Source organism: Dermacentor albipictus, chromosome 3 (assembly GCF_038994185.2).
Source record: "Dermacentor albipictus isolate Rhodes 1998 colony chromosome 3, USDA_Dalb.pri_finalv2, whole genome shotgun sequence".
Lineage (NCBI taxonomy): Eukaryota > Metazoa > Arthropoda > Arachnida > Ixodida > Ixodidae > Dermacentor > Dermacentor albipictus.
This window is the reverse complement of record NC_091823.1, coordinates 93,815,893-93,887,981: the sequence shown is the minus strand read 5'-3', so window position 1 is coordinate 93,887,981 and position 72,089 is coordinate 93,815,893. Positions and strand designations below refer to the sequence as shown.

Genomic DNA, 72,089 nt, shown 5'->3' with positions numbered 1-72,089 from the left:
CAGCGATTCCTATGCTGGACGCGCGCACGTATTCTTATGTTTTTTTTTTCTTTAAAGTGTACAAACCTATGAAAGCTTGTGTTCGGTGTTGACGCGCAGTTTGTGTATGCAGGGGCAACATGTTGGCACGACGGATCACCTAAGGCCAAGCCTGCTGGGCAGAAAAATTGTCAGGGGCTTAGCTCGGCTATACCAGGATATACGCAGTGAAAGCTAAGGAATAGAATGGCTAGCCTTGGTTAATCTTGATTGCAAGTCCAGGTTATTCTGGTTGTCTAGCTACGTTGCGCCGTTAAGCCAGTCGTTTGGCGCGCTGTTCGCCTGTTTCCTGGGCAATTCGTTTGCTCTTCATCTCGTTCCGATGTCGATTCCAGTCCTCCTCCTGCTTATCAGAATTGTCGCCATCCATACTGTCGCCTCAACTGTGGTTGCAGCGCACGCGAGCTCTCCTTTTCAATCCTCCGACATTTTATCCGGCATGCGGTGCAGCTGGCGAAGCAAGCGGAGGCGTGCGCAATGACGAGGAACGTCTTGTGACGTCATAGAGCTTTCGCTTTAAAAACTGACCCTCTCCTCCTCTCTGTGCAGAAGGCGCAGTGCCTTGGCAATTGCCGAGCGTTTCACAACGCTGGATTGGTGAGGGCATTGCAAGCGTCTCACCTTCATGCATGAGGCACGAAATGAGAGCGGCGGGAATACTTTGACAGCAACCAGTGAAAAATTCGGAGGACGCTGAAGCATCGCCTTTAAGAGTAGAACGCCGATAGCATTCAAAGTTCTCTGTTTGCTTCTCACCGCACCTTATGTAACCGTAATACGTACCGGGAAATGCTGACGGCAACGCTATGCACGCAGGCGAACTTTCTGGTAGGAACGCGGCCTCTTGCGTGGGCCCATCCCGGCGACTGCACAGCCGCGCCAAGAAATTCCATAATTTCTTGTGGTTTCTCTTGTTGTTCTGCGCTTTTAATATTTCAATCCGAGATTGAACATAAAAGGCATGTGCTGTTTGTGTTTTGTTTCATGACATTCGTTTTCTTTTACTGTCATTCTCAAAATCCTGAGGAATAACTTAGACAAGAACGTGAGACAAGGCATAAGCAATTTTAGCGATAGAATCGTGTGGCAATACAAGCCGCATATGCCGCAGGTGACATAGCAGGGCGTGACATATACATATACCTAAATATATACGGCAATTTTCACTCACACGACACCAATGCCAAGGGGCGTCCAGACCGCGTAGACAGGTAGGCTGCGTTTGAGATTCAATATAATTGCTATCGCAATATATGTTTTCCTTCTTGAAGCTGATCTAGAAAAGGAATTATACCGTGATTAGTTTGGCATAAATGATTTATTTTGAAACAATCTATCTTTTAGGGAGACGAATGTGTCCCGGAGAAAACATGGCAATGGTGGAAATTTTCCTGTACCTGACCACCCTGCTGCATCAGTTCCGCATCCTTCACGAAAATGAAAAGCCAGTCACCATTACGCCCTTCGGTCCGTCTCCAGAATTGAGGGAAACGAAGCTACGCTTTCTTCAACGCAACCAGTAGTGATAACTACATGACAGTAAATGTACAACTACAGTTTTGTATATGAATATGTTTGTGCAGCAATGTTGAGAGCGTTTCATATGTTACGTAAGTGATTTCGCCGATTTCTATGGACGACATCATGTTTCCTTCTAAAGAGAGCCAATAATGACAAAGTCATGAGTCTTCCTTGTTGATAATAAATGAGCTGTTTAATATACGCCGGTGAATCAGACACTATCTGCCCCTATTTTCCATATACTCCCCACACCGGCACAGATGTTCGTTCCATCGCAGCACAATATTTGAGATGCCTATGTGGTTCGTCCGGCTTACTATGGAACCACCGTCGGACTGATGTCTTGCCTTAAACGTTGCACGTGAATCGCAGTCCTGCCAGAAACTTCTTCAGCCTGCCGAAAACGTGGAAATCACTAGGGCCGAGGCCCATGTGGATTTCTATGCGTGATTGTCCCTTGCTCCATAGAAAACGAATCGCACTTCGCTACACGTACGCTCTGTACGTGTGAAGCACAACCGCCATCTTCAACAACTGACAACAGCGCTGTGCCACGGAGCTACCGAAAGATAAGGCCGGGCTGGTCCAAGAAAGGTCCAGCGCTGCGAATGGATATAGTGACTTCGCATTTACAGCTGGAATTTGGCTAAAAAATATTGGCAAGAACATTCTGATTCGCCCTCGTAATACGCGATAACAATACGCAACATTGCGGACTGCTGGGCCTCGTAAGAGGTGGCAGCGGGTCGAGGGCACACTTCTGCATTGAATTGTCAATTAATAGACACATCATGTTCTAACGTTTGCCGGAAGCCAAATCATTGACATGGAAAAGGGTGTGGTTACATGGCGCCATGCAACGAAAAGAGTAGAAGAAAACGGGAAATTTGTAATATGTTTATAATGGCAATCTTCACTACGAAAGCAGCGACGCAAGCGTTCCCGTTGATATAGTCAAGACAACTTGGTCGCACTTTTAATAATACCCGATGGTAGATGGTGTAATTATGCTTGTTAAAATGCAATCAAGATTACTCTTAAGGCAAGTCGCAATGAACACTCAGCAGATGAAGAAAGTTGCTGAATATAGCTTCCAGCCACATGTCGCAATTACGCATGTGAAACTAACCCTTAAAAATGTGACATCCCCCTGTCCCCTTGAGTCCTACCTTGTTTGCGCTAAGCGATCAAAAATATTTATGGTCAACTATGCTTAGCTGAAGTCCTGTTACAAAGCCGTGCTTGAAGACATAGGTAATAAGGCTGTGCTACAGGTTTATCGGAATCCCAAACAGTTTAGGCCCACTGGGAGTGAAGTAATATCTTCCACAAGATTGCTTCGGGGCACACTATCTGCCACGTCACTAGACATGTTGCAAATGTGCATTGAAGCTACCTACTAACAATGTGAAATCCGCTTAGGCAAAGCCCTGTTGCAAATCCTTGCTTCGAGATATAACTGATAAAACTATGATACAAATATATACTGGAATCCCACTCAATTTTAGGTCCCCATGCGTGAACTACAATACTGGCTAGACAAGAGAATGACTAGAGTCGCCGTACAGTAAACACAGCGCCTTTTGTAAATCACTATAGCATAACTGTTACTGTGCAGTGCATGTCTGAAATAGGATAGTTAGTTAGTTAAATGGGGTTTAATGGCGCAAAAGCAGCTAAGACTATGCTGCACCAAACAAAGTAAAATCCAGTGTCGTGTAGAAATTTACGGACGTCACATAATGGGACTAGCGGATCATCACCTAAAATTAGAGCAGGGTGTAAAGCTATGTGTAGTTCATATAATTTGTGCAAAAGTGTTCGTCTGTGTGTTTCAGTCTGCGTACATGTGAGTAATATGTGCATAACTGTTAGTGGCTGTTGACATTTCTCGCATGTTGGTGTGTCTTCTTTCGTAAGTAAGTAATTGTGTGTGAGGTGTCTGTGCCCAATGCGTAGTCGGCATAAAACTACTTCGATGAACCACTCCTGATGATAGCATGGCTTCCACTCGCCAACTATGGGTTTCAGTGAGATGTAGCTTGTTGTCGGCACAACGGTCCCATTCGCGTTGCCATTTTACCGTGAAGGCTTTTCTAATTGCACGGATGCCATCATTATATGGGACTGTCGTGTTTGTTATATCTTTGTGTGCTGCCATCAATGCACATCTATCAGCTGCTTCGTTAACTGGTATCCCAACATGGCTTGGGACCCAGCAGAAACGAATTGACCTCCCGTATTCGTTAAGCACCAACATGTTTAAAATGTCTCCTATCAGGGGTTCACACTCAGATTTCAGATGTAGAGCCTTCAGTGTGCTTAAAGAATCTGTGTATGTGACTGCGACTGCATTTTTGTGTTCATCAGCGACAATGTTTTTAACAACAACCCATATAGCGAAAACTTCGGCCGTGAAAATACGGGCGTGTTGTGGCAATCGAATACTTTTTTCCCAATTTTCCGTTACGACCTCCACACCCACGTGTTGTTTCGTTTTAGAGCCATCAGTGTAATATTGCATGTTATTTTGATATTTGTCCTGAAGTGCACGAAATTATTGTGTAATGTGTTCGCGTGGAGTGTCTTTCTTCTTTAAATGAGTCAATGTCCAGTCACATAGCGGTTCAAAATCGTACCACGCTGTGGCTTTCTGGCAACCTGGAGGACTTCGCAAGGAATCTGATTATCCCGAACATATTCCTCATATCGCAGGACAAGCGGTTTAATCATGCTCGGTTTGTTTGTATAGTGTAGGCATGAGTTGCATTGTGTGAGGATGTTGTAGCATATGTGTTGCGGTGATGACTGAATTCTTAGTACGTAAGAAAAAGTGAGTAATGCTCTGCGCTGCTTTAAGGAGGGTTCATTACATTCGACGTATAAACTTTCAATGGGTGAAGTTCTGTAGGCACCACTTGCCAGTCGCAGTCCAAGGTTATATACTGGATCAAGTCTTTGGATGTAGGACTGTCTGGCTGAGCCGTAAACAATGGAGCCGTAGTCTAAAAGGCTACGAACAAGAGACCGGTAAATACGTAAAAGACACGTTCGGTCGGAACCCCAGTGCTTATGAGATAACATTTTGAGGATATTCAATGCTTTATTTGACTTAATTTTTAGTGCTTTAATGTGGGCAAGGAAGTTGAGTTCTTTGTCAAAGGTTACTCCCAAGAATTTATATTCTTGTTTTACCGGCAGCACGACATCATTCAATTTTAAATCCGCGTCTAAGTATAACCCTTCTTTTTGCGAAAACAGCACTGTAACAGTTTTCTGAGTAGAGAAGCGGAAGCCATTTTTCTCAGCCCACTCCATTAGTTTATTTATTGTTATCTGGAGTTGCCTTTCACATGTTCGTAAGTTTGAGGCGCGACACGCTATTTGCAGATCATCGACGTATATGGAGTGCATAACAGAGGTGGCAATTAGTTTGTTGACAGAGTTCATTTTTACTATAAAGAGTGTTGTGCTAAGTACGCAACCTTGCGGCACGCCGTTTTCTCGGATAAATGTGCGCGAGAGCGCAGTGCCTAGACGGATTTGGAATGTTCTGTTGGACATAAAATCAGCGAGACAGTTTAGCATTTTGCCACGGACTCTTAACGCGGTGAGGTCACGTAAGATTCCAAATCTCCACGTGGTATCGTACGCTTTCTCGGGGTCGAAGAACACCGCCAGGCAGTGCTGTTTGTGTAAAAATGCTTCACGTATTTCGTGTTCAAGTCGGACGAGGTGGTCTGTCGTTGAACACCATTTCTCATAGCCGCAATGGTGAAAATAAATGGAGTTTCGTTTATCAAGCGTGATGGTTAACCTCGCATTTAGGACACTCTCGTACAATTTCGCCAAACAGCTTGGCAGGGCAATGGTTTGAAAGCTGCTTGGGGATGTGGGGAATCTTCCTGTTTTTAAAGAAGGCACAATTATTGCATTTTTCCAACATTTTGGCATGCTTTCAGATTCAAATACTTTGTTAAAAAATTTAAGGAGAGTATCTACGGATGCTTGGGACAGGTGTGCGGGCATAGAATAATGGATCCGGTCAGGACCTACTGCAGTTTTTTTGCCAGCACAGAGAACCCTGTTGAGCTCTTGTAACGTAAATGGAGCGTTGTATTCGTCCCTTCACGTACAAGTAGTTGGTAGTTTCTCTTTTCAGCAGATAGTTTGTAATTTAAGAACCTGTTTGTATAATTAGCCGAGCAAGCGACGTTATAGAAATTTTTTCCAAGTATATTCGCTTGTTCTTGTAGTGTTGTCTGAGTGCCTGAAGGTGTGAGTACGGGTATCGTGTATGGTGTGTAGTCCCCCTTAAACTTTCTGACCTGTTCCCGCATCCTTTTGGATGTGACGGTGCTATTAATTGTTGATACATATTTTTGCCAGGAAGATCTTTCTGCCTGTCTCCAAATGTACCGAGCTTTTGCTTTGGCTTGTTTAAAATTTAAAAAGTTGTTATGTGTTGGGCACCTGCGTAAGATTCCCCAGGCCTTATTTTGCAGCTTTTTTGCTATGGTGCACACGTGCGTCCACCAAAGATTTAGCTTTTTCCGAACAACGCCAGAAGAGTGTGGAATGGCCTTTTCAGCTGCAGAAATAATACAGTTAGTAAATTTTTCATTAATTTTGTCAATGCTTAAGTTTGTTAAAGTAAGCTCCTCCAGCCTGGCACTTTCTGTAAAAACAGCCCAGTCTGCCATTTGTAATTCCATTGGCGTGGTTTGTAGGATATAATGGGTAGCGTTGAGGTGAGGTTGATTATGGCAGGTAGATGATCACTACCATATGAAGTCTCGAGTACATTGCATTTAAAATCTGTAAAAATATCCGGAGAGCAAAATGCTAAATCGAGGCAGCTAAAATTGCGTGAACTCGGTGAAAAATGAGTTGGCGCACCTGAATTTAACAGACAGATCTTGTTTGTCAAAATGAAATCTTCGAGAAGTTGTCCTATTGGGTCATTCTTACCGCTGCCCCAAAGGGTGCAATGAGCATTAAAATCTCCAACTAATACAAAAGGCTCCGGCAGCAGGCTAATTAAATTTTCCATGTCTCGAGTTGTGAAATGGGTACGGGGAGGAATGTACAACGAACATATGGTGACAGTCTTAAAAGTTAAAACAGTGACGGCTACTGCCTCAAACGCAGTTTGTAGTGAAACGTTCCGTGTGGGGATGCCACCTTGAAGGATAATAGCGACACCTCCTCATAGACGGCTGGAGTGCTCGCGGTCCTTTCTTATGACAGTAAAACTTTAGGAAAATGTGTATGTCTGGGTCCCAGGTTCGTTTCTTGAAGGCCGAATGCTACTGGTGATAAAAAACTTGTTATGTCTGTGATGTCACCTAGATTGTGAATTAGGCCTCTGCAGTTCCAATGAATGATAAAAGCCATCTTATTGGAATTGGGAAAAAGAAATATACTTATGTGTGTGAGCTTACAAATTGTAGGTGACATGTATTTAAAGCTGATTACTCTTATCATCATCATCATCATCATCATCAGCCTGGTTACGCACACTGCAAGGCAAAGGCCTCTCCCATACTTCAACAACCCCGGTCATGTACTAATTGTGGCCATGCCGTGCCTGCAAACTTCTTTATCTCATCCGCCCACCTAACTTTCTGCCGCCCTCTGCTACGGAACCCTTGGAATCCATTCCGTAACTCTTAATGACCATCGGTTATCTTCCCTCCTCATTACATGTCCTGCCCATGCCCATTTCTTTTTCTTGATTTCAACTAAGATGCCATTAACTTGCGTTTGTTCCCTCACCCAATCTCCTCTTTTCTTATCCCTTAACGTTACACCTATCATTCTTCTTTCCATACCTCGTTGCGTCGTCCTCAATTTGAGTAGAACTCTTTTCGTAAGCCTCCAGGTTTCTGCCCCGTAGGTGAGTACTGGTAAGACACTGCTATTATGTACTTTTCTCTTGAGGGATAATGGCAACCTGCTGTTCATGATCTGAGAATGCCTGCCAAACGCACCCCAGCCCATTCTTATTCTTCTGATTATTTCCGTCTCATGATCCGGATCCGCCGTCACTACCTGCCCTAAGTAGATGTATTCCCTTACGACTTCCAGTGCCTCTCTGCCTATTGTAAATTGCTGTTCTCTTCCGAGACTGTTAAGCATTACTTTAGTTTTCTGCAGATTAATTTTTAGACCTACTCTTCTGTTTGCCTCTCCAGGTCAGTGAGCATGCATTGCAATTGGTCCTCTGAGTTACTAAGCAAGGCAATATCATCAGCGAATCGCAAGTTACTAAGGTATTCTCCATTAACTTTTATCCCCAATTCTTCCCAATCCAGGTCTCTGAATACCTCCTGTAAACACGCTGTGAATAGCATTGGAGATATCGTATCTCCCTGCCTGACGCCTTTCTTTATTGGGATTTTGTTGCTTGCTTTATGGAGGACTACGGTGGCTGTGGAGCGGCTATAGATATCTTTCAGTATTTTTACATACGGCTCGTCTACACCCTGATTCCGTAATGCCTTCATGACTGCTGAGGTTTCGACAGAATCAAACGCTTTCTCGTAATCAATGATTACTCTTATGAAGGGCGGTAACCGTTCAGGTTACCTTTCCCTTTCTCACAGAAGTTATAATATGTTTCTCCTTCTGTGTGCGCTCCAAGGAGTGCGGGTCTTTTGGCGTCAATGACGCCGGGGTTTTTGGATCGACCTCCATCGCCTTTTCGATCGAGAGCCAGGCACTGAGACGCGCTTCTCGGGCCGTGGGGTACGCTTCAACTTCGGGCCCTGCGGCACCGTTGTCTGCGGGCCCGTATTCATTGCTGGTGAAGCAGCACTGGCTGCAGCCACCAAGGGGGCGGTTGGCGTTTCTACAGGAGTACCGGACGTGGACCCTGTAGATTCCTGAGACCGGTGTGGCGCTGCCCCCTGCCGCGTTACACTGGCATAGCTTACTTGAGGTAAGTGCGCTAGCCTTTTCCTCGCTTCATGGAATGAAATCTCTTCCTTTACAGTTATTGCAATTATTTCTTCTTCTCTTTTCCAGCAAGGGCAGCTTCGTGAGTAAGCTGGATGATCGCCCTTGCAATTGACGCATTGTGCGGGAGCATTGCAGTTGTCAGATGGATGGTCGTTGGCACTACACTTTGCACATGTCTCCTTACCTCTGCATGATTGTGATGCATGTCCGAACCTCTGGCACTTGAAGCACCGCCTCGGGTTCGGTATGCATGGTCGGACGTTGATTTTCAGGTAGCCTGCGTCGAGTGAACTTGACACAGTACTGGAGCGGAATGTAAGTATTAAGTCTTTTGTGGGGATCTGTTGGTCGTTTCGTCAAAGTGTTATTCTTGTGTACTGTCCACTGGGTACGTGACTTCCGGAGTGCCACAGCGTTCAGAGCTAGGACCGCTACTTTTTCAATTTAAATTTATGATCTCTCACAACCGTTACCTTCTAATGTCAGGCCGTACGCGGACGATTTTGTCATCTATAAATGTATACATGGCAGGAATGACATTCATGTCTTGCAACTTGATCTTGACACTGTGGTATCATGATGCAAAAAATGGAAAAGGCGTTTGAAAGTAAGAGTTCTTTCATCAGTTTTACTAGTAAATGCAAAGTCTTCTATTCTTATTATAGCCTGTACCGTACATCGCTCAACAGCATACAACAGCATTGACAAATAGACACCTTATTTTCTATTTTTCTTGTGGTTTATGATGGAAGAATCATAGAGGCTATGTAACCGGTAAAGCCAAACATGTGTTAAACTTCAATACACGTAACTTTAAATCTGCCTCAAAAAAGCCTGAAAGAAGCTCTGCATGTCACCAATGTGGGTCCAATCTCCGAATATGCTTGTACGGTGTGGTACCCTCATGGCCAAACGCTAATCCTTCAACTTGAAGGCATGCAAAACCGTGCTGCACGCTTTGTCAGTGGTAATTACATCTTTCATTCCAATACAACTCACATTAACAATTAATTAAGCTAGAAGCCACTTCAGCACCGAAGAAACATTATTAGTAAATTTTTTTTCATTCCATTTGTATACAGAAACTGGTATTAATAATGTTTATGCATGATGAGCCCCTAATACATATCGCACCGAAATGACTATGCTAGGAAGGAACGTGAAATTAGATGTCGGCAAATATGTATTTGCGCAATCTTTTTTTTTTTCGTTTTACGATTCGCAAGTGGAATCTGTTGGATGCCAGTGTTACCGATCTTCCCGCATATGTTTTCCTCTTCCTTGAAAGTTGCATTCTTTAGTTGAATGCTAACGTGACAGCTGTGCCTATCTGTTTCTTATTTTGATTATGGCTCTTGTTTCGATACTGCTATAATGATGCCCAAGTGGGTGATCTGAGTAATAAATAAAATATCGATCCTTCACTTCGCGCTGCGCTGAAACAAGATTACGGGCCTGCATCACGTGCAGTTCGCTCATAGCTCACAATATCGTGGTTGGTGTGCATCCTGTACTATTCTCTCCAAACAGTGACATCTACCGGCAGCCTGTGCTTTAGCTGTAAATGACCTCATGATAGGCCCACTGCGGGGCCTTCCCTCCTGCTTTGTTGTCCTGCCCTGCTTTATTTAATTAAGCAAATGATCCTGCGCGATCAAGTAATGTTGCTAAGAGGTGCTCCCGCAATTGACCACGTGTACAGTGCCAACGAAAGGCGGGTCGAAGTAGATGCATAGTTTTCGGCCATTCTGTATCTGATGCTGACTTGGCAGGGCTGTACGAGTCCTGATACCCTTTGCGCGGTTTGTGATATTCTTGATGCGGCGTAATTTCTTTTGAGCTTCAAGCATTGTTGTTTTCTGCCAGCGTGACACAAAAGCTAACCCGCGGGGGCGGGCAACGCGCATTCTTTGTGCAAATTTCTTTGCCGGTGTCGCAAAAGACAACCTGTTGCTTTAGGGAGAAGGGGAAAAAAGCGATATTAACATATCTGTAAATTCATTACACAAACTTTTAATGGCAATCGACAAGACTCCACGAATGAAACGATGAATGAATGCTCTGGTGTTATAATTTACGGGTATTGCGTTATAACGATGCTAATCTGCATGAAGCAGCAAAGCTGAGTAAATCAAAGAGGTGCAATGGCAAATGGCTATGATATAGGTAGGTGTTGTGAATGCGTGGATTTCTCTTGACAGCCTTCAATGCAGCGCAGTAGATATGCAGGCACCGTGTAGAATGAACGCGAGCAAATAACACGTAGACTCGTTAGTATAGTTCCGAATTAGTAAAGGCAAGGCGCGGAAGACCAGGACTCAAGAAGAACACAAACGACAGGACCGTCGTTTGTGTTCTTCTTGAGTTCTGGTCTTCTGCGCCTTGCCTTTACTAATTCAAGTATGAACCAACTAGCCCAATCAAGAGTTTTAGTTGAGCATAGTGCGAAGTGCACCAAGAAAATAAATCCAATTTATAAACAAAGACTGAGTGCATGGAGCTATCTCTTTATGTACGAAAAGGAACGACAGGTTTTGGACGCGCGGTAGGTTTCTTATTATTGGTGGCGCTAACGTGCTGTTATTATGGGACTCGTGCACCTTATTATGTGTATGTATTATGTTATTATTATGTATTATGTTATTGTTATTATGTATGTATTATGTTATTATGTATGTGTGTGTGTGCTCGAATAGAGTGACTACTTCCAAATGGCATAAGAACGTGAGTAAAGGTTATTTACTAAGACGCTACCATTTTTATCAAGCCGATCATTTCACCGTTGCAATATGTGAATGTGATGGATGCTTTTAGTCGAATTCACCCAAGGGAAAGACATTTCAAATTAACAATAGGTGTATGAAAATCTATGCGTGCTGATAAGCGACGTTTCTAGTGCTGGCCTCCTAAGGATACCGCCAGTTCTGTTATTCATTTAACTATTTTGACTGACATCTAGAGAGGTTCTATAGAAAGGCAACTCTCTTGAGAAATACTCCTTATGCGGGATGTGCGGGCTATTACGAAAAATAAAACACATCGGTAATCATCAAAGCCAGTGCAAAAACGGGTGTTTCTATAAGGTCCTTGCAGGATAATTTATGGGAACTACTATTCTTTTCTTTTCGCGTCCCCGCCCTCTCTCCCTCCTTTCACCTTAAGACTTCCACTCGCATTTATTTTGGTGCATGCGCCGATGATGCATTCCGCAAGGTAGGTTGGCCGTGAAAAATGAAGTGACCGATGTTATGAAACAAGTTATGGGAGCTTTACCCCTTAAAATATTTGCAATTCGAAGCTTACAAGATAGAGAAATACTATATTGCTCTTTCCAAAAGGATCGGTGCAGCTCAGAACGTCACACCCGAAGTTCACTTATTATCCATTACGAAGAAGAGGGGCGAAGCGCCGCGTAGCATTCAGTCACTATTTGAACATGGCTGCATGAAACAAAAACAACGTGTTCCGCTTACAAACGTGTTCTACGTGATATGCTGATGCCAACGTGATATAGTGAACAACGTCTTCAGCATATCAGTTTTCAGTGCAGGAAGTGTAATTCCTAGCCGTTGTTTGATTACTACCATAAGGTCTGTAGTAACCGTGATAAGTATAATTAGGGCATTAGGGTGCAAGCAATGTGCAAGTAACAAGAAAGAATTTAGGAGCAGTGGACATTTATCTGCTGAGTAACGAGAGGTATAGCGCGCTGCCAAAATAGGTGCTGCCATTTACCTGCCAGAGTAGTTGCTGAGCTGTTTCAGCAGTGCTCGAAGGAGCGTTTGTAAGAATGAAACCACAGAAAAAAGACGGTTGTTTATGTTTACCAGTATTCAAAAATTAGGTTGTGAACGCGTCATTATTTCAGGACTTCTCGTGGAAAGATGTAAATTGGGTATTTTCTGAAATTATTTCTATTGGGGTTGCTGGCACACGGTGCGTGCGCATGCTACTATCATCATCATTAGCCTATCTTCTGTCCACTCCAGGAAAAAGACATTTCCCTGCGGTTTCCAATTACCCCTGTCCTGCGCCAACCAAATCCAACTAGCGCCTGCGAATTTCTTAATTTCTTCACCCCACCTAGTTTTCTCCCGTCCTTCGACTGCGCTTCCCTTCTCTCTTGGCACCGACTACGTAACTCTAATGGTCCACCGGTTATCTAATCTACGCATTGCATGACCTGTCCCGCTCCATTTCTTTCTCTTAATGTCAATTAGAATATCGGCAATCCCTGTTTGCTCTCTGATTGTCACCGCTTCCTTCCCGTTTCTAAACGTTACGCCTAACATTCCTTGTTCCATGGCTCCTTGCGCGGTCCTTCACTAGTTTTCGAGCTTCTTTGTCAGATTCCAAGTTTCTGCTTCATATGTCAGCACCAGTGGAATGTACTGATTGTACACCTCTCTTTTCGATGATAATGGTAAGCTCCCAGTTAGGATCTGATAATGTTTGCAGAATGCACTTCAAAACATTTTTATTCTGCAAGTTTCCTTCTCATGGTCAGGGTCCCCTGTGAGTAATTCACCTAGGTATGAACATACTCCTTCACAGACTCGAGGCTGACTGGTGATCCTGAACTATTGCTACCTTGCACGGTTTTTTGACCAATATCTTTGTCTTCTGCATAGTAATACTCATCATCATCATCATAAGACTGGCTACGCCTACTGCAGGGCAAAGGCCTCTCCCATACTTCTCCAACTACGCCGGTCATGTACTAATTGTGGCCATATTGTCCCTGCAAACTTCTTAATCTCATCCACTCACCTAACTTTCTGCCGCCATCTGCTACGCTTCCCTTCCCTTGGAATCCATTCAGTAACTCTCATTGACCATCGGTTATCTTCCCTCCTCATTACGCGTCCTGCCCATGCCCATTTCTTTTTCTTAATTTCAACTAAAATATCATTAACTCGCGTTTGTTCCCTCACTCAATCTGCTCTTTTCTTATCCCTTAAAGTTACACCTGTTATTTCTTTTTTCCATAGCTCGTTGCGTCATCCTCAATTTAAGTAGAACCCTTTTCCTAAGCCTCCAGGTTTCTGCCGCGTACGTGAGTACTGGTAAGACACAGCTATTATAAACCTTTCTCTAGAGGGATAATGGCAACCTGCTGTGCATGATCTGAAAATGCCTGCCAAACGCACCCCAGCCCATTCTTATTCTTCTGATTATTTCAGTCTCATGATTAGGATCCGCGGTCACTACCTGTTCTAAGTAGATGCATTCCCTTACCATTTCCAGTGCTTCGCTACCTATCGTAAACTGCTGTTCTCTTCTGTGACTTTTAAACATTAGTTTGCTGCAGATTAATTTTTATACCCAGCCTTCTGGTTTGTCTCTCCAGGTCAGTGAGCATGTATTGCAGTTGGTCCCCTGAGTTACTAAGCAAGGCAATATCATCAGCGAATCGCAAGTTACTAAGGTATTCTCCATTAACTCTTATCCCCAATTCTTCCCAATCCAGGTCTCTGAATACCTCCTGTAAGCACGCTGTGAATAGCATTGCAGAGATCGTATCTCCCTGCCTGACGCCTTTCTTTACTGGGATTTTGTTGCTTTCTTTATGGAGGACTACGGTGGCTGTGGAGCCGCTATAGATATCTTTCAGTATTTTTACATACGGCTTGTCTACACCTTGATTCCGCAATGCCTCCATGACTGCTGAGGTTTCGACTGAATCAAACGCTTTCTCGTAATCAATGAAAGCTATGTATAAAGGTTGGTTATCATTTCTCTATCACCTGATTGTTAATGTGAATATGGTCTATTGTTGAGTAGCCTTTACGGCATCCTGCCTGGTCCTTTGGTTGACGGAAGTCTAAGGCGTTCCTGATTCTGTTTGCAATTACTTTAGTAAATACTTTGTAGGCAACGGACGGTAAGCTGACAGGACATTAATTTTTCAAGTCTGTGGCGTCCCCATTGTTATGGATTAGGATTATGCTAGCATTTTTCCAAGATTCCGGTACGTTCGAAGTCATGAGGCATTGCGTATACACGGTGGCCAGTTTCTCTAGAACAATCTGCCCACCATCCTTCAATAAATATGCTGTTACCTGATCCTCCTCCCCAGCTGCCTTCCCCCTTGGCAGGCTTTCTTTACTTCTTCCGCAGTTACCTGTGCGATTTCGAATTCCTCTAGAATATTCTCTCTTCCATTATCGTCGTGGGTGCCACTGGTTCTGTATAAATCTCTATAGAACTCTTCAGCCACTTGAACTATCTCATCCATATTAGTAATGGTATTGCCGGCTTTGTCGCTTAACGCATACATCTGGTTATTGCCAATTCCTAGTTTCTTCTTCACTGCTTTTAGGCTTTCTCCGTTCCTGAGAGCATGTTCAATTCTATTCATATTATACTTCCCTATGTCAGCTGTCTTACGCTTGTTGATTAACTTCGAAAGTTCAGCGAGTTCTATTCTAGCTGTAGGGTTAGAGGCTTTCATACACTGGCGTTTCTTGATCAGATCTTTCGTCTCCTGCGAAAGCTTAGTGGTATCCTGTCTAGCGGAGTTACAACCGACATCTATTGCGCACTCCTTAATGATGCCCACAAGATTGTCGTTCATTGCTTCAACACTAAGGTCCTCTTCCTGAGTTAAAGCCGAATACCTCTTCTGTAGCTTAATCTAGCATTCCTCTATTTTCCCTCTTAGCGCTAACTCATTGATCGGTTTCTTATATACTAGTTTCTTCCGTTCCCTCCTCAGGTTTAGGCTAATTCGAGTTCTTACCATCCTATGATCACTGCAGCGCACCTTGCTGAGCATGTCCACATCTTGTATGATGCCAGGGTTAGCGCAGAGTATGAGGTCTATTTAATTTGCAGTCTCGCCGTACGGGCTCCTCCACGTCCACTTTCGTCTATCCCACTTGAGGAAGAAGGTATTCATTATCCGCATATTATTCTGTTCCGCAAACTCTACTAATAACTCCCCCCTGATATTACTAGTTAGGAATAACTCCCCCCTGATATTCCTAGTTAGTGATAAGCTAGAGCTCACTAGCTTATGATCACTGCACTTTACCTTACCTAACACTTCTGCATCCTGCGCTGTGCTGGGATCGGAATTAGGGCTTTTCCGGGCGTACAGTTTCTTCCAGCGCTTCCTGAAGAAGGTATTCACTATTCGCAGCTTATTCCTTCCCACGAATTCTACCAACATCTCTGCGAGTGTTAGTCTGCATATACCTTAGGGATGCGCGAATATTCGAAGTTTTGAATACGAGTCCAATATTACACACTAACCATTCATATTCGGAACGGAACTATTTTGTAATTTCACATATCTAAACTAGCCAAATATTTCGTGAAAACCAGCTCGTCAAATCCGGTTTGTTTTATCTGTCTGGTAAACAAAATATTGCACAATATCTTTTTTGAACAACCATTTACTTAGCGTTTGTGGAAATATAGTCACACAGCAGCCATTCATTCATTCAGGAAAAGCTTGCTTACCACCAGCTACTGAAGATGTTAAAGGGCTCCTGGCCAGCTCTGGCCATATTGAGCTAACTAGTGCAGAGCATACATTGTGCGATAACTATCATGTTTGCAATGAATTACATCGCTACGCGGCGCGAAAATATCTGAAATTTCAATCCGAACGCCATTTCCCTCTCCACTCGCGGCGGACGTGCTCCAAGCCGGACTGTGACGTACTTGTGCCCCTGCGCCTGCGTATTTGTTGTCCGCAACATGACGTCGCTCGTGGTGACACTTGACTTCGAAAATGATTCAAGGCAAAGTCTGTTATCTGTGTGATCTGTTGCCTGAATTAAGGAATTGAAGCTTAGAGAAATAATAAAACATACAAATGGAATGTCTGCGTGTTTTTGTTTTACTTCGCAGCGAAGCAAGAGAGATGTACTTCAGCTTCGTCTGCTTGTTCCCACGGTTGTTGTCACATGAGCAGGTATCGAAACAATGCCATTTTCTACCGTGTTCCAGAGCATGATAATGATCTGCGATCCGCTTGCTCTGCCTCAGTACTTGTGTAGCACTGAATTATACCGCTAGTCATGTTTCCTTGTGCACAGCACGCAAAACCGTGTGCTGCGCGAACAAGACAACACCTCGCGTGCGACTTTTTCGGCGGAAATGTTAAGCGCCGAAAAAAAAGCGAGGAGAAAAAAATGACCGCGGGGCCTGTGACGTATGCGTCACGCGATCCTCGAGGTCCGGCATGGGAGAACGCATATAATTATGGAGTTTTACGTGCCAAAACCACTTTCTGATTATGAGGCACGCCGTCGTGGAGGACACTGGAAATTTTGACCACCTGGGGTTCCTCCACGTGCACCTAAACCTAAGTACACGGGTGTTTTCGCATTTCGCCCCCATCGAAATGCGGCCGCCATGGCCGGGATTCAATCCCGCGACCTCGTGCTCAGCAGCCCAACACCATAGCCACTGAGGAACTACGGCGGCTGGGAGAACGCAGGGAAGGAATTTTGCTTGCGAAGGCTAGACGGGGGGGGGGAGTAGAGAGAGCGCCTTGCTTGGCAGTGGAGCCCGCCTGCTTAACTCATAGGTTGGGGGCACTGAAATATTTCTATCTCGGCTATTAATGAGCCGATTTGAAAGATGTTTGCGGCAGAGCGCTCCCTAGAGGACACGTAAGAACTTCCTGCTTATAACCAAAATTTCCCATGGGGCCTGGTGAGGGGACCCTTAGGAGCCTGTTCATGCAGTCATTTTAGTGTCAATTACTTATAGTTCGCCTAAAACGCTTGGCATTTGGTGGAAATCGAGCATATATCGTATATATCGAGCATTTTGATCGTACCAAAGATGGCGCGCCATCTTTGGCACGATCAAAATTCAATGGCGACAAAATTGATGATGCTACGATTGATGATAGCCCTCATGGCCTTTCGTGTTAATTAGGATGCAGTTAATGAAGGTACTGCTAATTAAAATAGAGTTTATTAAGGCACTCGAACACACCACCATAGGTGGGTGTCAAACTCACGGCCATTGGTGTCAATTAAGGCAAATTAAGGCACTTGAACGCATGACCTTTGGTGGGATCGAAATTCAATGGCACGAAAATTGATGGTGCCACCAGTGATAAGTGGGGGTCAAATCCACGACATTTGATAGGAGTGACACCCACGAGCTTTGGTGTTAGGATGAAGTTAATTAGGGCGCAGTTAATAAAGACAGAATTCCTTAAGCACTAGAACCCACGACCTTTGGTGGGAGAAAACGATAAGAAGTAAAAACGCATTAGAATGAGAATGTCCAGTAGAGGAGGAGTAGATTTTAATGAGCAGAAAGGAGGAGAGGTCGGCCTGGAGAGCGTGTCTCTAGCCTGCCACTCCTCACTGGGGAAAGGGGAAGTGGGAAATACAGGGAAAGGTAGGTGGCGGGTGATTATGTTATGGTACAATGAGATACTATATACACGTTATCCAATATGCGGGTGCGCAGTGAACGCGCATACACGTAACGGTAATCTTGTCCATACAAAAAGTAATATTGTCCCAAAAAGTTATTGCGCAAACACATTTCGTATTGACTGCACGTCTCACAGCTTCTAAAGGCGATCGTCTAGACCAGTCTCACTTAAAAAGTTCAAAAGTGATTTTATGGCACGTTGGGCACAATGAACACTCCTCCAAGCGCCCAAAAGCTTTTCTTCTGAAAAGGGACGGGAGTCCAAGCTGTCAACTATTGATTTGAGTTTTCTGCGTTCGGCCGCATATTGAGGGCACACACAAAGTACGTGAGCTATTGTCTCGAGAGTGTGACAGACGCTACATTCAGGGTCCCGTGCTTGTCCAATCTTGTGAAGGTATCGGTGGGTGTATGCAACACCCAGCCGTAATCGATGAATGAGTGTTTCCTGGCTTCTCCGCAACCGAAGTAGAAGCCGGAATTGTAAGCCAGCGTCAAGTCTATGAAGGCGCTCTTGTCGATGTTCGGGGTTGTCCCAATGTCGTTCCGTAGAAGTTTTAAGGGAGGTATGGAGCAAGGCGTTAATGTCATACCGGGAAAAATGAATTTTTATAATAGTTCCGTCAGTGTGCGCCTTTTTTGCTTCCGCATCAGCCTGTTCGTTTCCAGCTATTCTACAATGGCCAGGAATCCACTGCAGCACGATGGTATGCCCGGAGTGTGACGCCTCAGCAAGTAGAGACATGATGTCATGAACCAGAGGACTATATGCCATTCTCTCACTCATATAATTGCTGATGAGTTGCAGTGCTGGTTTTGAGTCACAGAACACTGTCCACTTCTCGAGACTCTGTTGCAGTATGCAGCGAACTGCTTCTCGAACTCCGGTCAACTCAGCTGCTGTAGACGACGTCCTGTGTCCTATCTTGAATCGCTGTGCGATTCCCATTCCTGGCACCGTGTAGGCCGCCGCAGAAGAGGTCTGTGTCACAGTAATTTATTGAATGTCTCTTGGGCGTGTAAGCTATCGCCTTCATCCGCTTTAGCGTACGCTAACGTGACTGTCAACATTTCAATTCAACAACAGCAACATCTACCATTTCTCGCATCGCCCGTAACCTGCTTAGTCACACTCTTTGTTGGCTTAATTTGCATCTCGTATTGGGGGCGAGCTCCTCCACTGGAAACGCTGGCGCCACCGTCGGCGTGACATGCCACAATGGATCACATGGACACAACGGCTGCGTCGGCTTCTTCGGAAGCGCCGAAGCGAGCTGAAATGAAAGTTTACAGTCCCACCTGGCGACGCGGTTCTGATTAAGGGGTGAGGCTTTACCACCTTGGGCGTCTGCTTGACAACATTTGAAAGTACTCTAATAGGTAGTGGCTGCCTTTGGAGGCGCGCAACATGGTAAGCTACTGCTCGGTGCCGCAGCGCCGGACGTACGCTATGGAGCCTGGTGTCAGCCTTATTCACACGTAGCAGCAGGGCCAGGAGCTGCGTGAAGCTTGGCTCGCGAAACTTAGAACCAGCAAGCAGTCATCGGCTACAACTCGGGTATGCTGCAACACAAACGCGGAAAGATTTCTGCTACGGTGCGGGGACTGCGCGATGTTCGCTAAGTAGCAGAAAACGCGAACAGAGATGCTCGCCCGCGCCCACTGCCCGGATAATCTCATGACGGTTTGGTCTATGAACTTGCTCATGCTAGATACTGGCAAATTCACTGGAACGGAAAGGGAGCAATAAGACGCAGATTAAAAACAAAGCATGGCATGTGGTCATGTTTGTGCTATGTTTTGCTGCACTGGATTACAGGAAAGAAGCACAGGGAAATCGCGTGCTGAGAACACCGATAAACATACAGTGCGACGTAACTTGAGAAATAATATAAAAATGTCCAAGAATTTAGAAAACAAAAAAAGATTGAATCGTCGCGACGGCACATCCCAGTCAACGTAGGCGTCGAAGTCTCTATAAGGAAATTATTTTTCAACAGTTCTGGTAGCGTCCATGCAACAATGGTTGCTAGTGTACTGTGAAATTCTCATATGCTGCGGCCTAAAGCCTCACGGAACGGTGCGAAAACGCGCTTACAGCGATAACAAAACATTGTGCGCGGACATGCATGCAGAGGCGCAGTCGCTCGCTGTGAACCCGTGCGATCGCTGCATTAATTTGAAGCTTCATCCTGTTATGCCCCATTTGGTTATACAGACAGCCCACTATAAGAACATATTTCACATAGTGTACTCTCAGTGTTTGCCTACTGCACGCGAAAAAAAAACGGTTCGGGAGACTCATCGCGGCGATCACGCGCAGTGGCGTTCACTGTACGTATTCGGTAAAGAGATTCTGTGCTTTCAGTTTGCCCAAGTATATTATATCTACAGTCAAAAACTCCCCTCGTTTTGAGAGTACCTGCATAAATGTCCTGCAGGGCTGCCACGTGCTGTTTTTATTGAGCGCTGTAAGCGAAACCTATGAGGAGCACACCCCGTGATCCGTGATACTGCGCTAGGGAGGCGTTTCCGACAGATGGCGACTCCGTAACTCCTTGCCCCCAATACTCTGCCACATATGCCGTTACGAAGAACATCGGGAGAGTTTTTCGACCCATGCTCGGCGGAAATTAAAGCAGCTGCTAGCGAAAGCACGCGCATCGTCCGCCGCAAACGTGACAACCTTGGGCCGATTCTAGGTAGCGTGAACTGCTGCGCTAAAACATTTTTTTCCCTATCTCCATCCGCTGAGAGATACTGCTTGTGTCGCGCTGAGAATAGTTGCCGCTGTTCATCGCACACAATGGTACGTATTTATTCCGAGACGGCATGTAATAGCGGGAATGATATGGTGTTCGCAATGGTTGAATTAGTAAAGGCAAGGCGCAGAAGACCAGGACTTAAGAACACAAACGACAGGACCAGCACCTCCTGTCGTTTGTGTTCTTCTTCTTAAGTCCTGGTCTTCTGCGCCTTGCCTTTACTAATTCAAGCATGAACCAACTAGCCCAAGCATGAGTTTTACTTTCGCAATGGGAAAACCACGTTAGCACAGTTACACAGTGGTGGCATCGATGGATCCGGCCACGGGATCACCTCGAGAATACGCAGCGAAGCCACTTATTATGCCGAAATCTGGGCTGCTTCATGTCCACATGATAGCGGAGCGTAAACAGTTACTCCACCGAGGGATGCGTTCAAGGTCGTTACATTCGCGGCCTTCGTAGGTACCGTATCGGGGCTGTGGGTAAAATACGCCAAACTTCATTATGCTGCAGAAATGAGCAGTGGCAAGTTGTTGTTTTTTTCATCTGTGGACTTCGTGATGATGTCCTACGATGAGTCTTAAGTCTTGCATTGGATAAAAGTTCAGTAGTTTTTTGGTTGGGGTGTTCCTGAAATTTTCTACTGCTTGTCGAATTATTACCTAAAGTCATAATAATAATCTAGCAATCGTGATGAAGTCACTCACTTACCATACGTTCCCATTATTAAACAAATTGTGAACACATATTCGGAATTACCCTGCATTTGTTTGTAATAATTACCCTGTATTGTGCTGACCATTAACATATACATATTCAGGAATGCCGAAGTTTTTTATCTGCAACTGTAGACGATTGTGTTTCCCTTGCTTAAAGCGAGCCGAAGCTGGGGCCTGCAACCTTGCCAAGCTACTCTGCTGACTGCGTTTTCTGCAGGCCTTCTGCATCATGTAGGACTTGGTATGATTCAAATAATAATAATACTATTATATTATCGTAATGATATACGAGGGTTAATCAGGAAGTACTTGTCTGTATATGTTATTAGACAAAATAAGGCACGTACCGGTAATTACACATATACGTACTCTTCTATGCACTTTACAATATTTCTCCACATAGCCCCCACAGCCGTTAAGACATATGTCCCATCACAGCACTACACTGAGATGACCCTGTGGTAGAATGTGACGTCCACGGCCTCCCCCGAACGCTCATTGTCATGCAAGTCTTTACGGCCTTTTGCGAACTCACAACACCAACACCTCACACTTCTCAAAGAGAGAAACCTTTCCCCATACGGTGTCTCCATTTCCCTGCGGATTTTGATGGGCGTTCGTCGCGGGCTCCATAGGAAACAAATCACACTTCATTGTTCATACACCATGGACGTGTGAAGCACAGCGCCATTTTGAGTAATCGACAGCAGCGCCGCGCCTCCGAGTTACCGGCAGATAAGGTCAGGCTGGTTCATGAAAGGCCCACCGCTGGGAATGGATATGTGGACTTCATATTTAACGCCTTAATTTGGCTAAAATATCAGGGCAAGAATTATGTGATTCGCCCCCGTATTGGGACTATTATATGCGCTTCAGGATGCCTAATTTTAGCATTAGTAGAAATGAAAATATATATATATATATATATATATATATATATATATATATATATATATATATATATATATATATATATATATGTATATATATAGTGCTCCTTGCGTTGGCTCTTCTTCTCTACAAGAACTACGGTACGGCGGTGAAGGGGGACCATCCTAGCGACTGAAGGTGATGAGAGAATGAGGATTGTGAGACTGCTTTAGGCAGCTACCGTGGACTTTCTCGTGACCAAGAGAGGGCTTGTACGAGAACGGCTTCACCGACTTGAAATATGTGACCGGAGACCATCACTCGATGTCATATGAGCCCTCATACGTGGCAGAAAACTCCGCAGTGAAGACAGGGGAGTGGATCGGTAAGTATAGTGAGGCGAATGAGGCAAAGGCAAAGGCCTGCAAAGGGTGATCGTTGTCGCGGTGAACATTCTGGAGGCCTTAAGTGTCAGACGTGAATGAGTGGGCCAGCTGACGGCGCTCTTCGGCATTCTGGGAGACTTCAGCAACTAGACTCAATTCAGAAGCGTGTGCGCGGTACGGTATAGTCAGGTGAAGTGTGGAGGATGGTTCGTGGCCATATAAAAACTTAAAAAAAACAATAGTGAAAACATTGACATTGATGGTGTCGTGGTATTACATAAGTTCCTCACAAAGGAGAGAATGAAGCCGTCGTAAACCGTAATTTCCGTCTTTCGGACTACGTAATATACTCATCTTCACGAACTCAGAACCCTAGCCGAACTATGTTAGGCGTCAGACGCGATGTACCTTCGTGTCTTCTTCTCCTCAGGCTCTGATGTGCCCGCGTTCGTTGCCTGTAAAGTTCAGTTTAAAAAGCTGCTAGTGACCTTGTTTGCGTTTACATGCAACCAGCATTGCCCATTACTGAGTAAACTTTCATGCATTTCTCTCAGAGTATTCAAGGACCAGTCCTATTCTGTGTGGCCTTCAATGCTCATAACGTTACCTCGGGCTGTAGCCACACTGATGCAAGAGGCAGGTCTTTAGAAAAGGCTATAGACTCATGCGGCCTTGTTGTGCTCAATGATGAATCGATTACCTTTTTAAGAGGCTACAATTATGCTATTTGTTTTGATATTACTATAGCCTTCCCTGACCTTACGTGTGGTATTAGATGGTGCACAGACTATGAGACATGGGGTAGTGACCACTATCCAATTCTCATATCGCACCCCCTTTTGCATCCGTCAAGATCTCCCAGAGTAACTAAACTTACTAATTGGCAACTATTTCGAGAATATAATTCTGTGGTACTGAACCACGTAAATGACCTGGACACATTCATGTTATGGGTACTAAGAAATTACTAAGAATTCCGGAAGCATATCAGATCGTCCGATTTTCTACAGTGGGCCAGAGATTTTCCTACTGCTTTAAACTAAAACGTGGCGTCGATGGCTGTAATACAGGTGGCTTAGAGGCCAACTCTGCCTGGTATTCGACGTGTCTTTGCAAAAGCATCTACTTATGTTAGTGGCCTAGCGACAGGAGTCGGCTGATAAGCGTATGGCAAAGCCACCGGTGACCTGCTCCTGAATCACCTGCCGAATGGCCAGAGCCAGAGAGTGCGTAGGCACTTGCGTCGTTCTCAAAGATCACAGATGTCGAGCCACTTGCCGCGCAAGTTCCTTCGCAAGTTGATTGATTTCCGACAACAGCACATTGCGGCTGCCACCGTTGGTCAAACCGGCGTTGGAATAGTCTAGTGTAATAGACAACCGAGGTAAGATGCGTTGTTTGCGAAGCTTGTTGAAGCGCTGGCACAAGTTCAAGAGTTATGCTCCGTGCGCCGCTCCTTAGCCGGGAACACTTAAAGGTCATCGTTGTGTGTGCCTTTCATTATGTGCTTGATGTTGTACTTTTCAAATGGGGAAGGATTTAGGTGCTCCCAAAAGCCAATGGCATGTTCGACATAGCTCGTAAAATTATCACCCGGCTGTTCCGCACGGCTGCGTAGGCGCTGCTCGGCGCGAATTTTGTTCGTTGCAGCGCTGCCGAATACTTCCACGATGCTCGTCTTGAAGGCTGTTGAAGTGCCGGAGTCAGATTAGTAGTTACGAAACGAAATGTTTGCGATGTCCATAAAACAGGACATTGTTCAGTTTCGTAGAGATGTTCCCCTTGTTGTGTCCGCTCGCCCTTTACAACCACAACAACCAATCTTCGATGTCATGGTCAGCTGCGGCACTAAAGAAAGCTGGATTACGTTGGCAAAGTACGCTAGATGCGACGATCGACGGAGAGTGGGCCATACCTTGCTCGGTGCCATCCACAGACACTGTCGCAGAAGTGGCGTGCAGCGTTGGGCGTCGAAATTCATGGCTTGAAGGTTACCCAGGAACACCACAATTTCAATATATATATATATATATATATATATATATATATATATATAAACCACTAGAAGAAAAACCAAGGAGCCCAATTTTTATGAGTGGTATCATAAGAAGCCAACAAGGACGCCCAGGACAGCATATGGTACATTACTTGTACCTATTACATGAAATAAGGAACTTATAAATATTAGGAATGAAAGCGCACGAAAGGAAGAACAGGCCGCAGGTGGGATACGAACCCACCTCTTTGCATTATGCATGTGGTGCTATTACCAATTGAGCGGCCCTGGCGCCATTTTGCCATCGACTTTCAGCGGTATTTCTGTTTGCCTACTCGAACTTGCTTGTGAGTGGTGGCGCTGGCTAACACTTCCAGGGTTAGTTTAAGTAGGTAAACATAAATGCCCCAGAAAGTGGATGGAAAATGGCGCCGCGGTAGCTCAACAGGTAAGAAACATCGCACGCGTTAGGCGTAGACGTGGGTTCGTATTCTACCTGCGGAGTGTTTTTTTTCATCCATGTTCATTTCCATTGATTAGTCATTTATTTAATTCGAATAATAAGTACACGTAATATTCGCCCTATGCTGTGCTTGATGTCGTGGGATGCTTATGACACAACACGCATATATATATATATATATATATATATATATATATATATATATATATATATATATATATATATATATTAGGGTGCTATCCTCAACCTGCGCACGTGCATGCTGACGTTAGGAATTGAGGCATGTCCACTCTTTTTTCTTTCTTACCAGGACGCACTAGATTTCGGCACATCAATGTGCGTCGTTGTTATCACGTCGCTGCTAGCGGCACTTTTGGCGACATTGCTGCGCCATTCAGCCAAGGACCGCTCCCACAGGACACCGCCAGGTCCTGTCTACTGGCCTGTGCTTGGAAAATTGAACTTCTCGTCTCCCAGCATTTCCTTAAAGCAGTCCGTTCAGTGGTCGAAAAAATACGGCCCCATTGTCGGGTAAAGTATGACTTACATATTGTTAAGGGTGGCAAATTACCATTTCTTTAAGGAACGTTTTACTTTGACACATGAATATATGTTTGCCGTAGTCGAATATTATTGTCTTCAAATCATTAGCACTTAAGACAATGCAATAAATGTATATAACATATTTTGCACTCCCTCTACATGCAGTTAAGCACGCCACATGCTGAAGTTATATGTGAATGCTGCTTTTTGCGCAAAGACGAGGACGAAGGAGAGCCTGAGACACACGAGCGCAGATTTACAACATTGTTTTATTTTGAAGGAAGTGACCACATTTATAGGAGAATATTTGAGATCACGTGTGCGACGCCCGCAGAAAATACCTGCTTCTGCGCAAGAAGGATGGAAGAATAGCTCCTTGCTGGAAAGGGCGATGCGTGGTTTTGACACACAGGTGTCACCACACCTATCAATAAATTCCGCTTCGATGATTTCCCGCATTCATTAATTAGGATTTGTGCTGACGATTGAGCATGCAGTATACGCCAGTTTACACGTGACCGTATTTGTGGTGCCTGCCTGATTAAGCGTACAGTTTGTACAGTGGGCAGAAAAAAAAACCCTGATTTCTATCACATTGTAGCGATGTTCCTGTAGCCTGTCATTTAGGCATCGCCCGCTCTGACCAACACAGTTACACCCACAATTCAAAGGCACGTTATAAAATATTCGTTCTGCACATTCAACGAACTTTGACTGATGTCTCTTTTTGCAAGCAAAGTTTTTAGGGGCACACGCACTGGTGAATCTGCACATAACTTGCAGTTTATCGGGAGCGGAAAAAAACAAACACTTTCACATTGGCCTCCTGGTCAATCTTGTCAGTCGATGCGATATGCCATGGATGTACGGAATAAGCACGACATTCTTGTAAAGCGTGGATGACTGAGAAGCATTAGTTATTTGTTGTGACATATGTTTAGACAGGGTTTCAGCAACGCTAACGAGGACATCCGTGGGGTAGCCCACGTTCCTGAGGCGAAGTGCCTGTTCAGAGACGCTGTCGGCCATGAGCTCTGGGCAAGACTTAAAGAACTGGGAAGGCACAACTTAGCAATGCCCCTTTTTACCAGCTTAGCAATGCCCCTATTTACGCACACGGGAGCAGTGCCTTGCTGGCACTAGGCTCGTACTTCCAGTATATACGTTTTGTCTCGGAATGAAAACTTGATGTCAAGAAAGCGTAGGGTTTCGTATACGGTAACTCATGAGTTAAAAATACAGATGACAAGCCCCAACGGACGGATAACGGATAGCGCTCTTGTAGCTACCGTCTTGAAACGCCCAGACCTTCAGTCAAGAAAAATTTAAGAATCAGCCACGTACCTAGAGGTCTTTGCGATGCTCAGTTCACTAAGGCGGCTACTGAGGCCCCTATCCATTCCAGCTAAAAATAAGTTGTTCAGAATGGGGCGACGCACGAGCCGATACATATCCCCTCCTTCTGCATGAAATGCTTGCCGCCCCACTGGTTAAAAGTGTACTGAAGATAAAAACTGCGCAGTTCCAAAAAACCACTACATGACACCCCCGTCTCATTCATAACGATGACACTTTCAAACCCATCCATGCAGTTCTGTACACATGAGAGCAGACAAGACTGGGGTAAGGAATAAACCTGATTTTTGATGTCAATTCAAAAAGCCCCGAGATTTTCGTGTGAGGTTGGCCTAAAGTAGTTCAGAACAACATCAGAGTTCTTGACAAGAAAGGGGTCATCAATGCGGAACCGACTAAGTCATGTTTGCAAAAATAGGGTAATGGACTTCTGCCAAGTGCCTTTTTCAGAGACGATAGCTGTGAAAGGGGTGTGAACCTTATGTGTTTTAACAAAGAAAAACACATCGAACCATTCTAGATTACTCGCTTCTATACCTTTGAGAACACCATCTAATTTTAGCCTGCTACACAGTTCTTTAGCCTTTCATTTTTCTTTAGAAATGGACAGGTTCTTGCATGGTGCAAAAGCGTTTTGTTCTGCTTCTACAGCTTTCTCATAGAAAAGGCCATTAGACAGCAACTCGAAACCTGCCTCTTTGTCAGCAGGTAATACACACAGATTATCCTTCAGGAAGGACAAGGCTCACTTTACAGGTACCTTCGGTCCTGGGGCCCCGCTAGGGTTTAGAGCGTCCACACCATCCGACACACACCGCACAGACACCTTGTCTCAGCCTCTGCTTCGTACTCGTCTTGTGCTCAAAAAGTTGCATTCATGTCCTACCAACACATCCAAACACTCACCTCAGTGAGCTATATCTGAAGTTCTTGGGTGTGGTGCATTTATGAGTTCATTATCGCCTCTTTCGAGCTGCCTCGTCATAATTTTTGTATGAGCGAACGCCGCATGCTGCTGTCTGTCGCTATCGTCTAGAAGTGCATTCTTAAAGACACCTTTCAACGATACGACACAAAAGTAACAAAGTAACACCATTCTACAGTATATTGGCACATTGACGTTCTCTCTTTTCTACAAAAGCATACACGTGCAGCGTAGAAATATTTTAACAACTAGAAATGTACTACCGATATCGTTTTCTCTCATCCTGTGTTCATGTGCGGTTGGCATATGGCGAGAAGCCTGAAACAAGGTTCTGTGGATGTCGTGATCCTGAACGACAACGAACAAATCAAGGACATTTTGTCCAGACCAGAGGTTCAGGACCGCCCCACCACATGGGGCCTCAGCTCTGCCCAAAAAGGTAAAAATTATATATACATCGGCCTAAATACTACCAGCAATACCTGTAAGGCATAACCACGACGATGCATATTGTAGTGCGCATTTATATTCACTGATGCGTTTGTTTCCAAGACAATCTATGACGTATTTAATAACGGTTTATAAGCAGAGAATGTTTCAGATGGCAAAAGTGGATGAAGACAGAATATGGAATTAGCCGTTTTATTTGATCCAGTCAATCAGTGAATGTTGTAGTTATACAGCAAGACTTAGAGAAAGGGGCTGTAAAGTGTGACTAAAATTTGCTACCAAATTTTCATTTTCCTACGCGAAAGAAATACCATGTAATTGTTGTTTGTAAGTTCTTTTTTTGAATTGCTCTATGTTTTTTGTAGAACTATCTCGGCAACAAATAATTTCAACTGACTGCCTCAACCCCCCCGGCCAATGGCGTAAATACGACAGTTACTTCGACGCAGATAGTTTACACCAAAAGAAGTAATTAGGTCCCCTTAAGTCCCAACACTATCATCGCATGCCTTATGCCCATATAAAAGGCAGTGGCAGCAGAACGAGCAATGACGTGTTATTCCCGATCCTGACTACCGACCATATATTTCAACCATATTCAGACCCTCGGTTATCAAGCAGCATCATTAATTATGAAGAGGTTCAATGTCCTAACAGCACACATATGCGGATATCTTTTGACACAAACAAATTACTCGCCTTGTTCAATGCAGGAGCTCTACAACGTAGAACTATTCAAATCTGCTTTTATCCCAATCTCCTAGATGACATTTACGTAAGCGCCAACGCAAACATCGGGCGGTGACGGGTTGCGTTGTCTGAACAGCTTAACCAAACGCTCTCCTCGCTCATAGGAGGTCATATTGGCTCGCTTTCAAAACGAATAACAATGCATACACTGAGCGGTTTCTCTTATCTAAGGGGCTGACAACAAACGAGGACGACGCTTAAGTAGATAGGGTTTCTATGGGGTCCAGCGCAGGGAAAATAAATAACCGTATCAGCAAAGTGGTACCGACGTGTGCGATTTGTCCGCTTCCTTTTATTTAGCTTGCGGTGGCTGGTCGAAAATCGCGGTGGCTTGCGATGGAAAGTTAAGAATGCCGCTAAAACGCATCCTCAGCAAGGAATACTTGGCAGAGCGAGGTCTTTTACCTGCCGAAAGGGCTCTGCAACATTTTACAGCTACGCATAAAAAGGTTTACTACGCAGAAATAAATCTACCCTCACCGGCAGGCGCACGAAGCGAGTCCAGAGCGATCGGCGGGCAGCAATCTCCTATTCTTTTCGGAACTGGGCAGTCTCTGGCTATGCAGAAAAACGTTCAATTTTGTTCGGCATATTAGCACATATTTAACGTGTACACGTAACTGATGTGGCGCGTCTCACGGTTTTGTGATGTCGCGTCACAGATAGGCGAAGTGGACGCAGCCCGAAAGCATTTCACGAATTGTGGAGGACTAATACCGGAAAGGCGTCAATTCAGAAATCAATTATTTCGGTTTAATCATGCATAATCAGCGCGCACAGGTCACACGAGGGGGAGTTATGGCGGTTTTCGTAACGTCGCATGAAAGACAGGCGAAGTTGAGGGTGGCCCGAAAATGTGTTCTCCAAGCATGAAGGGCTGATTGCAGAATTGGAATAGAAAAGCTTGGAATGGCTTTACGTTATAGCGCCCCAGATACAGGTCAAGAAAAAACGTGGACATTGAATTTTGATCGGATCAGCAGTCAAAAGAAAAGTAATAACTTTGCATTCTCTAGATGACGAACAGAAAAAAACCTCCGGAAATCTCTGACATCTTTGGAGAGGCCCTCAGTGATAAATACTAAATTGGAACTTTATTCCAAACTCTTGTACTGCTGTTTTAGGAGCGTTAAAACTAACTCTTACCTGAATGTTAATGTTTCCTCAACTGGAGCTATGGAATGCTAGGAAAGCCTAAGTGAAACATACTACTCTAGAGTAAATATTAAGAAATCGTTTGAAGGTTTGCATAGATACATGGTGAAGAGAGTAGAATTGATGAGCATCACCCCTCTTTAACTTGCTTTACACATGTTGTTTCATGTTAGAAGGTAGAATATTAACAAATTTGTTTATTCCAACGTTTCTAGCATGGACATGATGCCTGGATGTACTACACACATGGATCTTTGCTGCCAACATGATGTTTTGTTATTTTCTACCTCTTGACCACCAAATCCATACTAGCCCCAATAACAGGAGTTACCCAAACTGATTTGGCAGAATGTGTTCACAGGAAAAGAGAGACTTGAAATGATCAACCATGGGAGAATAAGAAAGTTCCTAGGGAGGAGGAAATGTTTTGATAAACAGAATTGTTTTCATCACGCCATGGTACTCCCCTGACGAATACAATTCTCCTCGTGAGAATGCTTGCTACGTGAGTGGCTTCCTTAGTTTGCAAGCTGCTTTTTACCTCAGCTGATCTTAATTTTATTCAAGTAGTTATTGCGCAAGTGTTTATTGTTCCAGTTTATCAAACTGGAAGTATACATATGAATACAACGAAACAAGGACTATTATTTTCAAGGAATTACACCTTCCAATGCGGTTAATTGCGCAAGTTTTTTTCGCAATACGCGTGAAGAATAATGCGACCGAATTCCCTCCAAGGCTGTTTACACGTTATTTTACAGGTTTTTCGACCTTCAGTGGGCAGCAATGGAAAGAAAACAGGGACTTTTCTATGCGAGCATTGGCGAAGCTTGGACTCGGGAGCGAGGTCATGCGCCAGCACATACAGGTGTGGAGCAATGTTTTGAAAACAAATAGTGAGTCGCTAAGCTTCCTCAGTTACTTTGCATCCCTGCGAAAAAAGCAGAGAATTCACTATATAAAAAGAGTCAGACAAGGAGACACAATCTCTGCAAGGCTAATCCCTGCGTGCTTAGGAGAAGCATTCAAGCTAACACATTTGGAAGGGCTAGGAGTAAGGTTCAACGGCGAATATCTGAACAACCTTCGGTTTGCAGATGACATTGTCCTTTTCAGCAACACTGAGGATGAATTGACACAAATGAATGAGAACCTTAACCAAGAAAGTGTCATAGTAGGGTTGAAGGCACATATCAGCGCTACCTAGGGTGTGGTAATTTATAACCTATTTTGTATCAGTCTTCAGCGAAATATAAAACTAGCTAAATCGAAATAGTTGCGTTTCATCAATACACCTACATTGACGCAACGAGTGCTAGTATAAAATTCCAGTTTAGTGCCAAGGCAATCATAACGGCCGTCAGCGAACACGCTAAACAAGGGACAAGAAAAACCCCCAAGAACGTAAAGAGGAGACAACCATTTCTTTCAACTTCATTTCACAACCATAGGCTTATGTATGGTGAAAACTAGAAAAAGAGAAAATAAATTGACAAAGCTATTATATGATGACATACGTCGAATAAAATTTATTTCGAATAGAGAGTTGTGTCCGCTTTACACCTTTATTTGTCCCTAGTTTTGCGTAGGTCTTAGGTTTTCCGCGCCAAAACTACTATCTGACTGTGAGGCACGATGTAGTAGGAGACTACGAAGTGGAACACATCGGGTTCATAAATGTGCACCTAATGCACGGCACACGGGCGACTTCGGTATTTGCCCCCATGGAAACATCGAAATGCGGCCACCGCAGCTGGGATTTGATCCTTCGACCTAGTGCTCACTAATCAACTACGGCAGCAATTAAATTCACTAATCAACTACGGCGGGGAATACAATATTTGTTGTGTTTCTTGTGTAAATAAAATCTGACTTTGTCTAAGGCTCATCTCTGAAGAAAAAGGTCGTTGTTCAATAGTTTCGCTCGCGTTCTGCTGATGGGCTTTGTTCTTTAGCATCAGAAAAGCAAAAAAAAAAGACATCATGCATGAACCAAATCTGAACAATATGCGCGAATATGAGAATAAATCTCGCAGCAGTCTTAACATGTATTTCAGATAAAAAAAAATAGGCGGTATGCAGGTGATAGAATCAATATGTCAGGTTCCAATGTTACAGATTCATGTCGTGAAGGTGTTTGGAATGCCGTCATGAATTTAAGCTGCCAGAATGAAGAACTGAAGCTTAGTTCTGGATCTAATATCTACCCATCCAACAGCCATTGCATCTGATTTAAGAAATTATTTAAATCGAGGTAGGAAAAACTTGCGTTGCATAAGTTTTTCTGAATATTTCGAGCAACATCAGTTGAGAGTACATGCGTTCTGCCTGCCGTTTCCCAACACGTGCACTACGTTTATTAAACCCCTACTTCTTTTACATGTGAAGCACGTTACCAGTTTCGTCACTTTCCTTTATTTAATTCAATCTTTCAGTTCGAAGCCAGGCACCTAGCGGACACTTTGGCTTCGCATCATGGCCATCCCGTGTCGAGCTTCGTGTACGGGCACAGGAGCCACATTAACTCCATCTGCCGCTTTCTCCTGGGTTACCGCTACGACTTGGACGATCCGCACTTCGCTTCGCTGCAGGAGGCTCTCTCAGGTTTCCGGCTGCAGACAGCAGCTGCGCCCATCGAACACCGCGCCGCTTGGCTGCGACGTGTGCTGATCGAGCCTCTCTGGCCTGCCTCCATCAGCGCAAAGCGTCGCCACAATATATCGACAATCAACTCCGTGGTCAGGTACCTTGGGGTATTTAATCAAGTTTTGCTAGCGGCGCCCACATCTTCTCGCTTGCTATGCGATAATCTAAGGTTACCTCTTTGAAGTATCGATACCAACGAAACAATTACTTTTATTTTCATGCGTCGAGTGAATCGAATTGTCTAGTGTAAGGCTGAAAACTATATTTCACAGGTAGACCCTCAGTGCACCTCGTGATAGCTTTAGTGTGCCACGATAAAATAGGAGGATGGTTAGAGCGTCTGCCAGAAATGAAGTCAGCTACTTTGCAGTCTCTTATAATAGGGATAACGGAAGAATGGCCATAAGCCCCTGCTGCATAGAAATTACGACAACGGTTACAAAAATACACGCCGGTAAGAGTATTTATGAGAGCATGAGGCCTAGCGTAAAAAGTGGGTATACTAATCAAGGTGAACGACCTGATAGGTTTTTCCTCGCGGCATTCCCCTATGCCATCACGCATCTTATAACAAGCTAAGAGTTGCTGTGAGCTTTGGCGTCATGTATACTCGACTACGTCCATAGTTTATTGCCTCGATTTCACACTGCCTCACTTATATATTGCAGCCTTGACGTGAGTTCTGCTACAGACGTCATTCAGAATTTCCCTGCTCAAACATTTCTCTCTCCATCTACCTGGAGAGGAAACCCTGCAATGCTTGAACACAATGATACTTTGGGCAATATAAATGATATGATACCATTGCTATGAAGCTAAACGTTCTTAATACTTGGGAAAAAATTGAGTTAACTCATCCGTGGGAGTTAGAAGAAAATGAGAAAGTGTGCACAAAATTGGAGTTGTTCGTGCAGTCACAAATTCAAGGCTCTAGAGTCTGGAACCTTTTATTTTTTTATCGATATCCTATTTTTACAACGGGGTTATTAAGGGCGCTGTAGATAAACGTGCTATTTTGGCCACCTCACACTCAAACCTACTTGTGGGATATTTGGGCCACAAGTTTCAGGAATTCCAGCTGTATTTGCTCCTTTCCGGCTGCGCTAGAGCTCTAATATTTCGGTGTTCCTTCACCAACTGGAACAATATTTATTTCACTTGTGCGGAGAGCCTAAGATCGTGATCGTTATTGCTGTAGTCCAGTAGTACACTCTAATATCATATACACGTATAAATTAGGCTCTCATACGTATTAGGCTTCTCATACTACTGTTGCAGAAAATATTTTATGACGTAGTAGTTCTGCGGAAACCCGCAAGGTGGAGAGAATTAATGAATAAAGGGAAAATCGGACAACCACCCCTTCGTAGCAATTGCTACAAAGGAAACCCATACGGGTTCTTCGAAAGAAAAAGCCTCAGGGTTGAAGAAAAATTCGTCCTAGTCCGGGACTCGAACCCGGGACCACCGCCTTTCCAGGGCCGCCGCTCTACCATCTGAGCTAACCAGGCGGCTAGCAGATGGCAGGGCGAAGTCGAATTTGTCGATAACACGAAGCAAAGGCAAGTGTTTGACGTAGTAGTTCTGCGGAAACCCGCAAGGTGGAGAGAAGGGAAAATCGGACAACCACCCGTTCGTAGCAGTTGCTTCAAAGGAAACCCATACGGGTTCCTCGAAAGAAAAAGCCTCAGGGTTGAAGAAAAATTCGTCCTAGTCCGGGACTCGAACCCGGGTTCGAGTCCCGGACGGATGTCCGATGGGTGGATGTCCAATTTTCCCTTTATTCAAAATATTGCTACGGGGTCGTATTCCCACTGACGAAGAGCCGCGCAGGAAGAAGACAAAGACGACGATTGGAAGCTAGCGCGGGCTGTTGCCTCTTGGTCAACTGCGGCGTATTGCCTTGTAAATATACTTGTAAATAGCTTTTCGTCGGTGTCTTCCTACGTAACATATTTGGTGGAGGTGGACGTTCCCTGTACCTCGTCACGGAGCTTCGCAGTGGACGGTCCGTCTAGCCTACCTTCATGGCTCCCGGCGACGCCAACCCGACTCCACCGGCTCCGACACCTGCTGCCACTTCGACGACCTACATCACCCTCTCCGCTCCCCGTGATCCTGGCGTATTCTCGGCAAAAGATGGGGAAGACGTCGAGGACTGGATCAGCCTTTACGAACACGTCAGCCGCAATAACCGGTGGGACCCAACTATCATGCTCGCCAACGTCGTCTTTTACCTCGGTGGCACACCTCGAGTTTGGTATCGGACGCACGAAGATGAGCTGACCAGTTGGGATTCGCTTAAGCAAAAGCTTCGAGACTTGTTCGGCAACCCCTGCGGTCACCAACTTGCCGCGCAGAAGGCGCTTTCCGGTCGTGTGCAGACGTCAACGGAGCCCTACGTCACGTACATTCAGGACGTCTGGGCTCTATGCCGCAAAGTTGACGCGCACATGACTGAGTCCGACAAGGTCTCCCACATCCTCAAAGGCATTGCCGATGACGCCTTCAACTTGCTCGTGTTTAACAACGTCGCGACGGTGGATGCAGTTATAAAAGAGTGCCGCCGCCTGGAATTCGCTAAAAGCCGACGTATCGACCAACAGTTTGCCCGTCTGCCCAACACCCCAACGACATCTTCCTGTGCCGACGCTCCTCGTCCCAACAACACTGGCGATGTTACCAGGATTGTCCGGCGTGAGATCGAGGCCACCTATCCGGCTGCGTTCGACTCCAGCCCCTCCAATGCACCTGCAGTCACTGTTTCCCTGATCCAGGCAGTTGTCCGCCAGGAGTTCGCCAACATGGGTATTCACACCATCTGCTCGGCCCATCGCCCTGATCCCCACCCGGCATCTTCGATTCCACCCCGTCCCGCACCTTCTTACCCTCCACGTTTCCGCAACCCCTCTGAATGGCGCACTGCAGACAACAAGCCAATTTGTTTTGACTGCCATCGAATTGGGCACATTTCTCGGCACTGCCGAAGTCGCTGGAGTTCCCTGAACCAGTCTACATATACTGCCTACTCTCGCCCCCCAGGTGGCCTTTCTCGTCCCTATGCTGCCCGCTCAGATAATGCCGCCACCAATTCTCCTGCGCCGAACCGACCCTATTCTCGTTCGCCTTCGCCCCAACGACGACAATCTCGCTCTCCCCAGCCCCGTCGCTCCTACTCGCCGACTCCCTTCGGACGCCGCTCCCAGCCGGAAAACTAGACGATGCAGCGCCTCGAGGTGACGCTGCATTGCTCCCTACGCCGCCAAATCTTCTCCTGACGTTGCCCACCCATCTGAACCTTCTTGACGTGCAAGTCGACGGTGTTCCTGTATCAGCTCTCATAGACACTGGGGCGCATTTGTCGGTAATGAGCGCGGATCTTCGTAACCGGCTGAGGAAAATAATCACGCCCGCCACGACGCCTGTTGTCCGTGTCGCCGATGGCGGAACAGCCCCCGTAATTGGTATGTGTGCCGCCCGCGTCTCCTTCGCCGATCGCTCCACTACCGTGCTATTCACAGTCATCGCTCACTGTCCCCACGACATCATCCTCGGCCTCGACTTCCTCTCCGCACATTCTGCTCTCATCGATTGCTCCGCCAGTACTCTCCGCCTCGACCTGCCTGTTCTGGATCCCGCTGAAGAACACCTTCCTCGCCTCAGTTCCGTCGACTTCGTTCGCTTGCCACCTTCGGCACTGACTTACGTTGACTTCGTGTCATCCCCGCCAGTGCCCGACGGTCACTACATCGCGGCTCCTATGCAAGACGTCCTCCTTACACACGGGATCACACTACCTCATACTATTTTATCTATTACGGCGAATTGCGTCTGCCTGCCAGTGGTCAATTTTGCCTTGACGACACAAGTGCTGCCACGCGGGATATCTCTGGCCCAACTTTGCTCATTCGAGGATCACTCTGTAGCATCGATTTCAATAGACGACAATTCAACCGATCCTCCTCTACCATCGCAGTCGGCGACTTGTACCATCGCCAACTTACAGAAAATGATTGCACCCGACATGCCGTCCGAGCACGCTCGTGCTCTCTACCGCGTTCTCATTTCCTACCAAGATATTTTTGACTTCAACGGTCGTCCTTTGGCCCAAACAACAGCTGTTAAACATCGCATTAATACCGGAGATGTCCCCCCTATTCATCGCCGCCCGTATCGAGTATCGCCGGCTGAGCGTCAAGTGATTCTGTACCGAAGGAGCTTCCTCCCTGACGGCCCTGATCTTCTTGTCGTGCCACAACATCTACGACAGACTGTGCTCTTTCAGATGCATGACGCACCCACTGCAGGACATCTTGGCGTAACCCGCACGTACGACCGCGTCCGCCGCCGCTTCTATTGGCCTGGTCTTGGTCGCTCCGTCCGACGCTATGTTGCTGCCTGTGATCCCTGCCAGCGTCGGAAAACGCCTCAGGTGCTACCTTCCGGTCATCTCCAGCCGATCGGCGTCCCTGTGGAACCGTTTTTTCGTGTTGGATTAGACTTCCTCGGTCCCTTTCCCACGTCATCCTCTGAGAACAAATGGGTAGCCGTCGCAACTGATTACGCCACCCGATACGCTATCACGCGGGCTCTACCTACCAGTTGCGCCACTGACGTCGCGGACTTTCTCTTGCGTGACATTATCTTAGTGCATGGCGCCCCGCGACAGCTGCTTACTGACCGAGGTCGTAACTTCCTCTCGAAAGTTATCGCCGACATTGTGCGTTCCTGCTCTATTCAACACAAGCTGACTACCTCATACCATCCTCAAACCAATGGCCTGACAGAGCGCTTAAACCGTACCCTTACCGACATGCTGTCCAAGTAGGTTTCGAAGGACCACCACGACTGGGACGTTGCCCTTCCTTACGTCACCTTTGCTTACAATTCTTCCCGGCACGACACCGCCGGATTTTCTCCATTTTATCTACTCTACGGTAGCGAACCGACCTTGCCCCTTGACACGGTACTTCCTCCTGCTGCGACGTCAACAACCGAGTATGCGCGCGACGCCATCGCCCTCGCCGATCATGCACGCCAGCTTGCCCGTGCTCGACTGACGGACTCGCAAACCACGCAGCAGCGTCAGTACAACGCCCGCCACCGTGACGTACAGTTTTCGCCTGGTGCACTCGTGCTCCTGTGGTCGCCCTGTCGTCACGTTGGACTTTCCGAAAAGCTCCTTTCGCAATACACAGGGCCCTACCGCGTGCTTCGCCAGGTGACGCCTGTGACTTATGAAAGTGCTCCTGTGAGCTCAACCTCGTCATCTACTCTGGCGTCCAGTGATGTCGTGCACGTCAGTAGGCTCAAGAGCTACTACACTGCTTCCGAGTCCAGCCTTTAGTCGCTCCGGGACGGCGCTTTTGCCGCCGGGGGTAATGCTACGGGGTCGTATTCCCACTGACGAAGAGCCGCGCAGGAAGAAGACGAAGACGACGATTGGAAGCTAGCGCGGGCTGTTGCCTCTTGGTCAACTGCGGCGTATTGCCTTGTAAATATACTTGTAAATAGCTTTTCGTCGGTGTCTTCCTACGTAACAATATTTTATGTATGGTCTATACTACGAGATCAATATCAGCGATACCGCCTCACATAAATCCTGAAGGCGCGTTGTTAATCTCGCAAAACTTTCACACATAAAAAAAATCTCGCCGAAACTAAAACGCAAGGAGACAATGCACAGCATCACTGTGCAGGTGAGACACGTGAGGCCGAAAAAAGACAGTTGCAGAAATTATGGTAGCCCTCTTAAGTGCGGTGTGCTATAGTTCTCCCGTAATGAAAGACAGCAAACATTGGCCACGTTGCACGCTAGATGAAAGCGCTGCAGATAGCAGCCTTACTTGCAATAATGTATGTTTGTCAACAAACTATGTTTATCAAATACTGTAATGTGCAACTATACAATACCTATCTCAAATTCATGCAATATAAGTATGTTGTTAAAATACGCTATTCATTCGATCAGCAACATTCACTGTTGACATGTTAGTAATGCGAAAGTGCCTGTATGAAGCACACAACGTAAGCAACACTGTTCCGGCACTACTATGAAGTCGCCAGTGAAGTCTACTCGTATTGAGCAAAGTGATGTAGCATCATTTTGTACACTTACGTACTTGGACATCATTCGAGGCGGACATTGCATAGACAATGTTTTGTCTGGTTTGTCCGTAGCTCTTATAGCAAGACGATGATTTGGAATGTAACCAGTAAATAGCCAGGGAAAACACGGGAATTGTGGGAGATGGAAATTGAAGGCTATGAGCAAAGCAAGAACAAGGTTAAAGAGGGAGCCAACGTTTCAACAAGTTTACTTGTCTTTTTCAAGGCCTTGAAAAAGCAAAGTCCACTTGTCGATACGTTGACTCCCACTTTTACTTTGTTCTCGTTTTGCCCATAGTCCAGAAAGTAGCCAGCCCGAAAGTTTTCCCGCCAAGGTCCTTCAGAAGTGTCCAATTTGACGAAAAGTAGCCAAACCTGGTAAACCTGCAACGCGCACCAGACCTGAATGCAGTGTTTCGCTGAAATCCCTCCGCTTCGGCGAAATCCTTCTTTTTCCTTCTCTCGTATCACGTTCTAACGCGCTTACATGAGCCTCTCATGTTTGCTCCTTGCTGTGCACCACCGGAAAAAAGAGAGAGACGGAACGATAGCGGTGCTGGCGACAACGTGATGGCGGCCAGGACAGTGGCTATGAACGTGGCAGGGAGGGAGGGGGAGGATAAGTGATAGCTGCCGCGACAGCAGTGGATGTGAAGGAAAAAAAATTATGGGGTTTTACGTGCCAAAACCACTTTCTGATTATGAGGCACGCCATAGTGGAGGACTCCGGAAATTTTGACAACATGGGGTTCTTTAACGTGCACCTAAATCTAAGTACACGGGTGTTTTCGCATTTCGCCCCCATCGAAATGCGGCCGCCGTGGCCGGGATTCGATCCCGCGACCTCGTGCAGTCTAACACCATAGCCACTAAGTAACCACGGCGGGTCTGGATGTGAAGGAGGCGGGAGGGAAGAAGTGGGAATTTCGCACACTCTGGAGAGCGTACTTGAGGCCATTCCTGGCAGCTCTCCATATATGTGGTTTTTCAGACATGAGCGTTTTGTCTACGACCCAGCGGGTCGCTTGAGGGTCAGTCGCAGTTAACCCCGTTTTGATAGTCGGCCTTATACAGGGCTTTTGCTACTAAAACTAACAAGTTCTAGTTATGCGCAGGTCCTTATTCATGACTTCACTGAGACGATACTGTAAATTTATGGGACACAGCGATGACAGACGTATTTCATGGTTGCCGTCAAGGCCGTAAAATTCGTAACCGAATGGCTTACAGAATTTAGACGGACAATTTAGAGCCCACTGCTCTAGTATTTGGGTCGCACCAGTAGCAAAGAATTTTACATATCTCTCGAACATACTACAAATTACGGAATTTAGGTGAGTGATACGCAATAACTGTGTAAATAAAGATATAAAATTCGCATTTGGATTCAAAGGTGGGTACAACGACTGCGAGGAAATGTCGTTTTTTTTTTCACAAATGGGGGATCCGGCATTTTACTGATCGTGCTATGAGTTATAAAGTGTGAGGTCTGACATAGTGCTCAACAACTGAAACGACAGGACAACCTTGTTAAAGTGGTTAACTTCCAGCTAAAACGGTAGACATAATATACCAAATATTTTTACTGGCAGTGTGATATTCGGTTGCTATTAGCAAATGATAAGACAAAATACGCACACTTGTTCAGGCTCAATAACTAACTTTACTCATAGGTCGGCCCGTGTGCATTTAAGCTCACTGTGATAAGCACTGAACTCCAAATTATAAGAAAAGTTGGGGCTAGTTCGTCGGACACTTCGCAGATATCTTAAATTTCTCATGAAGGAAAATACTGCCGCTGTTAATTTTCTCGCTGTCCTGTGACCTAGTGCCGCAGAGTGATCAAACGCGACGTTCTTTTTGTCTGTCTAGTGAATTAGTGCAGACGAATGAGGACACAAAGAATAGCGGGCGTACGAAGAGCTACATCGACCTGTACCTGGAGAAGATCCGCGAAGCAGAGACACACAAGAACCAGTACTTCACAGGTACGTCATCCTGCAGAAGTTGTCATGTGTCTCTCGCAGGTTCACTACAATCAACTATCTGTCTGTATTACTGGGCGCTTGACAACACGCATGTCTTGTTGGTATTCTCTTTCAATGCTGTAAGAGCTAGAATTGAAACAAACAAGGGAATACGATGTGTATGGAGCAACAAGAAAACGCAGCATGTAGTGACACCGTGCCCAGCAGCATCCTGTTCCTGCTAGAAACGCCTATGGATAATCATAACTAAGCCACTTCGTACTCGCTCACTTAGTTTCTTTGTATTAGTGTATATGTGCCTCAAATCTTGATATTACGGGCTACAAATATCATTTACGCTTCGGAAGTGCTTTTCCTAACAACAGTTGCGCGTTTCTTTCTTTACTGTCGCTATGTCTCACAGCCTCCCCGCCGAGAGTCGGCATGAGTGGCATAAATAATTAGAAGGATGCTAGAGCGTACGCACAATAAAAGATAATATGTTATTCGCATCGGAAATTCCCAGTCTATTCTCACACACTTATTTCTAACATTTTTAGCGGCCTAGTGGCCCAATACGTTCTCCATCAAACATTGGCAACTTCTATCCTATGCCTTGCTTTGTTTTAGCCTGAAATTATGTGTGTTGGCAGCAATAACACGTGAGGCTAATATGGGCTAATGTGAACGAGAATCGCTGTCTGCACTGCGAGATTAAGACGCATAGTGCACATGATGCGCATATAAGTGGGACAATGCAGAGAACTGTAGCCCGTTATGAATGCTTCTCGCAGTAGACAACCTTGTGGGAAACATGGTTGACATCCTCATGGGAGCGGCCACCAGCGGCAACTTTTATCTTCATTGGCACCTGCTCAACTTAGCCAGCCATGCGGATACACTACAGGCTGAGCTGCAACGAGAGATTGACAGTGTGGTTGGTAGCGATCGCTTACCAAGTTGGGAAGACCATACATCGATGCCCCTAACGATCGCCACTATCTGGGAGATGTTCCGCTGGAAACTTGCCACACCGTTCAACATACCACGCGCGTATGTAAAATTCCTGCACAAGTATTTTTTCCAGATTTTGTTACTGTTATTTAAACAAGCACTACATATTTGACCAAGTAGCCGTAACCTTCGTTCCACCTTTGCACTCGTGCTGACTCTGATGTTTTTGTTTACGATAACGCCTGCTTCTCACGTATTGAAATTCAGTGATTTCAGTAGAGGAATATGCTTGCCAACATTAAATTAGTTGTTGTTTACCATCGCGATGAGAGCATTCTAAATTTAGTATTGTGCACAAGCTGAGTGATATATTTTATTATATAATTTTGCATCAGCATAAGCTACACCATTATCATCACATTCGATGCGGCTATCACTTGAGTCGTGATCAATCCCCCAGTAACCTATCCAACACGATTATTCCTAAGCATACCGGTTTACCAAATATGTCATTATACATGGTCCCTAATATAATACCTAGTACGAATAGCCATATTATCGCTCACACACTGCTATACCTACATCAGACCCCTAGAGCCGAATGTTTAGGCAAAAATTTTATCATTCCCGTGGTTGAATGCCTTGAAAAAATTTTAACTTCTAGCCTACTCCAAACTGTTGCTCAATACGATATATTTTGCACTAGCTCCGCGTGTGTAGATACTGCACCATGGCGTTTCTCAAAAAGAGAAAAAAAAAGAAAAAATATATCGGTAGTTTAACCCGACTGAAGCATTCACGGGGATAAAGTTTCGTGCTGCCCTTCAGCATTTTCGGACGGTATTCCAGCTTTAAACGGGTGCGACCTGATGGTGCGACGCTTAACTGAAGGCAGTTCCTGCTGAGTAGAATGAAGAGCACCTTGGCCGTGCTAGAAGTCTCAAACCACTGTGTTGCTGAGGAGCTCCACCAACAGCGTTGCAGGCGTCATACTTGGATGGTGCCCCAAATGAAACCAAGGAGGAGGAGGAAATTTTAATAAAGAGAGAGAAGGAGAGGTAGGCATGGAGAGCGTGCCTCTGGCCTGCTACTCCTCACTGGGGTAAGGGGAAGTGGCAAATAAACGGAAAAGTAGGGGACAGGTAATTGTGTTTAGGTATACGTTGTCCAATACGCGCATAAGCGCTGTAGACACAATGCACACAAAAGTAACGCTGTCCATACTGAAAGTTATCGCGCAAGCACATTTCGCATTTTCTGTACGTATCATAGGTACCAGAGGCGATCGTATAAATCAGTCTGGCGTAGAAAGTTCAAGAGCGACTTTATGGCACGTTGGGCAAAGTCAACTATTCTCCATGCGCCTAAAATCTTTTCTTCCCAAAAAAAGGGAGGGAGTCCAAGCAGTCAACACTACGTTTAAGTGTCGTCTGCTCGGCCGCATATTGAGGGCAAAGTACGTGATCTATTGTCTCGGAAGTGTGAGAGACACTACAGTCAGGGTCCCGTCCTTCTCCAATCTTGTGAAGATATCGGTGATTGTACGCCACACCAAGACATAATGGATGGATGAGTGTTTCTTGGCCTCTCCAAAAACCGAAGTGGAAGCTGGAGTTGCAGAAAAGCCTGAAGTCTGTGGAGGCGCTCTTGATGATGTTGGGGATTGTCATATTGTCGCACCATAGAGATTTTGATGGAGTTATGGGGGAAGGCGTTGATGTCATACCCGGAAAAATTAAGTTTTACAATCTTCCCATCAGTGTGTGCCTTTCTTGCTTCGGCGTCAGCCTTTTCATTTACTGCTATTCCACAATGGCTAGGAATCTACTGCAGCACGGGGATATGCCCAGATTGAGATGGCTCAGCAAGCAGAGGCATGATATCATAAACCAGAGGACTATATGCAGCTCTGTGATTCATATAATTGCTGATGAGTTTCAGTGCTGGTTTTGAGTAACAGAACACTGTCCATTTCTCAAGGCTTTGTTGCAGTATGCAGCGCATTGCTTCCCGAATTATGGCCAACTCAGCTGCTGTAGACGGCATTCTGTGTCCTACCTTGAATGGTTAAGCCATCCCCATTCCAGGTACAGTGTAAGACAATAGTTATTAGATAGGATTAAGACAAATATTAGATAGGGTTAACTTCCCGTTTCTGGCACAAACCAAAGCAGACACACATCAGCTCAGCCAGAATTGTAGTGGTTATACAGTGCGCGTGCCCTAAATGTTCGCGTCTGCAGCGGACGGCAAGCCCCGGCCCTTGCTGACCATCGAGGCGATTGCGCGTACCATTGCCGGTAAGTCCAGTTCACATCGCTGTTTCCGCCGCCACACACCCCGAGGTTTCGGACCCCTTTTAACCCTCCAAGCGCAAACCGCAGATGCACCTCGAGTGTAGACATAACTTACATTCTGATGAAACCAACGAAAAGAAAAAAATCCAGCAGAAACCATCCTCGACCATTGCCTGAGTCAATGTGAAGCATTTTTTCCTTGCATGTGGCGCGCAGCCCGAACTCACTCGCGCTCTTTTGGGGAAACGCTCATTCCAGGACCGCCACATCTGCGAGCTCTGGCAACACCCCGACGTCATTACGTATGAACCAGAGGCAGTCGCATACGTTGCATGCCACACCACGTTTTCCTTCAATAAAGTGCTTTTGAAAGCACGCATCTGTTTCCCATAAGTGGCAGTCCAGCAATCGACGCCGCTGCTATCTCGGCGCCCCTGTTCGGTGGCCGTTCGCTTGGCGTGCCGCGATTCTTCGGCCGAGCTCACCTCGTCGGCCTGTAGCTTCACCTCCTGTCTCTGTGCTTCGGTAAGCTTCGCGTAGCTCTGTAGTCTCTGAAGAGCCTTTGCAAACTCCCACTCCTCTTTCGTTTTATACTTCCGAGGGCCGATCATTACGTAGTAGAGGCCTACGTGCAGCATAGCGCAGCTAGCACAATCGAACAACCTCTATTTGAGGCGCAAACGTCCGTACCGGTGGGCGTAGCAAGGGCAGGAGGCGCCAAGCCAGTAGCGGCGTGCGAGCGAGCACATGGGAGAGCGCGCGTATATGCGCTTAGGCGCATTACGGTGTGCGCGCATTGGCGACAAACTCCATAACCCCGTACGGTCTTGCGTTTGACCTTGGCAACAACTAGACAAAGAAATGCTTCGCAATAAAAGAAATAACTCCAAGCAGTGAATAAGCAGAGGCAGCAACAGAAGGGAGTGCAATTAAGAGCGAACAATAACCACTTTTCATGTTTTTCAGAGTGGGAGCAGACACGAAGATGGGAGACTACGACGTTAGAAAAGGCACTGTGGTATCTCCAAACTTGATGACAGCGCACAGAGACCACAAATTATGGAAGAATCCAGATGAGTTTGACCCTACCCGATTCTTGAATCCAGACGGCACAGCTACGACAAAGAGACCTGACGGTTTGCTTTCTTTTGCCGTAGGTAAGGACATCTGCAGCTTTTTCAGAAACATCTTTTTGCTAAATAAGCAGGCGCGCTTCGATAGGATAATCCGCTCTTTAGTGGAATGATCATGCTAGAAAGAAAGATCGCTATATTTATCTACCTTCCCCGCAGCTCAGAGCCAAATTATAAAATATTTACCTTCTTCGTCTATGTTTGGTTCAAAGCTATCTGCAGCTACAGAAGGGGAACATTCCTATCAAATGCTATTCGGTGAAATATAGAAATCAGAAATGCTCATGCCCAACTATTTCTTGCATTCCTCTGCACTTGAGAAACACAGTCGTGTACCTTCATGGCATACATAGACAGGCCAACAGCATCATGCTAAGTAGAGAATTATTGCAGAGTGACAAGCACCATGTTCAACTAATTGCTTATATTTGCTATTTATATGTTTCCATCATTGTCATTAAAGGGACCCTTAAAAACTCTTCTAACTAATAAAAGAATGACATCATTATTATTTTCGTTTCATCGAGGATCTGCTGCCGCGAAATTCTTTCGAGCCCTTCAAGCCCAAACGAAGTTAGGCGTAGTTGTCGAACCTACTATTGGCTTTGTTTTCTTTCACTTTCACTAGCGTGGTCCAAGCTGCACAGGTGTGGCGGCAAGACGGCGTAAGGGAACAGTGTCCCACTCGCTCCACAATAAGGTTGAACGCGAGACGGTCTCGTGGCGGTACCCCGAAATGGCCCCGGTATCTACGCCACGCGTTTAATCTCGAAAGAGAAACGCACCCGCCGTGGTCGCTTAGTGGCTGTGGTGTTCGGCTGCTAAGCACGAGGTCGCGGGATCCAATCTCGGCCACGGCGGCCGCATTTCGATAGAGGCGAAATCCGAAAAAAAAACCCATGTACTTAGATTCAAGTGCACTTTAAAGAACCCCAGGTGGTTCAAACTTCCAGAGTCCCCTGGGCGCCTCGCTGAGAGATGGCAAGCCGCCCTCCTGAGCGAGGCACCCGAAGACCAGGAGTTGGACGTCCAGCGGGCCAGGCCAGCGGGCCAGGGCAGTTGCAGATGATCTCGGAAGCGTCGGGCGATGGACCCCTCGCAGCCTAGCTCTGGGCACCAACAGCAATAACCGTTAGACAAATAAAGTTTATTCCTATCCTATTCCCACTACGGCGTGCATAATAATCAGATCGTGATTGTGGCTCGTCAAATCCCATAATTAAAAAAAATACAAGCGCAGCAGACACAGCAAGGCGCAACTGTCGTGTTTAGAACAGCAGCGCCAAAATTAAAGGGCTTTTCTGTCTTTCGGAGATCGCACGCATATATACTTTCCATTTGTTTAACTGAAATGAGAAATAATTTTATAACTCATAATGTTCTAGGCCATCACGAAATCAGTCAGAAGCTGTTGTGGGTCCCGCTGCTTCTGATAAAGCTCCGTGATGCCACTGCGAAAGCGAGAGCAAGCGAGTTTTCCTTGCTTTTGACATCGGATAGCAAATTCCCTACTGCTGTGCAATAATATTTGCGTGACATGCTCACATTAGCGTGGCTAACAAATCGGCAGCAATTTCGTACTATGTTCTAAAAGTGCTTCAGGGCCAATTTAAGCTGTAACTAGAGAACCATTTCGTCACACTGTAGTTTTTGTATGCAATAGTACAATATATAGTGACATGATGCTTCATATTACTTGGTAGAAATTTGACAGCTACGACTATTTTTATAATCTGAAAATCAGACCACAGCGCCAAAGCATTTCAATAAAACAGGTGGATACGTTTGTGCGAAAAAAAAAGCTTTGCAGTTACCCAGGAAGCGCGAAGAATTTACAGCAATAGGAAGGTTTAACTTTACATCGGTACTCCTCTAACTGTAACTGTGTTGATAGCGGGGTTGGTTGATACGGATACATTCTTACAATCTGTGCGGCAAGACGCAACACAAGGAAAGAAGGAGGCTCATGAGCGCAGACTTATAACTGAGTTTATTTGGATAAAGAAGGAAACCGTACGTTTATGTACAGCGAGTGCGTCCTGTCATCTTAGATGTTAACGTTAACAACACAATGCGCTTGCGCATTGTCAACTTATTTCTTCAGTCGTCGTCCGCTGGTGCTAAAAACGTTATTGAAGTTAGAGTACCAATATTCCCAAGATACACCAGTGCTACAGTCCTGTCATCTTCATCATCAAAATCATTATCAGCCTGGTTACACCCACTGAAGCGCAAAGGCCTCTCCCATACTTCTCCAACTACCCCGGTCATGTACTAATTGTGGATGTTGTCCCTGCAAACTTCTCAATCTGATTCGCCTGCCTAACTTTCTGCCACCCCCTGCTACGCTTCCCTTCCCTTGGAATCCAGTCCGCAACCCTTAATGACCATCGCTTATCTTCCCTCCTCATTACATGTCCTGCCCATTTTTTTTTCTTGATTTCAACTAAGATGTCATTAACTCGCGTTTGTACCCATACCTAATACCTTACCTTACCTTACCCTTACCTAATATGCTCTTTTCTTATCCCTCAACGTTACACCTATCATTCTCCTTTCCATAGCTCACTGCGTCGTCCTCAATTTAAGTAGACGCCTCCAAGTTTCTGCCCCGTACGTGAGTAGTGGTAAGACACAGCTTTTATACACTTTTCTCTTGAGGGCTCATGATGTGAGAATGTCTACAAAACGCACCCCAGCCCATTCTTATTTTTCTGATTATTTCAGTCTCATGATCCGCATCCGCAGTCACTACCTGCCTAAGCAGATGTATTCCCTTACCACTTCCAGTGCTTCGCTACGTATAGTAAACTGCTGTTCTCTTCCCAAGATGGTTAAACATTACTTTAGCTTTCTGCAGATTAATTTTTAGACCCACCCTTCTGCTCTGCCTCTCCAGGTCAGTGAGCATGCATTGCAATTGGTCCCCAGAGTTACTAAGCAAGGCAATCGCAAGTTAGTAAGGTATTCTCCATTAAATCTTATCCCCATTTCTTCCCACTCCAGGTCTCTGAATACCTCCTGTAAACACGCTGTGAATAGCATTGGAGAGATCGTATCTGCCTGCCGGACGCCTTTCTTTATTGGAATTTTGTTGCTTTCTTTATGGAGGACTATGGTGGCTGTAGAGCCACTATAGATATCTTTCAGTATTTTTGCATGCGGCTCGTCTACACGCTGATTCCGTAGTGCCTCCTTGACTGCTGAGGTTTCGACTGAATCAAATGCTTTCTCGTAATCAATGAAAGCTACATATAAGGGTTGGTTATATTCCGCACATTTCTCTATTACCTGATTGATAGTGTGAATATGGTCTATCGTTGAGTAGCCTTTACGGAATCCTGCCTGGTCCTTCGGTTGACGGAAGCCTAAGGTGTACCTGATTCTATTTGCAATTACTTTAGTAATACTTTGTAGGCAACAGACAGTAAGCTGATCGTTCTATAATTTTTCAAGTGTTTGGCGTCCCCTTTCTTATGCATTAGGATTATGTTAGCGTTCTTCCAAGATTTTAGTACGCTCGAATTCATGAGGCATTACGTGTACAGGGTGGCCAGTTTTTCTAGAACAATGTGCCCACCATCCTTCAACAAATCTGCTGTTACCTGATCCTCCCCAGCTGCCTTCCCACTTTGCATAGCTCTCAAGGCTTTCTTTACTTCTTCCGGCGTTACTTGTGGGATTTCCAATTGCTCTTGCCTATTATCTCTTCCATTATCATCGTGGGTGCCACTGGTACTGTATAAATCTCTATAGAGCTCCTCAGCCACTTGAACAATCTCATCCATATTAGTAATGATATAATAATAATAATAATAATAATAATAATAATAATAATAATAATAATAATAATAATAATAATAATAATAATAATAATAATAATAATAATAATAATAATAATAATAATAATAATAATCTTTATTATTAATAATATCGCCGGCTTTGTCTCTTAACGCATACATCTGATTCTTGCCTATTCCTAGTTTCTTCTCCACTGCTTTTAGGCTTAATTCATTCCTAAGAGCATGTTAAATTCTATCCATATTATACTTCCTTATGTCAGCTGTCTTACGCTTGTTGTTTAACTTGGAAAGTTCTGCCAGTTCTATTCTAGCTGTAGGGTTACATTGGCGGTGGTAACAGTGGTAACTCCGTTAGACGGGACGCCTGTAAGCTATCGCAGGAGATGAAAGATCTGATCAAGAAACGCCAATGTCTTGTCATCATCACGGTACAAAGAGGAAAACATATAGAGCAAAAATTAGTAGTCAACAGCACGACTCAAGTCTAACACGTAGAGGGTAAATACGCGCATTCATTGCCCGACAGAATAATTGAAGTTTGACGAACGCCGCCCTCTCCCCCTTTATGGTGGTTATTGCCTCAAAGATTCTACGCCCCACGAATCCACTATCGTTCTGTACAACTTCCTGGCAATCTGGCTCGCACCGACAGTCTCAACAATGCGCTGGCAAATGTAATCGTAAAGGTAACTAATATACCGCTCGCACTTCGCATGGTAGACCGTGATACCTAATTTGGGCGCTGCACTCACGTCACTGGGACACGTGCACGCCTTTTATATTTTTTTCTTTCGAGTTTACAAACCTTTGAAAGCTTGTGTTTCGTGTTGTCGCACAGTTAGTGTAGGCGGGGACAACTTTTTGGTATGACGCAGCACGTAAGGAAACTCATGTTGGGCAGCAAAACTCCTGACCTGGAGCCAAATGAATGCTCACCTCTCTCTCTCCCTTTCTGGGCAGAAGGCACAGTGCCCTGGTCATTACCAAGCGTCTCACAACGCTGAGCTGATGAAGGCATTGCAAGCGTCGCTCCGCCATTGGGCACGAAATGAGAGCGACGGGAATACTTTGGCTTGAGTCAGTAACCAGTGAAAATTTTGATAACGCTTCCGCTTCGCCTTCAAGAGTAGAACATGCTAGCATCCAAAGTTCTCTGGCTACTTGTCACGCGTCCCGGTAACTGCAGCTTATGTAACCGGGAAATGTGTTTACCGGGAAATGCTGACGGCAAACGCTATGCACTTAGGCGAACTTTCTGGTAAGAACGCGGCCATTGAGTGAGCCCATCCCGAAGAAAGTGCACAGTCGCACCAAAAAATTTCATATTTTTGTGGTTTCTGTTGCTGTTTTGCGTTTTTAATATTTCAATCCGAGATTTAACATAAAGGGCACGTGCTGTCGGTGTTTTTGTTTCACGACATTTGTGTTTTTTTGGACTGTCATTCTCAAAATTCCGATGAATAACTTAGTCAAGAACGTGAGACAAGGTAAGCGATAGAAGGGTGTGGCAATATAACCTCCACATACCGCAGGTCACATAGCAGGGCGTGGTATACACATATACCTAAATATTTGCGGCAATTTTCACTCGCACGACGCCAACGCCGGTCGGGCGCCGACACCGGATTTTCTGCCACACATGGCCCTTAACGCTGTCGCGTTAAAAATTACTAAACGCCGTTAACTGACCGTTTACTGCCCTTTCCGCTCAGACCGTTGACGTAGCAGCTCAGCAGGAACGATAGTGTCCTTATGGTGTACATGCGCACAACGCTTTTGTCAATTGTAGAAGGCTGCCCTGGCTACGCCACCCAGGCAATGAAGAGTAGCGTTGATGGTGTGTACCGCTTGCATTCGTCCTTTCAGCAGCCAAACGTCACTCCGATTTTTCGGTAAGCCTCGCGCGAGCGCTCCGTCCGTTCCATCTAGGCCTGGTGCCACTCATGCAATGTCGATCGAGAGCGCACGATAAGGACCATTCAGGCCGCGTCGACAGGAAGGCTGCGCTTGAGATTCCATGTAATTGCTATCGCCATGTATGTTTTCCTTCTTTAATCTGATCTAGAAGCGGAATTATATGTTCTGTATCAGGAGGCCATCGAGCGACTACGTGATTGATTTGGGGTGAAAGATTTCTTTTGAAACAATTTGTCTTTTAGGGAGAAGAGTATGTCCCGGAGAAAACATGGCAATGGTTGAGATTTTCCTGTACCTGACCACCCTGCTGCATCAGTTCCGCATCCTTCACGAAAACGAAAAGCCAGTCATCATTACGCCCTTCGGTCCGTCTCCAGAACTGAGGGAGACGAAGCTACGCTTTCTTCAACGTAACCACTAGTGATAACTACAGGATAGTAAAGGCACAACTACAGTTTTGTATACGACATGTATGTGCAGGAATGTTGAGAGCATTTCATTCGTTACGTAAGTGATTTCGGCAATTTTTATGGATGACATGATGTTTCCTTCAACAGAGAACTAATAAAGATAAAGCCATGAGTCTTTCTTGTTACCAATAAATGTGCTGTTTCATATACGAGGGCGAACGAGAAAATCTTTGCCCCTATTTTTCACCTAGTCCACCCACTGTTTCAGACATTTGTTCCATCACAGCACAAAATACTGAGATGCCCTGTGGTGGAATTCGTCCAGCGGACCGTGGAGCCACCGTCGGAGTGTTGACTTGCCTTCAAAATTCCACGTGAATCGCATTCCTGCCAGAAACTTCTTCAGCCAAGCGAAAACGTGGAAATCACTAGGGCCGAGGCCCCTGTGGATTTCTATGCGTGGTTGTCCCTTGCTCCATAGAAAATGAATCAGACTTCGTCACTCGTACGCTGTGGACGCGTGAAGCACAATCGCCATCTTCAACAACTGACTACAGTGCCGTTCTGTAGAGCTACCAGAATATAAGCCCGGGCCGGTCCAAGAAAGGTCCGCCGCTGAGAATGGATATGCTGACTTCGCATTTACAGCTGCAGTTTGGCTAAAAAACTATCGGCAAGGACATTCTGATTCGCCCTCGTAATACGCAAGAGCAATACGCAATATTACGGACTGCTGCGCCTCGTAAAAGGTGGCAATGGAATGGGAGGCCGCACTTGTACGTTCAATTGTCGATTAAAAGACACATCATACTCTAACGTTCACCGGAAGCCAAATCACTGACAAGAAAAAAAATATGGTTACATGACGCCACGCAACGGAAAAACTAGAACAAAGCGCGAAATCTGACATATGTTTATAATGGTAATCTTCACTATACAAGCAAAGCCGCAAGTGTTTCCGTCGATATAAGTACAACTTGGTCGCCGTTTTCAGAATAACTGATGGTCGACCACGTGCTTCATTAAATTCAGTCAAGATTGCTTTTAAGGCAACTCGCAATGTACACTTAGCAGATGAAGAAAGTTGCCGAAAATAGCTTCCGGGCACATGTCGCAATTACGCATTGAAACTAACCCCTAAAAATGTGGCATCCCCCTGTCCCCTTGAGTCCTACCTTGTTTGCACTAAGCGATTATAAATATTTATGGTCTACTGCGCTTAACCGAAGCCCTCTTGGAAATCAGTGCTTGTAGACATAGGTAATCATACTGCGCCAAAAATATATCGGAATCCCAAACAATTTAGGCCACCGTGAGTGATGTACTATCTTCCACAAAATAGCCTCTGGGCGCACTGCCTGCCACGTCACTAGACATGTCGCAAATGCCCATTGAAGCTACCTACGAACGATGTGACCTCCGCTTAGGCAAAGTTCTGTTGCAAACTCTTGCTTCGAGATATAAGTGATAAAACTCTCATCATCATCAGCAGCCTGGTTACGCCCAATGCAGGGCAAGGGCCTCTCCCATACTTCTCCAACACCCCGGTCATTTACTAATTGTGGCCATGCCGTCCCTGCAAACTTCTTAATCTCATCCGCCCACCTAACTTTATGCCGCCCCCTGCTACGCTTCCCTCTTCTTGGGATCCAGTCCGTAACCCTTAATGACCATCGGTTATCTTCCCTCCTCATTACATGTCCTGCCCATGCCCATTTCTTTTTCTTGATTTCAACTAAGATGTCATTAACTCGCGCTTGTTCCCTCACCCAATCTGCTCTTTTCTTATCCCTTAACGTTACACCTATCATTCTTCTTTCCATAGCTCGTTGCGTCGTCGTCAATTTGAGTAGAACCCGTTTCGTAAGCCTCCAGGTTTCTGCCCCCTAGGTGAGTACTGCTAAGACACAGCTATTATATAGTTTTCTCTTGAGGGATAATGGCAACCTGCTATTCATGATCTGAGAATGCCTGCCAAACGCGCCCCAGCCCATTATTATTCTTCTGATTATTTCTGTCTCATGATCCGGATCCGCCATCACTACCTGCCCTAAGTAGATGTATTCCCTTACGACTTGCAGTGCCTCGCTGCCTATCGTAAATTGCTGTTCTCTTCCGAGACTGTTAAACATTACTTTAGTTTTCTGCAGATTAATTTTTACACCCACTCTTCTGATTTGCCTCTCCAGGTCAGTGAGCATGCATTGCAATTGCTCCCCTGAGTTACTAAGCAAGGCAATATCATCAGCGAATCGCAAGTTACTAAGGTATTCTCCATTAACTTTTATCCCCATTTGTTCCCAATCCAAGTCTCTGAATACCTCCTGTAAACACGCTGTGAATAGCATAGGAGAGATTGTATCTCCCTGCCTGACGCCTTTCTTTCTTTGATACAAATACTCTGATACAGATATATTGCAATGCCACTCACTTGTGGGGCCCCAAGCGTGAAGTACAATACTGGCTAGACAAGAGAATGACTAGAGTCGCCGTGCAGTAAACACAGCGCCTTTTGTAAATCATTATAGCATAACTGTTACTGTGCAGTGCATGTCTGCTAATAGGACGTGAATCGGCCCTTCACTATACCCAGCTTCGTTTCGGCAATTGAGAGGAGGACACTAAAGTGCCTAATTTAACATTCATGTTTAGAATTTAGGACCTATGTACTGAGAATTTCAATGTGTCGTAGAGTTGTGCTGCTAAGTGCCACATCGCGGGATGGAATCCCGGCCAAGGTGGCCGAATTGTGACGAGGTCGAAATGCAAAAAAAAAAGGGAACGCCTATGTACCGTGCACTGACTGCACGTTAGAGAAACCCAGGTATAGTCAAAACTTGTGCGGAGTTTCCCACTACAGAGTGCCTCGTAATCAGATCGTTGTTTGGCAACGTAAATCTGAGAATTCATTTGAGTTTGTAGTGAAGTTTCTGAATAGCGGTTTTTCTGAAAATGAGAATATATAAAAGAAACAAATAGAACTAGTGTACACACCATCAAGCACATCGGCTAACGAGGAGTAAGTGAGTTTTCTACCACATAAAGGTATGAATAAAACGAATTAAAAATATATGTTTAAAAAGTGGACACGCTTTTTTCTGTCGACCTTTGTTATTTCTGCAGCGTCTTCATTCCTGTTTATCTTTAGACAGTTTGATTCAGTTATTTAAGTCTTAGGTCGGCAGATGCAAAAGCGTATATAAAATATACGGAAGGTTTCTACTATTACATTTATATTACGAAAGCGTCGAGGGAAATTTGCGAGAGGGCTGAGGGTGAATAAGTGAATAGGCATTGTCTTGCTGACTCGGTACTATGGCGAACATTGGAACTAATTAACTGTAGCTGCCATCAGCAACGGCCGAGCTGGTGCTGCCTCCCGCGTTGCAGCCCCCGCACCTGTCGTATGTCTCGAAGGGAGACAAATGGTTTTTACCATGGACAGAATTTTCGCATTTCATTATGCTGTCGTAACTACTCTCATCAAAATCGCAGTGCTCCATGTTCCTTTGAATCACGGATAGGCAAGCAAAGACTACTGATGTTCGGGAAGAAATTGGTGAATTAAGCAGAGTGAAAGAAAAAACAGTTAAGCGAAGCAAACGATAACTTTCTCGTTTCCTCGGAGAGTCAAACTCATTACAAATTCCAAGGGGGTATCAAAATACGTGAAATCGAATAAGATAGACTCGGTTGGCATCTCAGACCTTAACGACGACCAAGCAAACATATCGGTAGACCCACACATGACGGTCGGCTTTAACAGATATTTTGAGTCTGTGTTTTCTGAAATATTTCAAGGTCAAATGCCATCTGTTACGTACCGCAGTATGGAACCTATGGCTGACATTGCTGTTTCAACAAATGGTGTATGCGCTCTTCTCGAATACCTTAATTCAAACAGGGCTCAAGGCCCCGATGCCATTTCCAATCATGTACTCAAGAAATATGCAAGAGCCCTGGCGCCCTTTCTAGCTATATTGTTTTCGAAATCACCAAATCAGGAAATGCCGTTTCAGTGGAAGGTCCCGAATCTTGTGGCAGTACTAAAGTCCGGCGACAGAAATCATGTCTATAATCACAGACTGATTTGCTTGAGAAGCGTCTGCTGTAAAACGCTCGAGCATGTAATCTATAGCAGTATTATAAAACATTTGGTGTCGAATGATTAATTTTTTTTCAGCACTGCATGGCTTTAGGTCCAGTTTATCGCATGTTGCAACACTTCTCTGATCTTTCTCGTGACACTTTAAGTTTATACGATAGGGGGCTAGAAGTTGATTTGGTATTACTTGATGTTCAGAATGCGTTCGACACTGTTCTGAGTGCTCTTTTACTACATAAATTGTCATTTTTCGGATCGCTTGCTTCAATTCTCTCTTAGTTGAGGGATTGTCTTGTAGACAGCTGGCCGAGGTCATAAACAGTTCTTCTTCATATGCTGACGTGACTTCCGGATTGCCACAACGTTCATTGCTAAGACATCCGCTACTTTTTTTAGCTCAGCACCATTGCTTTATAATGTCCAGCTGTACGCGGACGATTGTGTCATTTATAAATTCATACATGGCACGAATGACATTCATGTCTTGCAGCGTGATCTTGACACTGTGCTAGCACGGTGCAAAAAAATGAAAAAGGCGTTTGAAAGTAAGTGTTGGTTTATTAGTTATACTAGGAAAAAAAACTTCCATTCTTGTTATAGCCTATATTGTACATCACTTGGCCGCATTGAACATTTTAAATACCTTATTGTCTCTTTTCCTGTGATTTATCGTGGAATAAACAGTGGCTATATAACTGGTAAAGCCAACCATGCGTTAAATTTTAATAAACGTAACTTCGAATCTGCTTCAAAAAAGCCTTAAAGGAGCTCTGCCTTTCACCAATGCGCGTCCAATGCTCGAATATGCTTGTACAGTATGGGATCCTCATTGCCACACGCTAATCTATCAACTTGAAGGCATACAAAACCGTGCTGCAGGCTTTGTCAGTGGTAATTACAACTTTAATTCCAGTACAACTCACATTAGCAATGAATTAGGTTAGAAGCCACTTCAGCACCGAAAAAATTTTTAAAATAACTTTTTTTCATTTCTACACTCAAACTGGTATTATTAAATGTTTATGCATGATAAGCCCATACTACATATCGCGCAGAAATGATCATGTTAGAAAGGTGCGTGAAACACGATGTGGCAAAGATGTATTGGCGCAATCTTTTTGTTTTCCTTTTACGATTCACGAGTAGGATCAGTTGGCCGCCAGTGTTATCGATGTTCCCTCAAATATTTTCGTCTTCCTTGAAAGTTGTAGGCTTTAGTTCAATGTTAAAGTGTCAGCTGTGCCTGTCTGTTACTTATTTTGATTATGACTCTTGTTTCGATGCTCCTACAATAATGCCCTTCTGGGCGATGTCAATTTCTAAATTAATAAAAAAAATACTTATCCTTCTAGTCGCGCTGCAATACAATTATGGGTCTGAGTAGTGCGCACCTTGGTCACAGCTCACAATATTGTGGTTGGTGTGCGTTCAATCAGTGACAGCTACCGGCAGCCCGTGCTTTAGCTATAAGTTACCTCGTGTTAGGCCCACTGCGAGATCTTCCCTCCTGCTTTGTGTCCTGCTTTATTTAATTAAGCAAATGGCCCTGCGCTATCAAATAATATTGCTAACAGGTACTTCCGTAATTCACCACGTGTACAGTGTCAATGAAAGGCGGGTCACAGTAGATGCATAGTTTTTGACCTTTTCTGTATCTCTTGCTGACTTGGCAGGGCTGTACGAGTGCTGATACCCTTTGCGCGATTTGTGATATTCTTGATGCGGCGTAATATGTTTTGAGCTTCAAGCATTGTTGTTTTCTGCCAGCCTGACACAAAAGCTAACCCGCGGGGGCGGGCAACGCGCACTCCTTGTGTAAATTTCATTGCCGCTGTCGCGAAAGGCAACCTGTTGCTTTATGGAGAAAAAAAAGGGATAGTAACATATCTGTGAATTCACTACAGACAATGCCAGTGGCGATCGAGAAGATGCCATTAATAAAACAATGAATGAATGCCTTGGTGTTTTAATTTAGGGGTATTGAGTCGTAACGATGCCAATCTGAATGAAGCAGCAAAGCTGGGTAAATCAGAGAGGTCGAATGAAAGTGATTACGCAAAAGACTATATATAGGTAGCTCTTCTTGATGCGTCGATTGCTCTTTACACCCTCGGAGTGCAGCGCTGTAGATACACAGGCAATGTGTATAGTACGAACGTGAGCAAATAACGCGTAGAATCCATAGCGTTGTTCAGAAGTGCGCCAAAAAAACCAAAATCCAATTTACAAGCAAGGACTGATTGCATGAAGCTATTTAAGTAGGAAAAAAAACGAGCGGTTCTACACGCGAGGAAGGTTTCAATTACTGGTGGTGCTAGCGTACTGTTATTATGGGGCTCGTGTGCTTTAGTAAACATGTAAGTATGTGTGCGCTCTAGTGGAGTGACTACTTGAAGATGGCATAAGAACGTCAATAAACGTTATTTACTATGGTGCTACCTTTTTAACAAGCCGATAGTTTCAGGGCCGTAATACGTAAACGTTATTGTCGCTTTTAGTTGAAACCACCCAAGGAAAAGCATTTTAATGTAACAGTACGCGTATAACAATCTCCGCGTCCTGATGAAGTGGGCTATGCGTGACGATAAGCGAAGTTTCTAGTGCAGGCCTCCTAAGGCTACCACGAGTTCTATTATTCGCTTAACCTGGCTATTTTAACTGACATCTAGAAACGATCTACAGAAAGCCAACTCTCTTGAGAAATACCCCTTATGAGAGATGTGCCGGCTATTAAGAAAAATAATACAGTTCGGTAATCATCAAGGCCAAGCAAGAACGTGCGTTTGTATAAGGTCCTTGCAGGTTAATCTATGTGAACTAATATTCCTTTCTTTTCGCATCCCCCCCCTCCCCTCTATTCGGCTTCCAACTTCCACTCGCATTTATTTTGGTGCGTGCACATATGTCGCATTCCGCAAGGTAGGCTGCCCGGGAACTTGATGTGACCAATATTACGAAACAAGTTATGGAAGCTTTACGTATTAAATATATGCAATTCGAAGCTTACGAGATAGTGAATTACTATATTTTGTTCTTATCAAATGAATCGGTGTAGCTCAGAACATCGCATCCGAAGTTCATTTATTATCTTTCCCAATAAAGAGGAGCGACGCGCCACGCTGCATTCAGTCGCTATTTGGACATTGCTACATGGCACAAGAACAACGTGTTCAGTTTACCAACGTGTTCAACATATCAGCTTTCCGTGCAGGAAACGTAATTACTGCCGTTGTTTCAATATAACAAAAAGGTCTGGAGTAGCCGTGATAAGTATAATTAGGGCATTAAGGTACAAGCATAATGTGCAAGCAACAAGAAAGGATTTAGCAGCAATGAAAACTTCCGTGCTGACTGACGTAAGGGCTAGCACGCTGCCATAGTATGTGCTGCCACTGACCTGCCAGGCTAGTTACTGAGCTGTTTCAGCCATGCCCGAAGGAGCGTTTGTCCGGATGAAACACAGAAAAAAAACGTTGTTTAAGTTTACCAGTATTTAAAAAATTAGGTTGCGAACACATCGTTATTTCATGACTTCTAGTGGACAGATCTAAATTAGGTATTTTCTCAAGTTGTTTGTATCGAGTTTGCTGGCACACGGCGCGCACGCATACTACAATCGTCATAATCATCATTCGCCTATTTTATGCCCACTGCATGAAGGAGACCTCTCCCTGCGATGTCCAATTATCTCTATCCTGCGCCAACCGATTCCAACTAGCGCCTGCGATTTTTTTTTTTAATTTCGTCACCCCACCTAGTCTTCTCCCGTCCTCGACTGCGCTTCTCTTCACTTGGCGCCCATTGTGTAACCCTAATGATCCAACGGTTATCTTACCTACGCATTTCATGACCTGCACCCCCCCCCCCCCAGCTTCATTTCTTTCTCTTCATGTCAATTAGAATATCGGCTAGCCCTGTTTAACCTCTGATTCTCACTGTATCTACCTGTTTCTTGACCTTACGCGTAACATAATTCATTCCATCGCTCTTTGCGTGGTCCTTAACTTGTTTTTCAGCTTCTTTGTCAGACTCCAAGTTTCTGGCTCATATTTCAGGTACCGGTCGAATGCATTAATTGTATACCTTTATTTTCAATGATAATGGTAAGCTCCCAATGTCTGCCGAAGGTGCTCCAAACCATTTTTATTGTTCCGTAAAGTTCCTTCTTGTCATCAGGGTCCCCTGTGAGTAATTTACCTAGGTAAACGTGCTCCTCCACAGACTGGCGATCCTGAACTCTTGTTCCCTTGCCCGGCTATTGATCATTATCTTTGTCTTCTGCATGTTAATCTTCAACCCCGCTCTTATAGTCACTCTGTTAAGGTCCTCACTCGTTTGTTGTAACTCGTCCCCAGTTTAGCTGAAGAGGATAATATCGTCTGCAAATCGAAGGTTACTGAGATATTCGCCGTTGATCCTTACTCCTAAGCCTTCCCAGTTTAATAGCTTGAATAGTTCTTCCAACCAAGCAGTGAACAGCACTGGAGAGATAGTCTCCTTGTCGGACTACTTTCTTTATAGGTATTTTCCTACTTTTCTTGTAGAGACTTAAGGTACCTGTGGAATCTCTGTAGACGACTTTCCAACATATTTATCCACACGTCTGGTAATCTTTGATTACATGACTTGTGGACCGCTGGTATTTCTAGTGAATAAAATGCCTTTTCGTAATCTATGAAAGCCATATAGAGAGGGTGATTGTCGATTACTCGATTTCTCGATTACATGATTGATGGCATGGATGTGGTCCATTCTAGAGTATCCCTTCCTGAAGCCAGCCTATTCCCTTGGTTGACTAAAACCCTGTGTTGCTATCATTCTATTGGAGATTATCTTGTTGAATATCTTACATAATACTGGAAGTAAGCTTCTGAGCCTATGAGTTTTCAATTCTTTAACGCCTCCTTTTTTGTGGATTAGTAAAATGTTCCATTCTTCTAGTTCTCTTAGACCCTTGAAGTCGATAGACAGTTCGTATAAAGGACCACCATTTTTCAGCATTATGTCTCCTCGATCATTGATAAAACAGACTGATATTCCATGTTATCCGTGCGTGTTTCCCCATTCCATGTCTTGCAAGACCCTTCTAACTTTATCACTAATTGTATAATTAGCCTCTGTAACCTGTTCATTACTACTTGGAATGGAAATATCGTGACTGCTTAGGGTACTGTACAAGTCAGTATAGAATTCTTCTACTGCTTTTACTTTATCTAAGATTGCTGATGATATTACCCTGCTCATCTTTCAGTGCATACATCTTGGTTTGTTCTATGCCAAGTTTCCTTCACACTGATTTCATGCTGCGTCCATTTTTACTGCTTCCTCAGTCTTTCTCACGTTATAATTTCGAATATCCCTCATTTTTTTTTGATGAGTTTTAACAGTTACTCCGAATTCTATTTGATCTCTTGAGTTGGACACTTTCATTCTTTGTCGTTTCTTTATTAGGTTGTTTGTTACTCGGTAGATGTTAGCTACTGGTTGCCTTGGTGTCTTAGCTCACATTTCAATTGCTGCTTTGAAAGCCAGACTAGTTACAGTTTCATTCATTGCCTCTATGTCATCTTCATCTCTCTGTTCTAAGGCTGCATATTTGATTGCAAGTGCCAACAATAATTGGTCTGCTTTTACCCCCACTTCGTCTAGGTTGGCCTGTTTCTTATTGACCAGTTTGACGCTTTCTCTCTTCAAATTGAGGTGAATCCTAGCCCTCACTAACTTATGATCACTGGACTTTACCCTAGCTATCACTTCTACATCCTGCACTATGCTGGGATTGGAAGAAAGCATGAAATAAATTTCATTGCTTATTTCACCATTAGCGCTTTTCCGGGTCTACTTTTTGTTCTGATGCTTCCTGAAGTTGGTGTTCGTCACTCGCAGCTTATTCCTTCCTGCGAATTCTACCAACATCTCTCTCCGAGTGTTGGTCTGTATATAAGCGCACATTGACCACAGCCCCAAGGTATACTAAACTACTGATACATAAATCGCTAATCCGGCGTATACTAGAATATATGTTTCTCCTGTTTCACAATTTGCACAAACAGTGTGACATTAATCAGATTGAGGCCATCCTAAAGAAAACGATCCGCTTCATATTCCATAGATACGACAAGGATTTTTCCCCTTATACAGCGCTTTCATCCCTAGGCTTACAACCGCTCTAAGATCGCCTACGCACGTAATCACTGAAGTTTTTGCATTGCATTATTAACTCCTCTTGCCGTATATCTCCGCATAACTACCTAACTCCTGCAAAACCATCTAATACTAGAAGTCACCATCACCTAAACATCGCACCTTATTTTGCCCGTACGGGCACTATCAAATACAGTTTATTTCTTTGTGTAATCGAATACTGGAATTCCTTGTCTGGTGCTACTCGTTCTCTTGCTTTAAACTTATTCTTGGCAGCCATTGTGTAGTTTGGGTTTGTATTGGTTTATATTGTTCGTATTGCCCGTATTATTTATTATTTGTCATTGCTCTGCCTTTCACACCCACTCCTGCAATAAACCGATCGGGCTGCAGTGTCTGCAAATAAATAAATAAATATGCCATAGGGATGGGCGAATATTCGAAGTTTTGAATACGACTCGAATATTAAACACATATCATTCGTACTTGAAAATGAAATGATTTCGAATATCTAAACTAACCAAATATTTCGTGACGATCGGCTCTTCAAACCTGGTTTCTTTTGTCTATCTTTTAAACAAAGTATCGCACAGTATCTTTTTTTGAACAACCATTTACTTAACGTTCGTGGAAATCTAGTCACACGGCAACCATTCATTCTGGAAAATCTTGCTTACCACCAGTTACTAAAGATGTTAAGAGGCTATTCATGCAGCCATTTTAGTATCAGTTACTTATAGTGCGCTTAAAACTGACCCTAATTGTTCTTAATAAGTTCGCTGTCTTTCCTTTACTAGTCATTGTATTAGCGCGGCCGATAATTATGCCTCTATAAATCATTCTGATTTAAATATACGCGTTTGCGCTTGACTACTCGATATTCGATACTAACTATTGGTATTCAGGCCGTATTGGAAAAAAGTTTACATTTGTCCATCTTTAATATCTTTACATTCTTACAGAATATGGATTAATAACTCGTATTTGTCGTTCTCTCTAACCCATTCCAAAATGTGGAGAAACAAGTAGGAAGTTCATTACTAAGGCAGACCTCTCCATCTTAACATATTGGAGTTGCTCCATCTCTCACACCACGCCAATAAAACGTTGATCGAAGTCAGCGCTTCATCTTCGTCTCGTAACTCCTCGTTTTTCTGATTAAGCACTGGTCTACTAAAAATGCGGCTTACACATCAATCCAAATATGTACATTTTATAAGCATTTCATTACCTTTATTCCGACGACGAGGAACTGCATATATAGGAATGGCGACATAGCTGAGATGAGGGATGGCTTTTGGCCACACAAATACTTGACAATTTTTCTTTGTTATATTTTTTTTTCGCTGAGCAGAAGTACTCTACAATACCTCCACTCAGCCTCAGTGCAGAAATACCCGCTCTGTCGTCTACGAGCTGAAACCGATCACGTTTTTTCGGGATAGTACTGCAGGATGCGAAACCTTGTAAGAAACTCACTCATTTCTTTCGTTTACACCTCTGGGCGTTGTTACATTTATTACGTCTAGATTCTCTTGCAACACCTGGCGGGGATTTGCAGGGTCACGCACAGCAGCCATCGTCGCATGGTCGGCTGCTTTGCCATCACTTATGTGGTCGACAAACAGTGCCTCGCGGTATTAGTTTCTTGGAACTCGTTATAGCACTCGGCCTCCCTCCAACCTAACAGAGTGATTTGCTGGCTGCGTGGTTAACGACGATGAGACAGAGGCGCCAATGCGTGGGATTCTGGAGATTACGGCATCGTGGTGCGCCCAACGCGCAATAAACTCACGGGCCATTGCCCCATGGGCAGTGGCCCGCGAACACATTTCCAGGTGACATATACCTCGTGGATATATAAATAGCCCAAAATGGCTCAAGACAGTCACAGCGCAAGGCCCTAGAACTAACATCTAACAAAATAATTAAGCCGAGAAACAAGCCCAAGTGTGTGTCACGTGATAGACTTCCAAGCGAAAGAGCTTAAACACGAAAAAAGACGGCAAAATGTCGCTTAGGCAGAAGTATGTAGAACATCCGCTCCGAATTACCTTGATTCGTTACATTACTCTTGCCATGCCAACATTTGACAACCTGTGTTCGTGTGCTTCACCTGTCCTGCTACGTTCTTGCGCTAATAAACATTACAAATGTACTTCCAGCCTGGACGAGGAAATTAGTGCCAAAAAAATGAATCTTTCGTGGAGAAAAAATTGGTGTTTATTAACCGTACTGATGAAAGGCCAACGTGAAAGGCAAAAACCTGCAACTGAGCATATAAATTAACGAAACTTTGAGCTGCCAGCTGCAGTTAAAATAAAATTAGTTCGTGTTCGACACCGCGGTACTCACTGTGCATGTTTGCAGCGTCCCTTCTTTCCACGTGGAACAATATTCATCTGGCACACCAGGCGTCACCGTCGATTTCAGTGTATAGCTCCATTTCCAAGTTGACAACGGCGGCTTCACCGCTCCCCGTTGTGGGTGGTGCGCTGTGGGTACACTGCCCTTATGTTCTAGTACACTGTACTCATGTCGAAAGCATCGCACCATTGCCTCTCGTCACATTTTTTATCGTCAAAGCTTGCCAGCAACACAAACAAAGAAGCTGCCATCGGCGTCTCTCTCGTCGCGTCCGCCAGCGAGACAAGAGAGACGGGCACCGTAATGACTCGTACCGTAGCTGTCTATGGCCTTTACCAACGAAACATGTTCGGCGTGATGTGCGAACGATGCAGCGAACTACAATCAATACAAGTTTACAGGTTCGTCAAAAGTGTGAATATTGTGGCCCCTCCGCCGGCGTGCACGGGATCATACTTGACCTTGGTGCTTTTGTTCGAACTGAGTTTGCCTGGTGCGCTAGCTTTTCAAACGTGTGTGGTGTTTAGACTCAATACTGGGTTGCGGGTGACGTTTTATTTCTGCTTAAGGTGACTCGGCCAAACGTGACACTTGCCGCGCGCCAGAGGTGCTGGTTCAATGAATTAGACGCGCTGACTCGTTGTGCTGCTTTAAACCAGCAGTTATTATTCGACCTGACCTTCTCTATAAACTATTAAAGGATCGTTAGGTCTGAATGTGGCAGCGTGACTTTTTTCGACGCACTTGAATATCTTTCAGTTCAAACAATATCGACAGTGTCCCGTCCGTAGCATCGGCAGCGGAGCCATGAACCCCGCTTCACCCTAAAGGTGTAGCACATAAGCTACTTGCGCTTCTGGTTACCCACTGGCTGTTGTCTTTTTTCGCACGAGACCCCGTGCGTTGGCCCCAATGCCAGGCCCCAAATGCACGTGCGCGCAACTCCATTCATTTGGGTAATAAATTGCAGACGTAGAAATTGGTTCCGCGAGAGCAAGTATCTCAAGAAGTGGTTACTAAGATGTTTTGAAATGCTTGCAGGAGAATCCAAATATCTTTATTGCTTGGTTCACTTTGAATGTTTAGAAAAAACTGTGATAACTTAGGCCCACAGAGGTTTTCTCTACGCCGTCTTTTGACTTTTTACTGTTCAGGTGATACTTTTTTATAATCTATGCCTGCCCTTCAATGATCCTATGATCACGGTGCTTCAGTTGAAAGAGACTTCTGTGACGCACTATCCTTCGAAGTAATCTTCCACTGGCATTTCTTAGACTTCGATTAAGAAAATGCGGAAGAATCCTCGCCATTCTATCCTAGCACTATACAAGCGAGCCATCTTATTCTTCACCGACTCTGGAGGCGATAGTCGTGCAGCAACAATCGTGAAAAGAGAAACAAAGTATGCGGGTGACGAGTTACGTCTCACCATGATGATGTATTTTTTTCACTAATTACCAGGTTTTGAGACTAATAGCGAAAATTGCCGAGTGTTGCTTTTGCTGAGATATTCCTGTGAATTTTTTTAATGGCCTGTGGTAGTTACGGGGTACGTACGGCTGAATTGTTAGGATTGGTAGCACGGCAGATTGCTTGCGAGCATCTGAATGTATAGAATAAACTGCTTACAAATGTTGCCGGGGGGGAATACCTATTTCCCGTTAATAAAAAATAATCAGATGAAGAATAAATATGGTCTGCAATGTAGCCCTCCAAGGAAAGTTGACACTCTAAGGACCAATTACTACGATGTCTTTCACTTCCTGCGTTGTTATGCGATAGGTATTGCCCGCTAGTTACCGAATTGTAATGAAAGTTACAGACCACCCTATTCAAGCGGCTTTACGCGATGTAGCATGTTTTTTAATTATAATTCTTATAGCATCACTACGCCTCATACTGGTCCTGCTTAATCTGAATACGCCTATCTACTGGCGACTTCTACGAAATCTAGCCACACTTCACTAAACTTTTTCAGTAATGTTTACCAAAAAACTAGCTTTAATAACTAAAAATAGAATCCTGCTTTTCTCAAATAATGAGTATTTAGTGCAGCACTTCCACATTTTATAGGCACAATATACAGTAGTATCGCCTGCCACGAATTCAGAATAAAGTTAAAATATACGACAGCCATGAAGTCTATACACCATGAGCGCCGATACCAGGTTAACACTACAAACCTAGCGTTCTCCGATAAGAAAGCTAGAGTCAGGAGGAATAGAGCTCGTGAAGCCCAGGAATCAAAGCAATAAAGTAATCATGGTTTATTGGGTGAAAGCACAGTACAGCTCAATATATATCATCGATATATACTGCGGCAAGATTGCATTCCAAGATGTTAAGAAACAAAAATGAAGTTGACTTCTCGTCATGGGCGCGACTTCCATCCAACGTTATTCCTTAATTTGATTCAGATGCCGCAGCCGGTCGTATACTTGCGCCAGGAAAAAAAAATCGAACACGTCTCGTGATGTTAAAGTACACAAACAAGCAAGTATACAACATATAAAGTAAAAAGAATGGGCTTTCGTACAGCAAGGTACTTCGAAGTGAGACGTAGTCGTAACTTGTTCACACGGAACAGAAGAAAGGCGTCGCCGAAGTCGATACGTTAGCAATATTGCGCTCAGTATTTTCCGCTGACTCTGTAGAGGATTGCAGACCGTGGCGCAAATAATTGTGCTCTTTCATGTGGCCTTGGTGGCAGATATATCTACCGAACTTATCCCTCCTGACTAAGCAAAAACCGCCCATTACCATCATTTCAGTCGTAAAATTGCAGAGTTATGTACGCCGCAAGCTATCCTACGTTTTATTTGAGGATCGAGTTCTACTGCGAGAAGTTCTCGAAATGTTTGCAGCCAGAGAATGTTAACGCAACTTTTCTGCATAAGGCATAGCCTGGCGGGTAATGTTTTACAATTTGCATAATTTAAAACAGTATGTTTTGCTATTTTTTTTTCATCTTGAAGATTTTTACACTTGCAATCATATAGGAAGATTATTGTTTTTTTTATGCATTTTAATCTCACTTTTCTGTTGGATGAGAAGAGAATGTTTATTTTCGCTGGAAGGAAGAAGCTGTAGTTTAACGAATGACAGAGAAGGCACAATCTAGGTGAGTGTGCCAAGAGAAATGAAACACCAATATATGCACGTGCCTCTCAAACAAGCGCTTGTCATCAAACTTGCGAGGCAAGCGTTCTAAGGTGGCAATTTGGGTGTCGGAATGCATACGCGAACTCATTTATTAGACATCTGCCAACTGCAGACATGGCATGTATTACCCATGTCATGCGGGTATGATATCACAAGATTTCACGTATGATATGGGAGTGTCTGTCACGTGCCCCTTCGACTTATTGCTATAATATTCAATCCTACTTACTGCGGACTAAAGCTCTTATGTACAAAAAAGCTCATAGCTAGAACTTCTTACAAGAGCAAATTCAGCCAAATACACGAAGTTCGACACACTATTAGTCAGGGCAACTAAACGACGGCAAACAGCACTTACAAGGCAAATGATTTGAGAATTTGGCCCCGGTTTAGAATGTTTCTCTCAGTGCTCCTTCTAGAAAAGCCTGCGGAGTAATGCGCTGCCTTTTTATCGATGTATCTACTTAGTTATGCATTTCTATCTATTGTTTGACTGTATGCCACAGAGAGAGAAGAGCGAGGAGCGTCTATCTCTGAGAGAGAGAAGAGCCAGGGGCGTCTATCTTTGAGAGAGAGGGAAGAGCCAGGGGCGTCTATCTCTGAGAGAGAGGGAAGAGCCAGGGGCGTCTATCTCTGAGAGAGAGAAGAGCCACGGGCGTCTATCTCTGAGAGAGAGAGAAGAGCCAGGGGCGTCTATCTCTGAGAGAGAGGGAAGAGCCAGGGGCGTCTATCTCTGAGAGAGAGGGAAGAGCCAGGGGCGTCTATCTCTGAGAGAGAGGGAAGAGCCAGGGGCGTCTATCTCTGAGAGAGAGGGAAGAGCCAGGGGCGTCTATCTCTGAGAGAGAGGGAAGAGCCAGGGGCGTCTATCTCTGAGAGAGAGGGAAGAGCCAGGGGCGTCTATCTCTGAGAGAGAGGGAAGAGCCAGGGGCGTCTATCTCTGAGAGAGAGGGAAGAGCCAGGGGCGTCTATCTCTGAGAGAGAGGGAAGAGCCAGGGGCGTCTATCTCTGAGAGAGAGGGAAGAGCCAGGGGCGTCTATCTCTGAGAGAGAGGGACGAGCCAGGGGCGTCTATCTCTGAGAGAGAGGGAAGAGCCAGGGGCGTCTATCTCTGAGAGAGAGGGAAGAGCCAGGGGCGTCTATCTCTGAGAGAGAGAGAAGAGCCAGGGGCGTCTATCTCTGAGAGAGAAAGAAGAGCCGGGGGTGTCTATCTCTGAGAGAGAGAGAGAAGAGCCAGGGGCGTCTATCTCTGAGAGAGAGAAGATGCAGGGGCGTCTATCTCTGAGAGAGAGAAGAGCCAGGGGCGTCTATCTCTGAGAGAGAGGGAAGAGCCAGGGGCGTCTATCTCTGAGAGAGACAGAAGAGCCAGGGGCGTCTATCTCTGAGAGAGAGGGAAGAGCCAGGGGCGTCTATCTCTGAGAGAGAGGGAAGAGCCAGGGGCGTCTATCTCTGAGAGAGAGAAGAGCCAGGGGCGTCTATCTCTGAGAGAGAGAAGAGCCAGGGGCGTCTATCTCTGAGAGAGAGGGAAGAGCCAGGGGCGTCTATCTCTGAGAGAGAGGGAAGAGCCAGGGGCGTCTATCTCTGAGAGAGAGAAGAGCCAGGGGCGTCTATCTCTGAGAGAGAGAAGAGCCAGGGGCGTCTATCTCTGAGAGAGAGGGAAGAGCCAGGGGCGTCTATCTCAGAGAGGGAAGAGCCAGGGGCGTCTATCTCAGAGACGGAAGAGCCAGGGGCGTCTATCTCTGAGAGAGAGGGAAGAGCCAGGGGCGTCTATCTCTGAGAGAGACAGAAGAGCCAGGGGCGTCTATCTCTGAGAGAGAGGGAAGAGCAAGGGGCGTCTATCTCTGAGAGAGAGGGAAGAGCCAGGGGCGTCTATCTCTGAGAGAGAGAAGAGCCAGGGGCGTCTATCTCTGAGAGAGAGAAGAGCCAGGGGCGTCTATCTCTGAGAGAGAGGGAAGAGCCAGGGGCGTCTATCTCAGAGAGGGAAGAGCCAGGGGCGTCTATCTCAGAGAGGGAAGAGCCAGGGGCGTCTATCTCTGAGAGAGAGGGAAGAGCCAGGGGCGTCTATCTCTGAGAGAGAGGGAAGAGCCAGGGGCGTCTATCTCTGAGAGAGAGAAGAGCCAGGGGCGTCTATCTCTGAGAGAGAGAGAGAAGAGCCAGGGGCGTCTATCTCTGAGAGAGAGAAGAGCCAGGGGCGTCTATCTCTGAGAGAGAGAAGATCCAGGGGCGTCTATCTCTGAGAGAGAGGGAAGAGCCAGGGGCGTCTATCTCTGAGAGAGAGGGAAGAGCCAGGGGCGTCTATCTCTGAGAGAGAGGGAAGAGCCAGGGGCGTCTATCTCTGAGAGAGAGGGAAGAGCCAGGGGCGTCTATCTCTGAGAGAGAGAGAAGAGCCAGGGGCGTCTATCTCTGAGAGAGAGAAGAGCCAGGGGAGTCTATTTCTGAGAGAGAGAAGAGCCAGGGGCGTCTATCTCTGAGAGAGAGAAGAGCCAGGGGCCTCTATCTCTGAGAGAGAGAAGAGCCCGGGGCGTCCGTCCGTCTGTCCGTCCGTCCGTCTGTCTGTCTGTCTGTCTGTCTGTCTGTCTGTCTGTCTGTCTGTCTGTCTGTCTGTCTGTCTGTCTGTCTGTCTGTCTGTCTGTCTGTCTGTCTGTCTGTCTGTCTGTCCGTCCGTCCATCCGTCCGTGTCTCTGTCTTTCTGCCTCCAGGCGCGTATTAAAATGGTTTGTTTATAAATTTTTCAAAATTACACAACTTTATTCCAAGGAATACGAGACTACACTGCAAGAAACCCAAGGTTGTAGGATGGTGCTTTCTGGAGTTCATGATGGGTCATTATAATCAGACAGAAAAGATTTGGATGACGCTTAAGCTTCGCCTTTAAGAGTGCAACGCGATAGCAGTCAAAGATCCTTGACTGCTTCTCACGCTTCCTGCAATTGCAGTTTATGTAAACGCAATGTTTACCGGGGAAGCGCTGGCGGCGAACGCTATGCAGGAAGGCGAGCTTTCTGGTAGAAAGGCCGATACCGCAGGTAGTGCACAGCCACGCAAAAAAAAAAGAAAAATATGTCGTGCTCAGATTTATGATATTTTTTCGGAATTTTAATATTTAAGCCTAAGAAGACCACACAAAACGCGTGCACTGTCAAAGTTTTCTTACATTACATTTGTTCAAGGGCTGTCATTCTCAAGATTCCGAGCAGTACCTTTGTCAAGAATGTAAGGCGAGGTATGAGCATTGTTGATAGGATGGTGTGGCAATATAGCTATCATATATCGCATGTCATATAGTGGGGCATGGTGTGTACATATACGTAGATACATACAGAAATTTACGCTCACAGAAAACTTCGCCGACCGCGACACCAACACCGGCTTTTCTGCGACACGGGGCTCTTAATGCTATCATGTTAAAAGTTGGCTCGCCATCCCGGCCCTGCGAAAGTGGATGTCTAGCGAAGCAGTTGCGAAACCACCAGTACAACTGCTGAGGAGGGTATGCAATGATTATTAATGGTTCGAGTGCTCGTTTTGAATTTGTTCTTTGCCGAAATGTATACTGTTCTGTGTGTTGTATATGGGTGATTTCAATATGCACTGTTCGCTTAACTTTGCTGAGTGCGTGTAGCCTCTGCCTTGCGGGGGCATGAGTCATTGCTGATGATGACGCATGTTTATTTTGAGCTTGGTATTTATTGAAACGAACGCTGTTCTTTACGTTGTAAGCGTGATGCCAATGAATGTAAGGACTGTTCGCTTCAATTTGCTAAGCGCTTGTAGCCTCTGCATTCTGAGGGGGGGGGGGGGGGGGCAAGACATCGCATTTTTGCTAGCTGCGTGTCGGGGGGGTGGGTAGATCACCTTTTCCGTTGGACATTAAAGTTTATTCTATCTATCTATCTTGCTTAGGGGGGAGGGGGGATACGTCTAACATCGGCTAACATTTTATAACTTCAGCAGTGTTCTGTATATATCGTTTCACTCCTGTTTTTACTATGGCACTCAGTGTGAGTTGCTATGCGAGTCCGCCTTGCCACGCGCTTTCGTGCCGTGGCTGATACTAAATGCATAGTAAGTTTCTATTTATTGTTCATAATAGCTCATGAATGAGAAACGGCGTCACTTCAACAACCAATCGAACACAATTTTGTCTCCGTTAGGCGCTGTCTTAGGAAGAGCTTGTTTGTCAGCAGAAAATGTTGGCCTACTTTTTTTTTTTACGGAAGTAATGGCTGATATGGGAAATACTTCGCTGAAAAACTGCGCAAATTTACTGAAGCGCATGTGATGCAATGAAATTTGCTTTAAATATTAGTCACCTCTTTAGAGGCAAGTAATGTTGGGTATTAACGTCGTGAGATTGCGCTAATAGGAGCCGGGAACGGGTGCTTAAGGGCGTACTCAAAGGAAAGAGGAAGCTAAACCTTATAGGAATTCTGCCGTAAGTGTGCCCGCTGAGTAAGAAACAATTGTGTACAAGGTAATGGACATTGAGAAGGAGGAGGAGGAAAAACTTTATTTGCTCTAATGGTGTAGAAATTAGCGGTGGCAGATCTGGTCGGCCATCTTCACGGTCTTCTTCCCCATCTGCGCAGGGTCGACGCCCCTATTCCAGGGCACCACTGAGGGTGGCTACTCGGCGAGCGTGCCTTACTAGTCCATGCTGGACTTTCGGGTCGCTGCTGGAGAGCACCCTCTCCCACTGCTCCGCACTCGGGTCTTTTATTTGAAGGAATTGCTGATTCTGTACGCATTCCCATGTAACGTGATA

The 72,089-nt window shown here is 45.1% G+C and overlaps 1 protein-coding gene across 3 annotated transcripts; it reads left to right on the top strand.

Moving 5' to 3' along the window:
* The first annotated feature begins 20,547 nt into the window (after positions 1-20,547).
* LOC135902958 (cytochrome P450 2H2-like) lies at positions 20,548-51,725 on the top strand. 3 transcript variants are annotated; one of them, XM_065433298.2, is made up of 10 exons: positions 20,548-20,743; positions 21,579-21,662; positions 25,447-25,667; positions 28,278-28,399; positions 31,077-31,183; positions 32,751-33,058; positions 40,942-41,057; positions 41,831-42,089; positions 45,254-45,444; positions 51,383-51,725. In XM_065433298.2, exons 3-10 carry the CDS (start codon positions 25,471-25,473, stop codon positions 51,559-51,561), a joined length of 1,479 nt encoding a protein of 492 aa, XP_065289370.2. In that variant the 5' UTR covers positions 20,548-20,743; positions 21,579-21,662; positions 25,447-25,470; the 3' UTR covers positions 51,562-51,725. The 3 variants fall into 3 exon arrangements, with proteins under 3 accessions (XP_065289370.2, XP_065289369.2, XP_065289368.2); XM_065433297.2 differs by lacking the exon at positions 21,579-21,662 and having other exon boundaries at positions 41,834-42,089; XM_065433296.2 differs by lacking the exon at positions 21,579-21,662.
* The last annotated feature ends 20,364 nt before the right edge of the window (positions 51,726-72,089 follow it).

Excerpts from the sequence above, each read along its gene's own strand:
- LOC135902958 (XM_065433296.2), top strand. Across the intron at positions 31,184-32,750 it reads TCATGCGCCAGCACATACAG|TTCGAAGCCAGGCACCTAGC; the intron begins GTGTGGAGCAAT and ends TCAATCTTTCAG. Across the intron at positions 45,445-51,382 it reads TTTGCTTTCTTTTGCCGTAG|GGAGAAGAGTATGTCCCGGA; the intron begins GTAAGGACATCT and ends TTTGTCTTTTAG.